The 72,089-nt window shown below is 41.1% G+C and overlaps 1 protein-coding gene across 1 annotated transcript; it reads right to left on the bottom strand.

Moving 5' to 3' along the window:
- Positions 1–20,474: 20,474 nt before the first annotated feature.
- Positions 20,475–52,678, bottom strand: LOC134639753 (peroxisomal membrane protein PEX13-like). The gene is made up of 5 exons (XM_063491128.1): positions 52,571–52,678; positions 52,358–52,492; positions 21,277–21,545; positions 20,765–20,887; positions 20,475–20,596 (listed from the first exon to the last, which is right to left on the bottom strand). Exons 3-5 carry the CDS (start codon positions 21,398–21,400, stop codon positions 20,475–20,477), a joined length of 369 nt encoding a protein of 122 aa, XP_063347198.1. The 5' UTR covers positions 21,401–21,545; positions 52,358–52,492; positions 52,571–52,678.
- Between the last annotated feature and the right edge of the window lie 19,411 nt (positions 52,679–72,089).

Genomic DNA, 72,089 nt, shown 5'->3' with positions numbered 1-72,089 from the left:
ATATATATATATATATATATATATATATATATATATATATATATATATATATAAATAATTCCCCACTCGCCCCTGTGGGCGGTTAATCCTTCAAGCTCGGGTCCTCTACCAGAGGCCTGGGAGCTTGAGGGTCCTGCGCAGTATCTTCGCTGTTCCTAGGACTGCGCTCTTCTGGACAGAGATCTCCGATGTTGTTCCCGGGATCTGCTGGAGCCACTCGCCTACCTTGGGAGTCACCGCACTTAGTGCTCCGATTACCACGGGGACCACCGTCACCTTCACCCTCCACATCTTCTCGAGCTCTTCTCTGAGCCCTTGGTATTTCTCCAGCTTTTCGTGTTCCTTCTTCCTGATGTTGCTTCCTGACCGCTACCATTTTGTCTGTCTGTATCTGGAAGTCCCACAGGATCTTAGCTCGGTCATTCTCCATCACCCTTGGGGGCATCTCCGATTTTGACCTCGGGACTACCAGGTTATACTCGGCACAGATGTTCCTGTACACTATGCCGGCCACTTGGTTATGGCGTTCCATGTATGCCTTGCCTGCTAGCATCTTGCACCCTGCTGTTATGTGCTGGATTGTCTCAGGGGCATCTTTACACAGCCTGGGGTCTTGCCTGGTGTGATAGACCCCAGCCTCTATGGATCTTGTGCTCAGTGCTTGTTCCTGTGCTGCCATGATTAGTGCCTCCGTGCTGTCTTTCAGACCAGCTTTGTCCAGCCACTGGTAGGATTTCTGGATATCAGCCACCTCCGCTATCTGCCGGTGGTACATACCGTGCAGGGGCCTGTCCTTCCATGATGGTTCCTCGCCTTCCTCCTCTTTCTTGGGTTTCTGCTGCCTGAGGTATTCATATTATTATTGTGCAATCTACTGTACAATATAAAGTGCCTTGACGCGACTTTTGTTGTGATTTGGCGCTATATAAATAAAATTGAATTGAATTGAATTGAATTGAACTGAGCACGCTGTCAGTTGGGGCCATCTTCGTGATGTATTCGTGGATATTCCTTGTCTCATCCTGGACTGTGGTGCTGACACTCACCAGTCCCCGGCCTCCTTCCTTCCACTTAGCGTACAGCCTCAGGATGCTGGACTTGGGGTGAAACCCTCCATGCATGGTAAGGGGCTTTCTTGTCTTTATGTCAGTGGCTTCTATCTCCTCCTTTGGCCAGCCTATTACCCCAGCAGGGTACCTGATCACGGGCAGGGCGTATGTATATATGTATATGTGTGTATATAAAAAACACCCAGCACGCCCCTGCGGGCGGTTTATCCTTCAAGCTCGGGTCCTCTACCAGAGGCCTGGGAGCTTGAGGGTCCTGCGCAGTATCTTCGCTGTTCCTAGGACTGCGATCTTCTGGACAGAGATCTCCGATGTTGTTCCCGGGATCTGCTGGAGCCACTCGCCTAGCTTGGGAGTCACCGCACCTAGTGCTCCGATTACCACGGGGACCACCGTTACCTTCACCCTCCACATCCTCTCGAGCTCTTCTCTGAGCCCTTGGTATTTCTCCAGCTTCTCGTGTTCCTTCTTCCTGATATTGCTGTCATTCGGAACCGCTACATCGATCACTACAGCCGTCTTCTTCTGTTTGTCTACCACCACTATGTCCGGTTGGTTAGCCACCACCATGTTGTCCGTCTGTATCTGGAAGTCCCACAGGATCTTAGCTCGGTCATTCTCCATCACCCTTGGGGGCATCTCCCATTTTGACCTCGGGACTTCCAGGTTATACTCGGCACAGATGTTCCTGTACACTATGCCGGCCACTTGGTTATGGCGTTCCATGTATGCCTTGCCTGCTCGCATCTTGCACCCTGCTGTTATGTGCTGGATTGTCTCTGGGGCATCTTTACACAGCCTGCACCTGGGGTCTTGCCTGGTGTGATAGACCCCAGCCTCTATGGATCTTGTACTCAGAGCTTGTTCTTGTGCTGCCATGATTAGTGCCTCTGTGCTGTCTTTCAGTCCAGCTTTGTCCAGCCACTGGTAGGATTTCTGGATATCAGCCACCTCCTCTATCTGCCGGTGGTACATACCGTGCAGGGGCCTGTCCTTCCATGATGGTTCCTCGTCTCCCTCCTCTTTCTTGGGTTTCTGCTGCCTGAGGTATTCACTGAGCACTCGGTCAGTTGGGGCCAGCAGCCTATTACTGGAGGGAAAACAGGTTAGTGTTGTCAGGGTGGCCTGTATGGGGTGGGAGCTGTTATCTGACAGAGATAACTACCTCCACTGGGTCAAGAGGGCATCCAAGAACAGAGCTAGTTTTCTTGATCAACCTGTTCAGTTTCTTCCTATCCCCAGCAGACCACACCATAAAACATGGACAATACCACCACAGAGTCCTAGAAGGTCTTCAGGAGCTCTCCCTGCTCCCTTCCAAAAGACTTCTCTGTTGCAAATACAACCGTCTCTATCCTTTTGTGTAGATGGACTCTCTGTTGTTACTCCAGATCAGTTTATTGGTTAGATCACTTATATGAGTCAGCTATCTTAATGCCCATTCTCTGGATGTTCACTGGTGTAGGTGGAGTCCACTACCTGCTCGCTGGTTTTCGGAGTGTTGATCTGGAAGTGGTTCTGCTGGCACCAGTTGACAAAGTCCTCAGTCAGTTCTCTGTATTCCCTGTCGTCCTGTTGTCAGTAAAGTACACCGTGAGGAGATGCTCTCATTGCCCAGTCATTATTTTAAAATAGAGATAGCCTACATAGTTCATACATATGCAAGACTATTATGAGCCAATTAGGAGAAAGCATTAAATGAGCTGTGGGCCACTGCTGGCACTGTCATCACATTGGAGGGTCACTTTAGTGTTTAAGTAGTATAAAAACAAACGAGAAAAACCCACAAATATTTCAGAAAATGTACGGTTTTGTTTGTTTGCCACTGAATAGTGTTGGAATAAAGTGTGAAAATTATGAAGGATTAAAATATTCCAAGAGCTCAAATTACTTCACCAAAACATGTTTCAATCATATTTTATCAACACAAATTGCACAGGTTTATTGAATATGAATAACTTGTGTTAATTCAACTCAGTTGTTTAAGCTCCTGCCAAAGTAAAACATCTGTGTGCATTTAGTGTAATAAACTATTAAACCAGAATTACATATTAGGATTTAGCCAAGTGTTAGGATGTAATACAGAGTAGTATTTCTAGTAGGCTTGTTTTGATATGCCTGTTTTCATTTTATTTTCTAAATTTTAAAGAAGGCTTTAGAAAGGTCAAAATAAATCTTCTGTGAGGGCGTATCAGCTATTCTAACAGAATTCATTTTACCAATGCAAGGGTGCATTAGTACCTTGTAATACAACATATCTATTTCATAAAGGGCGAACACAAATTTCCAAAGAGACTTCCTGACAGCTGCCATTTTAAGTATAACCTCTGGTACGGGCACATTCAGTTTGCAGCAGCGGTGGCACCAAGATGGCAGCTTGAACGGTCGTGTTTTTTCAGGAGCTCCGAAAGACCGCAAAATTTGCTAAGGAACTTTATTCTCTTTCCACTCGAATTACAACTATGGATGCCCAAAAGGTTATTAAGAATGCAAAGCTGCAATTTGTGCCGTCAAACCCCAATGTTAAGACGTCTTCGCATGCTAAAGTCAGTGACCATGGCTATGCTAGCACTGAAGCTGCCAACGTGAGCCTAAACAAGCGAGAACGGGGAGCAGACTCTGCGCCGCCAACTCCATCAAAACAACCACCGGAGGAGAAAAGAACAAAATCTTCAGAGAAGGAAGATGATATCTCCAATAAAACTATTTTTGAAGCCATTCTGGGACTTGAGAAGAAATTTGAAGTACAACTGGAAGATATCAAGGAACAAAACAGACAAAGTGCAGCTATGGTTGCCAGCTTGGCTAAGGCTGTGGAGTTTAATGCTGCAGAGATAGTTGATTGCAAACTGAAAGTTGTTAAACTGGCAAATGCGAATGAACAGCTGCTTAAAGAAAACGAAGACTTGAAAAGAAGAGTGAGAGAACAAGAGCGCTACCGAATGAGGTGGTGCTTAAAGCTGAAAGGGGTGAAGGAAGACAAAGACGAAAACATTAGAGTGAAGGTTTTGCAAACGCTTCAGAAGATTGCCCCTGACTTGAACTTAGAAGAGGCCGTTGATATTGTTCATCGCTTAGGGAAACGAGTTGATGGCAGAAACAGAAACATCATTATTTTATTCACACAAAGGCGAATCAAAGAAGAATTGTGGAGGCGCACCAAAGATTCTTCAATCTGCAAACAAGAAGGCATCAGCTTTGCAGAGATGTTGCCGCAGGAGGACATACAAGATCGACAGCGCCTATGGCCTCTGGTGGAGGAGGCAAGACGTGCGGGTAAACGAGCCTACTTTCGTGGTCCACATGCCTTCATTGATGGACGCAAAGTTGAAGAAACACAGGAGAACTAAAAAGGACAAAAACTGAAATAGTGGAAACTTGTTCGCGGTCCGAGGAGCTCAGCATTTAGTACTTTTTTTTCTTTTTCGTTTTTTTCACGTGGTGAGTGATATTCTGTCTATAGTTCATGTTGAATGTTAACATTTGTTTTGGTTCTTTAAATGTTAGGGGTTTAAGAGAATCTGTTAAAAGAAAAGCCTTATTTTTGTACTGCAAAGGTAAAAAATCAAACTGTATTTTTCTACAAGAGACTCATTCATCTGATAGTGATGTATCTTTTTGGTCAAACCAATGGGGTAGCAAAATCCTGTTTAGCCATGGCTCAACGAGGTCGGGGGGTGTAGCAATTTTATTCAATAACTTTCCTGGGGATCTTGTAATACAACGGACTGACTTGAATGGTCATTGGTTGATTGCTGTAATGAGAGTTGAAAGTTTGTTTTTCATTTTAGTCAACGTTTATGGATATAATAATGAAAGTCAGAATAAAAATATGTTAGAAGATATAACTTTAAATATTTTTGAACTTAAAGATCGATACCCTACGGAATATATTTTAATGGGTGGTGATTGGAATATGACTCCTGATGAATGGACTGATAGATGGCCCTCAAGGACAGGTAGACCACAAAAAAATAACCTAATTATAGATTTTTTGATAAACAACAATTTGACAGATATTTGGAGAGTAAGAAATCCAGGAATTAAAAGCTTTTCCTGGTTTAAACCAAATGGAGCTTGTAAATCTAGAATAGACTATTGGCTAGGAAGTGACAACATTCTTAACCACACTGTAAAAGTTGTGATGTCAAATGCACCTCTTTCTGATCATTGCTTTATTGAACTATGCTTTGAATCGGAAATTAGACAATCAAATAAAAGAACTTATTGGAAGTTCAATGCCAAACTTTTACAAAATGAAGATTACTGCAACATAGTCAAAAAAATTATAAAAGATATTATGGCTGACCATTTAATTGTAGGATATATCAGTAAATGGGAATTCATTAAATTCAAAATTAGAGAATTTAGTATTCAATTCAGTAAAAACATAAGTCGAAAGCAAAGAGAATATGAATGTAAATTATTCCAAGAAATTACTTATTGCTGTAGTAAAGATGATCTAAATAGTCAAGAAAGGAGTAAACTTATGGAGTTGCAAACTAAATTAGATCAGCTCTACCTAAATAAAGCAGAAGGAGCTTTTGTGCGTTCACGCGCCAAGTGGATTGAGGAGGGGGAAAGAAATTCCTCATATTTTTTTAATTTAGAAAAGAGCAGACAGAAAAGAAATTTTATATCTTCCCTGTTAATTGATGGCATTGAATGTGACGACCCTAAAATTTTGGAGAATGAAACTTATACATTCTATTCCAATTTATACTCCTCACAGTTCTCCCAAGCAGATTGTGATGTCTTTTTTGATCAAATAGATAATCTGATCCCTAAAATTGATGAATCGTTTAAGGAATTTTGTGAATCTGACTTTAGAATTGAAGAGTTAGATGCATCTGTTAAGAAAATGGCGCTTAATAAATCCCCTGGTCCAGATGGGCTTACAGTTAATTTCTTCCAATTTCTTTGGGAAGACTTAAGGGAAATTTTATTCAAAGCTATACTGGCCAGTATTGAAAAGGGAGAATTGATGTCTAGCATGAAACAAGGATTAATTACATTAATTCCTAAACCAAACAAAGATAAACGACAATTGGATAACTTAAGGCCCATAACTTTATTAAATACAGATTATAAAATTTTCTCTAGCTCAATTGCGACAAGGCTCAAACAAGGGGTTTCAAGTATAATTAGTGAGACACAATCAGGGTTTTTGAAAGACAGGAACATTCATAATAATATCAGATTGGCTTTAGACTTACTGGACTACAATGATCTAATTAGTGATGACAGTTTTATTCTTTTCTTGGACTTTTATAAAGCTTTCGATTCAGTAGAACATCCTTTTATTTTAGAAACACTAACTCGATTTGGATTTGGGGATAAATTTAGGAAGATAATAGATATACTGTATAATGATATAAATAGCTCTGTGTCGTTAGGCTATGGCACTGGTAAAAGATTTAGCGTCAAAAGAGGAATTAGGCAAGGGTGTGGAAGCTCTCCGCTGTTATTCATAATGGTTGTGGAGATGCTCGCAATTTTAATTAAAAACAGCAGCGTTGCCGGAATTGAGATTATGGATAATTTTTTAATAATTAGTCAACTTGCGGATGACACTACTCTTTTCTTAAAAAATGAACATCAGATTCCCCTGGTAAAACAAATAATCACTACATTCTCAAAAGCTTCAGGCTTAAAGTTAAATTTAAATAAATGTGAACTATTGGCGTTAAAGGAGTGTCATTCACAATTACTGTACGATATAAAGGTGAAGAAGGAGGTAAAATATTTGGGCATCACAATTTCAAAAGATCACAAAGTCTTAGAAAAAGTAAATATTTCAGATAATGTTGACAAATGTAAGACAATCTTAAATAAGTGGTTACAAAGAGACATCACAATTTTTGGAAGAATATTATTAACCAAAATGGATAGTTTATCTAGATTTATATAGCCAGCTTACTCTTTATCAATATCAAATAAAGTTATTAAAACAATTAATAGCTTGAATTTTAATTTTATTTGGAGGAATAAGTGCCATTATATATCTAAAGATGATTTGGTTAAACCATACATTGAAGGTGGTGGAAACGCAATTGACTTCGATATAATGAATGGTGTTTTGAAACTTAAATGGTTAAAATCCTTCCTAAATAATCCACACTCCATTTGGTTTTTTATACCAAGTAAGGTCTTTAACACATTGGGGGGTATCGATTTTCTCCTAAAGTGTGACTTTGAAATTACTAAGCTACCTGTTAAACTCTCTGAATTCCATAAACAGGTCCTTCTTTATTGGAAAATGTTATTTAAACATAATTTCACTCCACATAATAGCCCAATTTGGAACAATAGATATATACTAATGAACAGAAAATCTATTTTTATTCAAGATTGGTTATCAAAAGGTGTTTGGGCAATTGCCCATTTTGTAGATGAGGAAGGACATGTTCTAGAACATCAAGATTTTTGCCAAAAGTTTAATATCCAATGTTCTAAAAGTAAATTTAATCGGGTTATAAAATCCATTCCATTGTCACTTAAAAACATAGTTGTAAATGATATAATATATTCTGACATATCCCCCAAGTTAAGGCATTTATATATAGATGATATTCGATTTTGTGATGTTAAATGCAATAATAAGTTTCTAAGATCTTCATTAAGGAGTCTTTAGTCTCCAAATTTACTTAGACGTAATTACATATTAAAAGATTTCCAAAGGGAAGAAATTGAAAAAATAAGAACTGATTATATCACCTTCCCTATCCCTCCTAAAGGGAAAGAAGTCCAATTTAAAATTTTGAATAAAATTTACCCGACAAATAGACTCCTTGGTGATAGATTCAAAATAGAAACTGGTAATTGTGTATTTTGTGAAACAGAAGAGGAGGATTTGGACCATCTATTCTTTTTGTGCAATTTTATACAAATATTTTGGTTGGATTTTCATACCTGGCTTTTTTCCAGTGGGATTCAAATTACCCCACTTACCTTAAATATGATCATGTTTGGAGTGTTTTTGAAAGAAAAGAAAGCTAATTATGGTGTTAATGTGTTATTAATCTTGTGCAAGCAATTTATACATAAATGTCGTTTTTTTAAGACCAAACCAACACTAGCTTACTGGAAAAACGCCTTAAACCTGTTGGTTAAATCTTTGACTTTAGTTAAAAAGAAAAAGGCTGCTTTTTTTGTCTCCTTTGTGGAAGATTTTGATTTAGTGAGTTAATAATCTGTTAAATTATGTGACCCCATCTTTATATATATATTTTTTCCTATGTATGAAAGTTGTTAATTTGTAAGGAATGTTTATTCTCTGAATGTATAATATATGGTGCATTTTATTTGTATGTTATCTTTACTAATAATAAAAAAAAACACACTATGACCAAATCAGACAATGCAACACAACACGCAGGTCGCCCCAATGAATTGATTCAGCTTGTAGCAGTGACTTGTTAACTTCTCATTTGTCAAGCATATCTCCCATGAATGATATGAAATCATTTAGAGACATAACATTGACATCACAAAGCAGAAGCTGCAATCAGTTTTTAGGAAAGTGAGTTTAATAGGAGTAGGTAAAATAATGCAGTAATTTCTTAGTTTTATAATCCCTTTATAAATCATGTTGGCTACAGCCTATTTAGCAGTGCAAAAGGAGCATCGGACAAACAAACAAACAAATAAATAAACAGTCAACAACAACAAAAAAGTTAGTACCCAGGGATAAAAATGTTGTGTATGAAAGGGAAACCTAATGGACAGATGTGATGCCTGAACAGTGGTGGCTTTAAGTGATGTATCAACTCAAACATGCATCCATGGTCTGTGTTACATAAGTACAATGATCGGTGGTGACGGTTGGCGCCGCTTTGGAAGCAGAAACTGTTGGTTTGAAAGCCTTCAGTGTCTCCTTGTGGCGGGACTCTTATACTGCACTGTAAGATGTCGAGCAGTGTCAGCCGTATGCTAGAAAGTGATACATTAAAATTCCTGGGGTCACCATGAAGAGCTTACTTCCTTTCTTGCTCAGTGTGTAAAATGTGGTACTTAATGGATTGAAAAGAAAAATGATGGCACCCTTGTAGTTCACACAAGTGGTGATGATTCAGGGTTTTAATTTGTAAGGTTTGAATTTTGAGCCATCATAAATTTTAAAAGAGGAAAGTATACTATTTAACATATGTTAAGTCAAAGCTAATATAGCTGCTCATATATAGCTACTTATAATTTGAAGAGCTGCCTACACCAATGAGTAGACTTCCCAGAATGGAAACAGCACTCTTTGTGTGGTTTGAGAAAACAGTCAAGTTGTTAAGAACTATGACTGAGAAGGATGTGCCTGTGTACAGCAGCAGGCTGCCTTCCTAGAATTTGGATATCCCCCGTGCGCTCGTCTCTGCATTATGTGCATTACCTCTCTCGGAAAATTAAAACCACAGCAGCTTTTTATAGTTTTTTTCATTCACTATCAGCTTACACCAAAAGTCTACTCTGAAGAAGATTATTCAAAACATGCAACACAGAATAAAACAAGTTTAAATTAAAATTAAAGAAATCAAAATCTTGTGGACGTATGCCTTTTACATGTTGGCAAAATATTTAGGATGAGATGGAGATATAACACTCATGCACCCTGAAAATTATGAAGGTCTAAATATGTATCAAAGGGGCTCACTGAACATCAGTGGCTTTCTATGGGGCAAACGTACTTAAACCAGCCACTGTGACCATTGCGGCAGAGCAGAATGAATGATACTGATGGGGACTAAGAGGGTTTGTAGTTAAATTCCTGCTCTTACAGGATCAGTGAGTGTCTGTTTAAAGATTATTAACATACTTTTACATCACTATGGAACACCAGCATTTCTGCAGAGGACAGAACTCCCTGCTTTAATCTACCAAGATGCTCTGTGTTATGTTGTCATGGCAATATGAAGTCAAATAAATACAAATATACAAAAATGCACATTTAAAGGAGGACAAGAAGACAGGCAATTGGAAGAGCTTTTGAAGCAGGAAAACTTTTCTGGATTTCTCTTAATTTAACTGGAAATTTTGCGAATACAAGTCAAGAAGGAAACAAGGAGGCAGCTGGTTGGATTATATCTGAGGACAGGACGCATGAAGGAGAAGCATGAGGAGAGAGAAAACAGCAGAGCGATGGTTGCTCTGACATATAAAATGTGTATTTATTTTCTGGACTCTCTCTGGATTCCTCTGCAGCTGATATGTTGCTCTCAGATTCACTGTTTGATGCTGAGCTTGTGGTGAAATATGACATCAATCTGCATGCATATATATATATATACTCAAGGACAGGAGCAGTGACAAAAGTTATCCTCTCATCACGGTGAATTGTGTGCGCCTTATACAACAGGACAGCAGGAGAGAGCTGGACCATTTTTGGTGCCTAGGTATTTTGTGCAGGCGAAGCAATGAAAAACTCACAACTGCATTTCTTAGTCTGACAGGACAGGATATCACCCTGAGGCGCTTAAGAGAAGAAATCCAGACCCTTTAACGTTCAAGGAAATTGTGACACATTAGTACAAACAAATAATCGTTAATAAATCAATATCAGTGACTTAAAATCACAGGAGATGCAGGATGAGTTATCCAGATTCATTTAATAATTAACCAACAAATTTAGATTGTCCAATTAATGTTGCTACTAATTCCCTGATTGATACATTTCTTTACATTTGCCCATTTTTTTGTTGATTCAGAAATAATTCATTGATCAAATTAAACTCCAATTCCTGCAAGCTTTGGCAAAGCTGAGCATGTTCGGTCTGTTGTGTATACAGTTGTGGCTCTAAATACAAACTGAAGTGGCAAAGTGCACAAAAGCAAACTTTGTACCACTGACAAAACATTAGACCACAACTGTATTCATAACTCAGGCTGACTCAGGCTTTGTTAGAGCTTCTGCTCTGTGACCCTGCTTTGCTTGGCATCAATAAGTCATTTGAGCCAGGGATGATTCTGAAGTTCCTCTAGGGTGAGGCGGTCTTCATGGTTCTGACAGTAACAACCCAACAGAAAACACTTGCAGTCTGTTCAGAAATACAACAGAGGGGTTTGAGTTTATCACGTTGGTGTTTATATAAGTCTGCATGTGCATTAGTGATACAGATAAAGACAGATAACACCGAAAACAGAATTTTCAAGCCTTGTAATGCGACAGGTTAAAGAATTAACATTCAGCTTACCCTCTGAAATGTCAGTGTGCATCTCAGATGTGTTGTTGTCATCAGGGATGATGTGACGTACCAGCCAATCTATCACCGCACCCAGCTGCAAAACTGTGACGCAATCTGCTGTGGTGGCATTAAAGTCCTGCCAGTTTACAGCGGCTGATTTGGTCCCTAAAATCCAGAGAGTAATTATTCATGGTAAGGAATTCATGTGGACACTAAGCGTGTGGGCAGGCAAGGACATTTAAACAGTGAGGCTGACGACCTACCATTTCTTCGTGTGACTGCTTCTGCTCTAAAAGGGACTCCAATGCCAAAATCGATGAATTTGACACATAGAAATGCTGGATGATCAGGCGATGTGTCAAACACAATATTGTCTGGCTTAATGTCTCGATGGAAGACACCCTTGGATTGCATTTCAGCGGCTGCATGTACCAGCTGTCTCATTATGACCTGACAGACAAATGAAAAATACGTTCAAATAATCAGATTTACATTATCCATTAAAGATTGCCACTAGAAGAATTGTAAAGTGCACACATAAGAAGCCATACTGGGAAATTGTCTTCTCTGCGTTTTCCAAAGAAGACAGTCCCAAAGCCTCCTTCACCCAGCTTATCCTGCTCTTCGTATTTTTCTTCAAAGTCCTCTACAGAGAGACAAAACTAACACAGGGGTTGTGATTAGTTGTATGTAGGAAAGCTGACTTTGCCTCAATGTACACATTCATACAGTCTTTGTTAGAAGCTTCCTAGTGATTAGCAGATGGATACCAGCTAAACTCTGAGAGCTTGGGAAAGAGGCTCTATCACTGCAGGTGTGGTGTGAACTTACCTATGTACTTCTTACCTTTAGTGTGACTTTTGTATGTGCTGTGTGTATCTGACTCGTAGACGGAGCAGCTGGCCTCCTCCTGTGAGCTTGATGTCTTGCTCTTTTTACTGCGTGGTTGTTTTGTTCCATCGCTGCTTGACTTTCCTTTGCTGCTCTTCTTTCTGAAAGCAGCTGCAAAAACCAAAACCAATTAGACCTCTGAACTCCACACAGGCCTACAGATGATCAATAACTGTAAAACAAAAAATCTCTGAATGTCTCACTTACACTTCTCCAAGACAAGATGGCTGAGGCCTGGGGTTGGACTTTTGCTGTCCTTGCTTCTTTTGGAAGCTTTTTCCAGTCTTTCTGTGGCACAATCTTTGCGTTTGGAGCTCTTGATTCGCCCATCTGACGTCCTGTCCTCTATCCTGAGGAACCAGGGATCAGTGTGGCGGTCTGCAGTTTGTACAAAGATCACTTGGTTACTACTGAATCAAAACACCTGAAGTAAAAGCCCCAAATTAACCCTTGGATGCACAACCTACCAATACCTACACTCTTCCAGAAGTGGGGTCAAAAATGACCCCAAATAGAAACAATGCATTTTGCTATAAACTCGGTTGTTATTCTTCAAAATCTTTAAAACGAAGAGTTGTAATATTTTCATATTTGAGGTATTCCTCATAAAACATGTTTGTGACATGAGGCCCTTTGCATTTTTATTTATTTTTTTATTAATTTTAAGAAATTGCAGTTTTTGTATCACTTGTATCACTTTTGTATGCTTGCTCTGCATATACTGCAGAAGCTGGGTCTTCCCTCTGAAAGGCACAAATTGTTCATCCACTGTAACACAATCACTGAGGATGAATTTCTGCCTGCAGTTGACCAGGAACAGGCCCCATATGTAGCGGAAAGCTGCCATGTGATTTGTTTTCAGTCAGTAGGCTCTGGTCCTCTTGTCATCAAAGTGCAAGAAACGGCGAATAGCTTTAAATCTTTGAATTGACATAGTGGCCTTGTACAATGGGTTATGCAGAGGACTCCCAAAAAACACACTGACTGGTACATCCCAGTTCTTCTCACTTCCTGCAAGAATGATCAATCAAATGAAGGCTAGGAGCTTATGTTTGATTACTTTTTTCTACTCTTTTCCCCTGTCAATGGCTACTCTTCATGCCTCCTTGTTTGTGCATGTCAGAACCTCTTCTATTATATTATCAGACATGAACATCTTCCATGCATCTATTGGGGAGACTAAACCCAGGTGCAAGCCCTGGCCGACTAATTCAGAATATTGTGGCTAGAGCAGTAAAAGGGAGGATCATTCTGTTAGACTCAATATCCATTTCCTCTTCAGAGGACTCATCAGAGGACTCCTCTGTATCTGACTGGCCTTGTTCAGTGGGGGGGACAATAGTCTGGGTCCTCTATATCTTAGATGTCAGATTCTGAGTCAGTGCCTCCGATGGGCCCTTCATCCCATCCGTCTTGGATCATTTGTAGGGCAAGGTCTACAGGGATCCTAGCTGGCCTCATAGCAGCCATGTTACTTTAGATATTAAAAAAAACATCAGAAAGGACAATGTTTGAAATGCAGAGGAAATTATAAACAGGGCTGCACATAAATGGTGCGCAGGTGCGCATTCGCTGTCAAAATAAAAGACGCGCACCAGATAAGAAGTTGGAACGCGTGTTTGCGTACATAAGATGTTCTGGAGGAGGACAGACATTTGTTCAGAACTCTTAAGATGTCGAAGAAGCAAGCTCCGTAAGAAATTACTTTGGTGTTCCTCCACCACAAAAGAAGCGCGTATTCTCTGAATTTCCGGGAATACTTTTATTTTGACAGTGAATGCACACCTGCAGACCACTTATGTGCAGCCCTGACTATAAATCATGTATGTTATTGTGTAAAAATGTATTCTTGATCCATCAGAAGTGTAAGTGGGTCAGTCAGAGTTGCTAAGAATGAAAGTTTCATAGAAGATTCCATAGGAACTGCTTGGGGTCATTTTTGACCCCACTTGTGGAAGAGTGGGGTAGTGATACAAAAACTGCATTTTGTTTAAATTAATGAAAAAATAAATAAAAATGCAAATGGCCTCATGTTACAAACATATTTTATGAGGAATACCTGGAATATGAATATATTACAACTTTGCATTTTAAAGATTTTGAAGAAAAACAACCCGTGGGGTCATCTTTGACCCCACGTGTGCATGTAAGGGTTAAGATGAATTTAACAGGTAAAGGAGACTTTACTCACCTAGATATTTACGCACACCCACAGCACGTGGTGTGGTAAAGGTCGGCCAAGATTTTGACCACATGTCAGAAACTGGTTCAAAATTGTACTAAACTCACTTGAACTCTGACTTTGTCTGCACTTAGAACTATCACAAGACATTAAAACAAAACATCGGGCATTGATGACATCACAGCAATCTAACATTCTAATCTATGCAAACTGTCTCCAAGGCTACATAATATCAAATGAAATCATAGCAAAGGAGTAAAAAGCAGGATCAGTCTTAGGGTGTATGTTACATGTTTGCCAGTTTGGATGAGTGAGTGCAATACTTCATCGGCCTGTGTTGTAGCAAGCTGTTGAACCTGCTGAGAAACTTTTCTTTGTCCACTCTGCCCCAAACTTCACATGCTCCTTAAAAGTGGAGGCCTAGAGACCTCTGCATAGTTATTGCAATTAGCATTAGGTTATCAGTATCATCTGATATACAGTGGCTTGCAAAAGTATTCGGCCCCCTTGAACTTTTCCACATTTTGTCACATTACAGCCACAAACATGAATCAATTTTATTGGAATTCCACGTGAAAGACCAATACAAAGTGGTGTACACTTGAGAAGTGGAACGAAAATCATACATGATACCAAACATTTTTTACAAATAAATAACTGCAAAGTGGGGACACCTGGCTGGAGATGCTCACTCAAGGACAACACCATACCATCCAAATGGCAACCCATTTCCAGCTGAGCCATTTAATTGGATATTTCTTCAAATGCTAAGGACACTGGAGGAGAAGGCAAAGAGCAGCTGGAAAGAGCATCTGCCTCAGATAGTACATGCATACAACTGCACCAGGCATGAGGCAACAGGCTTTTCACCCCACTACCTCTTGTATGGTCGACACCCCCGTCTCCAAGTAGACTTAATTTTTGGCCTGTTAGCCAGAGATGGGACTGAAAGACTTCAGAGCTATGCCAGATTTGCGTCTCTACTGTGATGTCAAATATCAATACCAGAATGTGTGTCGATGTATGTGCATTCATTTGTGCATGCGTGGAGATCTGAGGTTGGCTGGTAGGGTGGACCTCTGTGCATAATCACAAGTGTGTGCAAACATTTCCATGATTGGATTTCTTGGAATTTGGTTTCTTTGGGGGATTTTTTCAAGTTTTTGTAATGCGACAGGTTAAAGAATTAACATTCAGCTTACCCTCTGAAATGTCAGTGTGCATCTCAGATGTGTTGTTGTCATCAGGGATGATGTGACGTACCAGCCAATCCATCACCGCACCCAGCTGCAAAACTGTGACGCAATCTGCTGTGGTGGCATTAAAGTCCTGCCAGTTAACAGCGGCTGATTTGGTCCCTAAAATCCAGAGAGTAATTATTCATGGTAAGGAATTCATGTGGACACTAAGCGTGTGGGCAGGCAAGGACATTTAAACAGTGAGGCTGACGACCTACCATTTCTTCGTGTGACTGCTTCTGCTCTAAAAGGGACTCCAATGCCAAAATCGATGAATTTGACACATAGAAATGCTGGATGATCAGGCGATGTGTCAAACACAATATTGTCTGGCTTAATGTCTCGATGGAAGACACCCTTGGATTGCATTTCAGCGGCTGCATGTACCAGCTGTCTCATTATGACCTGACAGACAAATGAAAAATACGTTCAAATAATCAGATTTACATTATCCATTAAAGATTGCCACTAGAAGAATTGTAAAGTGCACACATAAGAAGCCATACTGGGAAATTGTCTTCTCTGCGTTTTCCAAAGAAGACAGTCCCAAAGCCTCCTTCACCCAGCTTATCCTGCTCTTCGTATTTTTCTTCAAAGTCCTCTACAGAGAGACAAAACTAACACAGGGGTTGTGATTAGTTGTATGTAGGAAAGCTGACTTTGCCTCAATGTACACATTCATACAGTCTTTGTTAGAAGCTTCCTAGTGATTAGCAGATGGATACCAGCTAAACTCTGAGAGCTTGGGAAAGAGGCTCTATCACTGCAGGTGTGGTGTGAACTTACCTATGTACTTCTTACCTTTAGTGTGACTTTTGTATGTGCTGTGTGTATCTGACTCGTAGACGGAGCAGCTGGCCTCCTCCTGTGAGCTTGATGTCTTGCTCTTTTTACTGCGTGGTTGTTTTGTTCCATCGCTGCTTGACTTTCCTTTGCTGCTCTTCTTTCTGAAAGCAGCTGCAAAAACCAAAACCAATTAGACCTCTGAACTCCACACAGGCCTACAGATGATCAATAACTGTAAAACAAAAAATCTCTGAATGTCTCACTTACACTTCTCCAAGACAAGATGGCTGAGGCCTGGGGTTGGACTTTTGCTGTCCTTGCTTCTTTTGGAAGCTTTTTCCAGTCTTTCTGTGGCACAATCTTTGCGTTTGGAGCTCTTGATTCGCCCATCTGACGTCCTGTCCTCTATCCTGAGGAACCAGGGATCAGTGTGGCGGTCTGCAGTTTGTACAAAGATCACTTGGTTACTACTGAATCAAAACACCTGAAGTAAAAGCCCCAAATTAAGATGAATTTAACAGGTAAAGGAGACTTTACTCACCTAGATATTTACGCACACCCACAGCACGTGGTGTGGTAAAGGTCGGCCAAGATTTTGACCACATGTCAGAAACTGGTTCAAAATTGTACTAAACTCACTTGAACTCTGACTTTGTCTGCACTTAGAACTATCACAAGACATTAAAACAAAACATCGGGCATTGATGACATCACAGCAATCTAACATTCTAATCTATGCAAACTGTCTCCAAGGCTACATAATATCAAATGAAATCATAGCAAAGGAGTAAAAAGCAGGATCAGTCTTAGGGTGTATGTTACATGTTTGCCAGTTTGGATGAGTGAGTGCAATACTTCATCGGCCTGTGTTGTAGCAACCTGTTGAACCTGCTGAGAAACTTTTTTTTGTCCACTCTGCCCCAAACTTCACATGCTCCATAAAAGTCGAGGCCTAGAGACCTCTGCATAGTTATTGCAATTAGCATTAGGTTATCAGTATCATCTGATATATATGACATTTACAGTACAGTACTCACACATGACATAGGAGGGAAGAAATATGAACTTTGTGACATAAATTTGATCACATGAAATTGGATTTTTTTTAAATATCAAACTTTTTCCTTCCGTCATACTTCAGAAATACAATATCTTAAGTTTTGAACATTTGAAAACATTTAAGTTTGCTGGTTGTATTTATAAGATCCTTTTTTTTTTTTTTTTTTTTTTTTTTTTTTTTTTTTTTTTAATTTTTTTTTTTTTTTTTTTTTTTAATTTTTTTTTATTTTTTTTTTTTTAATTTATTTTTTATTTATAAGATCCTACATGGACGTGCTCCACAATCATTGGTCAGTCATGTTAAAATCCATTATCAGTGGAAAACAAACCTGATCCTCTACTAGAGGCGATTGTGCAATACCTTTTAGACATAACACTCAGCAAACAGTTGTTACAGAGGGAAAAGGGGACTGGAGATGAGACATGGACATAACTAAGCACAAACAGAACTTGATGGCTGGGGGGGGGAAACACACGTGACAGAAGGAATGGGTCACATGGGGAAAACATGTAAACGAGAGGAGGAGACGGGGGGAAAAAGACTTACTGAAATACATGAAGGGCTGGGGCTGGGGCAGCCAACCAGTCACAGACAAAGAGCCACATTTTTTACTGTGTCACCGCAAAGAGCCACATCATACACCTGGGCACACATGAACATCACCCATCCATTCCTCTTTCCTGAGTTCAGTTCCGGGTTAGGGTATTGAACTCAGGACCCTAACCCTATCAGGCCGGGGTCTTTGTGTGGAGTTTGCATGTTCTCTCCGGCTTCCTCCCACAGTCTAAAGACATGCAGTTAGTGGGGATCTTCTCACCTTGTTCGCATTAACACAGAGATGCATTGAAGATCACCTTGTGGTTAGTGCCTTCTATTCGATGTACAGACTGAATAATAACACCTTCTAATTAGTATGCAGCCTGTTCTGTCTCCTATTGGTGCTTTTCTACGAGTAATCAGTGCTTGATGTCTTACTAACCTTAACTTTTTTCACAACATTGATAACAAACACGCACAAAACAACAACAACATATCTTATCTAAAAACAACTTGATTGGACCACAGTTTTGATGTTCATCCTACATGTTTATTGAGATTGTCTAATGTCTGCCACGGTATCTTCTCCCACGTCTGCGGACACCGGAGGCCTTGTGGGGTCTCCTGCGTCTGCGAACGGGGCGAGAAGACCTCGCATGTTTGCGTCTATACCTGCGTCGTGGCATTGTCCAAACGGCGGTATCTGCTCCACGTCACGGGTTCTATTTATGGACTCACCTGGCAACTTTAGTGATGTCACTGCTGATGTTGTCACTGTTGGTGTGACCTCATGACTCATTCATGCCATCTGAACTGTGGTGTAATTATGAGTCACGGGGGGACGTGTATTCATTCACAAAGTTGATAGATAGTTTGGGTCATAACTCAAAGACACAACGATGCAGTCAAATCATTTGGAATTAAATATCTGTAAATTACAAGATTTAGAGGGTTCTGACATCACATCCAGTCTCTCTGCTGTGATTTCAAATATCAATGCCCAAACCCCACCACCGACAAATAACACAGAACACGCAGCCAGTGACGCACCAAACACACACCACGTTTAGTGACCAATAAATCAAGCGCCACAGGTGGTGTAAATGACAGATCAGGGATGTGTAATAATGTTGATTTTTTTCTGTTCTTGTTCCTTTTTACCAAGCTGGGTTTGTTTGTCCTTGTTTCCCTCTCCTGCAGAGTTCCTCCTGACGGAGTTCATAAGCCAGTCAAAGATCTGCACGTCACAATGGACTGAGATGTCAACTTCCTCCCACCAAAAAAACAAAAAAAAGTAAAGTCGTCATGCAGCATGAGGACAAAAAGTCATACTACAGCTATTGCACCCTCTAATTTATTAGATTCTTTCAATTATGTTTCATAGGGGCCTCGGAGCACTTCTGCAAACTAAATGAGCTGTGCTGGAACTTACACCATCATGTAACCCAAAAAAGGAAATCTCTTATTCATAAAAAGAAAAAAATGTTTGCTTTGATTATTCCTTGAGAAACTGAATGTCACGGTCCTGGGTCGATGGCCCAGTGTTTTCTGTTTTGTTTTATTAATCTTTGATTTCTTGATGTGTCTTTGTTAGTTCTTAGGTTTTGGTTCTGTGTCCCCGCTGTTCTGTGTTGGTATTGTGCCTCTATATAAATAGCATCATAATTTCATATTTTGTCAGCACTTCCTAGTAGTATGTAACTACACCATAAATGTCAGGGTTTGCGTGTTGAGATATGAATGGAGGACCCAAGATGCAGGCACTGCTGATGTGAGTGAGCTTTATTCATGGAGAGTGACATACAAAAAAAGGCGAGGGAGGTGAGAAACAAAACTAAGAAAACCTAAACTGGGAAAGCTGAGAACCAAATAACAAACCTGGACACGAGGGAATGGAGTTAAAACACGAAGGATGACAAGCAGGAAAAACAGCATGGAGGAGCACAGACGGACCAGTAACACACACAAGAGGACAAATGCTATAAATTAGTGAGGGCCCGCTTGAAGCTGACGCTCCGGCGCGTGTGTCAAAAAACACCAACACACCGCTTCAGAAGCACTCTGTCGATGCTTGATTCGTTTGGCCACAGTCACGTGATCAGTGATGTCCAATTGTGAATTGTGAATTCCACTGTGTAGAGTGGGCAATCATAATGACGCAGTTCAGTTTTTTTGTAGATTCAAGCTGCTCTTCATATTTTTGACCACCAGATGTCACCAGAGAGGACTGTGTTAAAAAGCTTCCAGTAATGAATCGTTTTTCAACACAAGCTTCAATGCTTCAGAAAGCTTTGTTTGGCCATCACTACTATAAATACACACAGAGGGAAACGAGGAAACTGCACACAGGAGGGGGACACAGCTGAGCCTAATGAATCTGACGAGACTGAGCTGAAAGACGAGATGGATCATTCAAGTACTGTACATGTTGTGGGTAGATGCTGTACGTTTATGGGCTGCAGGAGAGGCACAGATTAGGGTATTTGTGCAGACGAGGTTGTTTGGGGTGCCTGCGTGTTTGCCTGCTGGGCCTGAGCGAGCCTCTCATATCTGTGGCCCGGCGGTCTCTTCTCTTGCTGAGAATCTTAACGTAGTTGGCTGGGACGAGCATGTGGTCTCACCGTCCACACTGGCCAGGAGCCAGCCACGCACACGGGGCTGTAGCTCTAAACACGAGGGAGAGGAAAACACTGTGATAGATGTAAACATGGGGCACGCTCACACAAAAGAAGAGCCCTCATCTGTTAGTTGTAAGATAAGGAAAACAAAAATAGAAGGTTTTGGGTCAAAGCACTCAGAATCAAATGTCCCGCAGCCAGTAAAAAGCTCATCACCTTTAGGAGCGAGGTTGAGCATCTCTCCAGCTCGCATAGAAAGCTCCTCCTGAGAAGCAGCTGTCAAGTCATATTCTCCTCTGGCCACCACGTGGTCGTCCTCCTCGCTCGCCCAGTTAGTGTCTAAACCAAGCAAGGAAACTGAATGAAAGACATTCATAATTTTAACTGGTCTTAACCAAAAACAAGTCCTTCTGCTTTTCCTTACACTTGTAAAGTAACTAATGGCATATGGAGCTATGGTACCCAATTTATTTGCCACAGAGTTACACAAAGGCACATATGATGTCATACAAGCAGACTCATCTTTACACGTGTACTGCAGCCCTGAACATTACCAGGTTCAGATTCTATTATCAAACTTTACAACAGCAGCCTTAATTACTTTAACTCAAAACAATTAGCACCTGCAGCCACTGTCCTGTGTTGAGTACACCTCTCAAAACAACAAAATGTACTCATGTGAATATGTAAGTGCTTGCTGTTCCATCTCTTCCACCTGCTGCACAAACCTGCTGGGGGGGACGTCTTCAAGGTGAGGTGTGTGTCTGTATCCTCCCAGGCTGTAGCCACCACCATAGCCGCCACCATAGCTGTAGCTGTAAGGCCTGTAGCCACCACAGATGGAGCTCCCATAGAGGCTGTAAGAGGGGAGAAGGAGCTGTTGGATGGACGGTAGGACTGCTGGACCTGACGAGGGGGCACCAGGAGCGCCAACCTGGGCAGGACAGAAGAGCCAGCAGGGGTGGAGGAGCCTGTAGCTTATCCCAAATCTGTAGATCTGTTTGGTGACAACATAAAGATAGAATATCAGTAAAATCCACCCATAATTCATTGCAACATTAATTGAGCAAAGCATTAGTTCGAAACGTCATGGAGTCAAGCTAAACCACAAACTGAATGAACAGCTCATAGAGTGGCTCTCTTCCACAGCGTGTCCTTTGTCCTTTCTCCCTCCCCTCAACCCCAACCAGTCCTCAGAGGCTGCCCCTCCCTATACCTGGTTCTGCTGGAAGTTTCTTCCAGTTAAAATGGTGTTTTTCCTTCCCACAGTCACCAAGTGCTCGCTCAAAAGGTTTTTTTTTGATCATTTAGTTTTCTCTGTATTACAATAGGGCCTCCACCTTGCAGTATAAAGTGTCTTGAGGTGACTGTTGTTGTGATTAACGCTATATAAATAAACTGAAATTGAATTGAGTCAACACTTCCTCCTGCCTCATCTCCAGCTCTGCTACTCTTCATCTGTACAGACTGTGGAAAATACACAATAAATTCACCATCAACCAGCAGCTAGTGGCAACTTTTAGCATGGGATGTTTTCTGACATGAGCTGACATTATGAACCAGTCAACACACCTTAAATATCATTATCACAGCTCTGATTGTTCAGCTTCTCCAATCTGATGACCATATTCTCTTAACCGTAAAAAGATATGTTGATATGTCCAAAAAAGATAAAGATGTGTCCAGATTTAATTCCATTTCCTCACTTAAAGCGGAAAAAAGTGTCAGGGTGGGGGGACTGATTGAACTGTGATTGTGGAATTTGCCTCACACAGGTGCGTTCACTATTGCTTGTTTGAGAATACTGCTGTATATATACAAATGCTGACTGTACAAACAAACTGTTGTACATATATTTTTAGAATTATCGGAAAATGTTGAGAAAAAGACAAGAAAAAACAATGACTTGCAGCATCAAGCGGAGGAGTTTAATCTTCTCTGGGTCTCGTTTAGGAGTTTGGGGACAGGTGAGCAGAGGACTGACAGATGAAAAAAAATGAGCTTTCTCTAAGGGTGTTGCCTCTCCCTTAAAGACAGGCTGAGGAGTTCAGCTACTCAAAAGGGGCTCAGAGTAGAACTGCTATTCCTTCACGTTGAAGAGAGGCTGATGAGAAAAGGAGAAAGAGGCCCCAGGGCAGACCCAGGACACTCTGGAGAGGCTATATCTCTCAGCTGGCCTGAGGATGTCTTGGTGTTATCCCAGAAGAAGTGGAGGAGGTGGCTGGGGAGAGGGAGATGTGGGCTTCTCTGCTTAGGCTGCTGCCCGGGTAAACCAGTCCTTGATAAGCAGAAGAAAATGGATGGATAACAATAATAAGCAGAAGAAGCTAAAAGACACAGACACAAATTTAAAATAAAACATTATTAGTTATGAATTGAAAGATATAATTATTCAGCTATATAATAACTCAGCTTATAAATATACATGTAGGCATTTTTTTAAAGTAAATTATCGGGCAAAGGAACTGAGTTTGTTGGCAAACAGCAACAGGAAGACAGCAGCTACATTTTCTTCTGAATTGACAGTTAGCAAGTACAGAACAAACAGAAATGCAATTACAATATTTATTTTATTAATTTAACTTATTACCCAGAACTGCAACAAAACAAACAATCAAAAAACGCTCAATTAACAGAAGAGAGAGAAATCTAGCGAGACACTCTGACTAGGACACGGCCTCAGAGGACCAAACTAGCAGTCAGCCACTTGTACGGCTGTGCAGATAAATAATTAGTTGCCGTTTTTGTTTTGGGGGCTTTTTTTATTCCTGGGACTTCTGATCCTCTCCAAATACACAGGGAAGTACCTGATGCAGCTAGTTTTGGGTACTACCATCACCAAGCATTTACAAAATCTATTAGAGGATAATAAAGTGTTTTCACCAACTTGGCCCAGAAGAAAAACATATTTTAGCATATAAAATAGCAGTCTCTTCCAAACAAGTCCTTTAGCATGCTGATGTTAAAAAATATCATGTAGAGTAAGACAGGCATAGAGAACAGCACTGACTGGGAGAGGCTTTGAACAGATGACATACTCAGTTCAATTCAACATATAAGACTTTAAAAATGCTCAAGCATCTATCAAAAACCTATTTAATCTATCATCTGTGATATTATTATATACAATTATAATGTATTGTTCATCTCCCTTAGATAAACAGGCAGCCTTCAGGTATGAAATATTCATTTGTCTACTGTTTCAGTGGCTGATAGTGCCCCACAGGCCTCAATGTGAGTTTGAAGCCATTATAATGTTTAAGTTGTTTAACGATAAACAGATTTTGAATGAAAGCCACGAAACTTCGGTAGCACAAAAAAGTCTATATTCTTTGTGTCCATATGGATCAGTCATATTACCATTATTTCCCCCTAAGGTTGCCAAAAGCACCAAGTTAATACTTGAAAAAACTGCAGCAATACACAAAAATATAATCAATATTCTGTTTACTTGGTGACAACGCCGCTTTTAGCCTTCAATCAGAAAGCCCTGAGTTGGCTAGTTAAGCATCGGGCTAACGTTTAAAGCTTTCACTTTGGAGAAGTAACTCGCATTACTGCTACTGCTGTGTAATCTTGGTTAAATTCACAGCATATTCCATAAATTACCCTGCAATAACTAACTGTTATAATAGCGGCACCGTATTGCATCACACTGAGTGCATTTCAATCATTTATCCCGCGAGTTTGCTAGCTAGCAAAATAATAAAAACGATTTTAAAAATTAGCATGTGTAACGTACACACTCGAGAAAATGATTTACTAGGACTTACGCAAACTCCCCCATTGTGAAAACGTACAAATCCTTCTTGTATTTTTGGTTTTCCAGCAAACACTCATTAAAACGGCCTCCAGGCACGTTAGTGCACTCACCCCCGACTGTTCGGGGAGGGGGTGGGGGGTCACAAATTGAAACAGACTGACGTGCAGAGGTACAAGGCAGCCCAGGCAGAGAAATGTTGCTTTTAGACTTTTTATTTCTCTATCTGATAAGAAAACTATTCAATCAGATAGTTATTTGTGGTGAATGAAATACAGTTTCAAGACGTTTTAAGCACAAAATCCCAAATAGAAGCACTACAATATTAAAATCCAAGATTGTTCAAGGATTTCAAGCACCCGTACGAAACCTGCATATGAAGTTGATGATTGTTAAAATAAAATAGAACATTTTCATCAATTTCTTGTACGAAATGACTATATACAGAAAAGCTCGACATGTTATGCAAAAGAAAAAAAAAACAATTCTCGTAATTGTCAGTTTCGTAATTTCAAAATTCTTCAAAACTAACATTTTCTTTGATTGACTCATATTAAATTTCCTACGGTCAAATTCAGTGTGAACAATATTACACAAACAAACATGTGTGTGTGCGCCTGCGCATACATTAGAATCACTTTGATCCCTTGTGATGCGGTAACTTTGCTTTGATCCTGTATGACTGGTAGCTTTGCTTTGATCCCAAAACCCATAAATACCAGCGCTCACCTATTATACTTTATAGCATAACGGACGTTGACCTGACACCAACCCAAACCCTTTCGAGACGTTTTGAGAACATTTTAGGACAGAAACCAAAACAAGTTCAGTTTTGTTTCTAACCAATTCACAGAGCAAACAGACAGATCGTGGCTATTAAAGTCAACAAGAGCGACCCTGAAATTCTGCAACAGGCAAAACTGACCAAAGAACAATTTCAATACGAGACAGATTATCAGTCCAAGGAAAGTCGATATAAAACCTAAGCGTTTCGATGACCTCGAACATCGACTGAAGGTTAGGCGAGGACCTGAAAATGGCCAACCATTATTTGTTAGTCTAATCAAACAGATGTTGGTCATGTTTCTGAGGTCGGTTTTCTCCTTTTTTATGTTGCTCTTTCAGTTTTTCTCCTGAGATGAGGTATGAAGTGTCTGTGGTGCAGCTGATCTGGTCTGTCTCGAGACAGTCCAGGCTGCACTCACCTGCAGCAGGTGGAGACTCACCAGAACATTCAGACCTCACAAATTTTGTCTTTCTCAACTCTTCTATAAAGGGTTTCTCTCCGGAGGAGGTCCACCTTTATAATGGGTGGCCAGGCGGCCCAGTCTGGGTTTTTTCTGCTTTCTTTCACACGCCTGAGGGGTGGTGCCACACCATCACGAGGGCTGGCTAGGCTTTCGCAGCCTGTGTGAGTGTATGTGTCTGCACGACTGTGTTTATTGTGTTATATATTTCAAAAAGATGCACATCTGCAGTTTCTTTGGTGGATCTGGTCTCGTCTGTCTTGAGACAGTCCAGGTTGCACCCACCTGTAACAGGTGGAGACTCACCAGTACATTCAGAACTCTGAATGTGTGTGCAGTGTGCGCAAAATTTCCATGTTCGGATTTCTTTTGGGGAGTTTATCTCTGGATGTGTGTAAATGTATGTGCATTCATGTGTGCCTGCGTGGAGTCCTGAGGTTTGCTGGTAGGGTGGACGTCTACGCATAATCACAAGTGTGTGCAAACATTTCCATGTTTTAATTTCTGGGAATTTGGTTTCTTTGGGGGAGTTTATCTCTGGATGTGTGTAAATGTATGTGCATTCATGTGTGCATGCGTGGAGATCTGATGTTGGCTGGTAGGATGGACCTCTATGCATAATCACATGTGTGTGCAAGCATTTCCATGTTTGGATTTCTTTGGGGCGGTCCACCAATGTTAAGAGCGGTGAGGCGGCCCACTCCCGGTTTTTCCTGCTTTCTTTCCCGCACCTGGAGGGCGTCGCAACCTCCTCATGAGGGCTGGCTAGTTTTTGGGAGTGTGTGTGTGTGTATGTATAACTGTGCTTATTGTTTTGTTTATTTCAAACAGATGCGTGTCCTCACCTCTGCAGTGCTGCAGTCTCCTGTATCCCGGCATGTTTCTAAGGTACGTTTTCTCCTTTTTTATGCTGTTCTTGTGGTTTTTGCCCTCACATGAGGCTTGAAATTGGGACTATTTAACAGGATCATGACATCACATATATTTAGAATCTTACCACCAATTTGATCCTTTGATCCTTAAATCCATAAATATGGGTAAGAAGCGATGACTTTTAGTCCATTAATCACAGCATTTATGTTCGCAGAATTGAAACGTTCGCCAGAGAAGTATTTTGAAACATCTGGATCCTTTTCGGAGTAACTGTTTACAGATTCCAACATGTCTCAGAGAAAACAACCCTACAGATTTTTAAGGTAAGTTTTCTTTCTTTTTTCTGTTTTTCTGTTGTTCACTAAAAGAAAAGAGACTCACACAGGCTCACCTCTACACGGCTGCCGTCTCCTCTAACCCTGCATGTTTCTAAGGCAAGTTTTCTCATTTTTTATGTTGTTCTTTTGGTTTTTGTCCTGAGATGAGGTTTGAAGTGTCTGTGGTGCACCTGGTCTGGTCTGTCTTGAGACAGTCCAGGCAGCACCCACCTGTAACAGATGGAGACTCACCAGAACATTCAGATTTCACAAGTTTTTGTGTTTCTCAACTCTTCTGTTGAGGATTTCTCTGAGAAGGGGAGGGCAGTGTGGCCTGGCGGAGGTCCGCCAATATAAAGGGTGGCCATGTGTGTGTATCTGTTAATGTCTGGATGTGTGCAGACTTATGTGCATTAAGCCTGCGTGTCTTATTCCATCATGTGTCATGTATCACTCCAAATCTCACTACCTTTAACTGATAATAACTGTTTGCTGAGTGTTATGTCTAAAAGGTATTACACAATCGCCTCTAGTAGAGGATCAGGTTTGTTTTCCACTGATAATGGATTTTAACATGACTGACCAATGATTGTGGAGCACGTCCATGTAGGAGCAAACTTAAATGTTTAAAAATGTTCAAAACTTAAGATATTATAATTCTGAAGTATGACGGAAGGAAAAAGTTACATTATTTCATATTTTAAAAAAATCCAATTTCATATGATCAAATTTATGTCAAAAAGTTCATATTTCTTCCCTCCTATGTCATGTGTGAGTACTGTACTGTAAATGTCATATATATCAGATGACACTGATAACCTAATGCTAATTGCAATAACTATGCAGAGGTCTCTAGGCCTCGACCTTTATGGAGCATGTGAAGTTTGGGGCAGAGTGGACAAAGAAAAGTTTCTCAGCAGGTTCAACAGCTTGCTACAACACAGGCCGATGAAGTATTGCACTCACTCATCCAAACTGGCAAACATGTAACATACACCCTAAGACTGATCCTGCTTTTTACTCCTTTGCTATGATTTCATTTGATATTATGTAGCCTTGGAGACAGTTTGCATAGATTAGAATGTTAGATTGCTGTGATGTCATCAATGCCCGATGTTTTGTTTTAATGTCTTGTGATAGTTCTAAGTGCAGACAAAGTCAGAGTTCAAGTGAGTTTAGTACAATTTTGAACCAGTTTCTGACATGTGGTCAAAATCTTGGCCGACCTTTACCACACCACGTGCTGTGGGTGTGCGTAAATATCTAGGTGAGTAAAGTCTCCCTTACCTGTTAAATTCATCTTAATTTGGGGCTTTTACTTCAGGTGTTTTGATTCAGTAGTAACCAAGTGATCTTTGTACAAACTGCAGACCGCCACACTGATCCCTGGTTCCTCAGGATAGAGGACAGGACGTCAGATGGGCGAATCAAGAGCTCCAAACGCAAAGATTGTGCCACAGAAAGACTGGAAAAAGCTTCCAAAAGAAGCAAGGACAGCAAAAGTCCAACCCCAGGCCTCAGCCATCTTGTCTTGGAGAAGTGTAAGTGAGACATTCAGAGATTTTTTGTTTTACAGTTATTGATCATCTGTAGGCCTGTGTGGAGTTCAGAGGTCTAATTGGTTTTGGTTTTGCAGCTGCTTTCAGAAAGAAGAGCAGCAAAGGAAAGTCAAGCAGCGATGGAACAAAACAACCACGCAGTAAAAAGAGCAAGACATCAAGCTCACAGGAGGAGGCCAGCTGCTCCGTCTACGAGTCGGATACACACAGCACATACAAAAGTCACACTAAAGGTAAGAAGTACATAGGTAAGTTCACACCACACCTGCAGTGATAGAGCCTCTTTCCCAAGCTCTCAGAGTTTAGCTGGTATCCATCTGCTAATCACTAGGAAGCTTCTAACAAAGACTGTATGAATGTGTACATTGAGGCAAAGTCAGCTTTCCTACATACAACTAATCACAACCCCTGTGTTTGTTTTGTCTCTCTGTAGAGGACTTTGAAGAAAAATACGAAGAGCAGGATAAGCTGGGTGAAGGAGGCTTTGGGACTGTCTTCTTTGGAAAAAGCAGAGAAGACAATTTCCCAGTATGGCTTCTTATGTGTGCACTTTACAATTCTTCTAGTGGCAATCTTTAATGGATAATGTAAATCTGATTATTTGAACGTATTTTTCATTTGTCTGTCAGGTCATAATGAGACAGCTGGTACATGCAGCCGCTGAAATGCAATCCAAGGGTGTCTTCCATCGAGACATTAAGCCAGACAATATTGTGTTTGACACATCGCCTGATCATCCAGCATTTCTATGTGTCAAATTCATTGATTTTGGCATTGGAGTCCCTTTTAGAGCAGAAGCAGTCACACGAAGAAATGGTAGGTCGTCAGCCTCACTGTTTAAATGTCCTTGCCTGCCCACACGCTTAGTGTCCACATGAATTCCTTACCATGAATAATTACTCTCTGGATTTTAGGGACCAAATCAGCCGCTGTAAACTGGCAGGACTTTAATGCCACCACAGCAGATTGCGTCACAGTTTTGCAGCTGGGTGCGGTGATGGATTGGCTGGTACGTCACATCATCCCTGATGACAACAACACATCTGAGATGCACACTGACATTTCAGAGGGGAAGCTGAATGTTAATTCTTTAACCTGTCACATTACAAAAACTTGAAAAAATCCCCCAAAGAAACCAAATTCCAAGAAATCCAATCATGGAAATGTTTGCACACACTTGTGATTATGCACAGAGGTCCACCCTACCAGCCAACCTCAGATCTCCACGCATGCACAAATGAATGCACATACATCGACACACATTCTGGTATTGATATTTGACATCACAGTAGAGACGCAAATCTGGCATAGCTCTGAGGTCTTTCAGTCCCATCTCTGGCTAACAGGCCAAAAATTAAGTCTACTAGGAGACGGGGGTGTCGACCATACAAGAGGTAGTGGGGTGAAAAGCCTGTTGCCTCATGCCTGGTGCAGTTGTATGCATGTACTATCTGAGGCAGATGCTCTTTCCAGCTGCTCTTTGCCTTCTCCTCCAGTGTCCTTAGCATTTGAAGAAATATCCAATTAAATGGCTCAGCTGGAAATGGGTTGCCATTTGGATGGTATGGTGTTGTCCTTGAGTGAGCATCTCCAGCCAGGTGTCCCCACTTTGCAGTTATTTATTTGTAAAAAATGTTTGGTATCATGTATGATGTTCGTTCCACTTCTCAAGTGTACACCACTTTGTATTGGTCTTTCACGTGGAATTCCAATAAAATTGATTCATGTTTGTGGCTGTAATGTGACAAAATGTGGAAAAGTTCAAGGGGGCCGAATACTTTTGCAAGCCACTGTATATCAGATGACACTGATAACCTAATGCTAATTGCAATAACTATGCAGAGGTCTCTAGGCCTCCACTTTTATGGAGCATGTGAAGTTTGGGGCAGAGTGGACAAAGAAAAGTTTCTCAGCAGGTTCAACAGCTTGCTACAACTCAGGCCGATGAAGTATTGCACTCACTCATCCAAACTGGCAAACATGTAACATACACCCTAAGACTGATCCTGCTTTTTACTCCTTTGCTATGATTTAATTTGATATTATGTAGCCTTGGAGACAGTTTGCATAGATTAGAATGTTAGATTGCTGTGATGTCATCAATGCCCGATGTTTTGTTTTAATGTCTTGTGATAGTTCTAAGTGCAGACAAAGTCAGAGTTCAAGTGAGTTTAGTACAATTTTGAACCAGTTTCTGACATGTGGTCAAAATCTTGGCCGACCTTTACCACACCACGTGCTGTGGGTGTGCGTAAATATCTAGGTGAGTAAAGTCTCCTTTACCTGTTAAATTCATCTTAATTTGGGGCTTTTACTTCAGGTGTTTTGATTCAGTAGTAAGCAAGTGATCTTTGTACAAACTGCAGACTGCCACACTGATCCCTGGTTCCTCAGGATAGAGGACAGGACGTCAGATGGGCGAATCAAGAGCTCCAAACGCAAAGATTGTGCCACAGAAAGACTGGAAAAAGCTTCCAAAAGAAGCAAGGACAGCAAAAGTCCAACCCCAGGCCTCAGCCATCTTGTCTTGGAGAAGTGTAAGTGAGACATTCAGAGATTTTTTGTTTTACAGTTATTGATCATCTGTAGGCCTGTGTGGAGTTCAGAGGTCTAATTGGTTTTGGTTTTTGCAGCTGCTTTCAGAAAGAAGAGCAGCAAAGGAAAGTCAAGCAGCGATGGAACAAAACAACCACGCAGTAAAAAGAGCAAGACATCAAGCTCACAGGAGGAGGCCAGCTGCTCCGTCTACGAGTCAGATACACACAGCACATACAAAAGTCACACTAAAGGTAAGAAGTACATAGGTAAGTTCACACCACACCTGCAGTGATAGAGCCTCTTTCCCAAGCTCTCAGAGTTTAGCTGCTATCCATCTGCTAATCACTAGGAAGCTTCTAACAAAGACTGTATGAATGTGTACATTGAGGCAAAGTCAGCTTTCCTACATACAACTAATCACAACCCCTGTGTTAGTTTTGTCTCTCTGTAGAGGACTTTGAAGAAAAATACGAAGAGCAGGATAAGCTGGGTGAAGGAGGCTTTGGGACTGTCTTCTTTGGAAAACGCAGAGAAGACAATTTCCCAGTATGGCTTCTTATGTGTGCACTTTACAATTCTTCTAGTGGCAATCTTTAATGGATAATGTAAATCTGATTATTTGAACGTATTTTTCATTTGTCTGTCGGGTCATAATGAGACAGCTGGTACATGCAGACGCTGAAATGCAATCCAAGGGTGTCTTCCATCGAGACATTAAGCCAGACAATATTGTGTTTGACACATCGCCTGATCATCCAGCATTTCTATGTGTCAAATTCATCGATTTTGGCATTGGAGTCCCTTTTAGAGCAGAAGCAGTCACACGAAGAAATGGTAGGTCGTCAGCCTCACTGTTTAAATGTCCTTGCCTGCCCACACGCTTAGCGTCCACATGAATTCCTTACCATGAATAATTACTCTCTGGATTTTAAGGACCAAATCAGCCGCTGTAAACTGGCAGGACTTTAATGCCACCACAGCAGATTGCGTCACAGTTTTGCAGCTGGGTGCGGTGATGGATTGGCTGGTACGTGTTGTCATCCCTGATGACAACAACACATCTGAGATGCACACTGACATTTCAGAGGGTAAGCTGAATGTTAATTCTTTAACCTGTCGCATTACAAGGCTTGAAAATTCTGTTTTCGGTGTTATCTGTCTTTATCTGTATCACTTATGCACACGCAGACTTATATAAACACCAACGTGATAAACTCAAACCCCTCTGTTGTATTTCTGAGCAGACTGCAAGTGTTTTCTGTTGGGTTGTTACTGTCAGAACCATGAAGACCGCCTCACCCTAGAGGAACTTCAGAATCATCCCTGGCTCAAATGACTTATTGATGTCAAGCAAAACAGGGTTACAGAGCAGAAGCTCTAACAGAGCCTGAGTCAGCCTGAGTTATGAATACAGTTGTGGTCTAATGTTTTGTCAGTGGTACAAAGTTTGCTTTTGTGCACTTTGCCACTTCAGTTTGTATTTAGAGCCACAACTGTATACACAACAGACCGAACATGCTCAGCTTTGCCAAAGCTTGCAGGAATTGGAGTTTAATTTGATCAATGAATTATTTCTGAATCAACAAAAAAATGGGCAAATGTAAAGAAATGTATCAATCAGGGAATTAGTAGCAACATTAATTGGACAATCTAAATTTGTTGGTTAATTATTAAATGAATCTGGATAACTCATCCTGCATCTCCTGTGATTTTAAGTCACTGATATTGATTTATTAACGATTATTTGTTTGTACTAATGTGTCACAATTTCCTTGAACGTTAAAGGGTCTGGATTTCTTCTCTTAAGCGCCTCAGGGTGATCATCCTGTCCTGTCAGACTAAGAAATGCAGTTGTGAGTTTTTCATTGCTTCGCCTGCACAAAATACCTAGGCACCAAAAATGGTCCAGCTCTCTCCTGCTGTCCTGTTGTATAAGGCGCACACAATTCACCGTGATGAGAGGATAACTTTTGTCACTGCTCCTGTCCTTGATCCTCTGAGCCACTTAAACACCAAACTACTTGTGCGCTGTAGGGGCTTTTCTAATGGTCGTGCTAAGGAGTCCTTTCCCTCCCATCAGTTGCAGAATGCACTCAGAGTTGTACAACACTGGTGTAAATATCAAGATGATGCAACTTTGAACATATTTAGGTCAACAGACTTTTGACTAAAGTAAGAAGAAAAGTGAATCTAACAAATAATATGAATTGGTGTTAAATAGTTACTAGTTACTAGACAGTAACTAGGCCAGGGGATGCTAATCACCTGCCAAGGGATATTAGTGACTGACTTATTGATGCTAGTTAATAGCTTAGGTATTCTATGTGGTAACCTGGCAAGTAATCACTTGCCTTAAAAGTCTCGCCAGTCCCCTAGGGACACTTGTTGGTGGTATTTATTTGTTCATGTTACAGGCCTTGCTGTAGTGGGCGTGACCACAGATTACAATCCTGTAAAACAGGAGAGATAATGAACAGAGGAAATTTGTTCTTGTTCAGTTTCCCTTTCAGGTGAGGTAACTCTGGGTTGCTCTGACATATAAAATGTGTATTTATTTTCTGGACTCTCTCTGGATTCCTCTGCAGCTGATATGTTGCTCTCAGATTCACTGTTTGATGCTGAGCTTGTGGTGAAATATGACATCATACTGTATGCCTATATGACATCATACTGTATGCCTATATGACATCATACTGTATGCCTATATGACATCATACTGTATGCCTATATGACATCAATCTGAATGCATATACGATATCAAGCTGTCTCGTTCCAGGACTTCAAGCTGAGTGCATACATGAGACAAGGCTGTATGACATAAATGACACCAAGCTGTATGCCATATATGACATCTGTCACGGCCCAGCGGCACGAGGTAAATGGGATAGACACAAGTGCAAGATCCAAACCGGATTGTTGCTCTCATATTCACTGTTTGATGCTGAGCTTGTGGTGATACTCTAAGCCAGTACTGTACTCTGGCTGTTTCAGAGTTTTCACAGTCACTGGTTTCGTAGGGTTACTGATGTGTTTGACTGGTTTCTTTTGCTTAATGCAGGGGTGTTTTCTAGTCACATACGCCTCAATGTCCTTCTTCATAAAAGGCCAGTAGAAACGGTCCCGTGCCAAGTGAATGACCCTCTCTGCCCTGCGTGACCCAAGTCATCATGGAGATGTTTAAGCACTAGGAGATGATATTGTGCTGGCAGCACAAGCTGCCTTCGCTGAGCCGCTGTACGATGTTGCAGCTGATTTTCCATATGAAGCTTTCCCCACTCGTGCATAAGCTCTCTCACAGGGCCACTGGCTCTCCTTCTGCCATCATTAGTTATTACTGATTTTGTTTCTTTCAGTTTGATAAGTTAACTGATAGAGGGATCCTTCCTTTGGGATTTTACCAGGTCACTGTGACAGGCTGCAATGGTGACATGTTCACAGGTGTCTCTGGCTGGGCATGTTAGGCACAGGGCAGCGACATATGCAGCATCTTGTCTCTTTGCAGACTCACAACCCTCCCATGTAGCCTGAATGGCCTCTCTCGTCAGCTCTTCAGTACACTTTGTGAGGTAGGTGTCAATGTCAAGTGGAAACCGAGAGAATGAGTCTGCATCGATGTTCACCTTCCCCGGCCTGTATTTGACATCAAACCTGAAATCTGCCAGCTCACCTACCCAGCGGTGGCCTACTGCATTCAGCTTTGCAGTACTCATCACATATGTGAGGGGATTATTGTCTGTATAGACCAGGGGTGAGCCAGCATTTTTCCAAATACAGCAGCGCTAACCAACATCATTTTTTCAAGTAATATAGAAACTATTTTATATATTACCTTTTTAAACATCCCATTTTTCTTTCTAATGTCATTAAAACAAGTTTGCACATTTGTATAACAACAGTCAGACCTCCAGATCTTTTAAGCGTTCAGTTTTTTTCTCAGTGTCACACATAGATTAGTTTTCGTCTCTTTCAATAAGAAAGTCAAATCTTCAAACCCTAAAGCAATCTTTGTTTCTTTCAATCATTCCAATATTTTTCATCTCCTGTAATATAATTGCAGTTAACCAGGGCTTAGCTACTCTGATCCACAGTGATTTTGGGGGTGTGGATACTTGTTTTTTTTCACAGGTGCAGAGCCTTTTTCTACAAAATTACGAATAAACTGCATTTTTTAAAAGTACCATTAACATTAATGTAGACTGACAAGTAACTCAACATTTAACACAGTGATCAGTAGAGAAGAAGGAAAATAACCCATTTTACAATTTCTAGTTCAGATCAAAATTATTGTTCTGATTAAGGAAACAGTAAATTTGGCCACATTATTGTCCCGATCCTCCAATTTTCCCTTTCCAATGTGACGAAATAAAATTCAACCTTTTTAAATAAAAGCAGATGCACACCCAGATATTTCTTACAGTAAGAATCCTCCAACAACCTTTCAAAAGAAACATTTTTTGTCTTTCCTTAATTTTTAGACCAACTGAATCCACAAACCTGAAGCTGCAGACCCCAAACTAACCAAATTTAATGTTTCCTTAATCAGCACAGTAATTTTTAACTCTTTGTGTGTTATGTTTACTCACAGTTTTGATGCTTGCTTCTTCGACTTGATCCATGATTGGCTCTGCACCATCGCTCTGCTGTTTTCTCTCTCCTCATGCTTCTCCTTTATGCATCCTGTCCTCAGATATAATCCAACGAGCTGCCTCCTTGTTTTCTTCTTGACTTGTATTCGCAAAATTTCCAGTTAAATTAAGAGAAATCCAGAAAAGTTTTCCTGCTTCAAAAGCTCTTCCAATTGCCTGTCTTCTTGTCCTCCTTTAAATGTGCATTTTTGTATATTTGTATTTATTTGACTTCATATTGCCATGACAACATAACACAGAGCATCTTGGTAGATTAAAGCAGGGAGTTCTGTCCTCTGCAGAAATGCTGGTGTTCCATAGTGATGTAAAAGTATGTTAATAATCTTTAAACAGACACTCACTGATCCTGTAAGAGCAGGAATTTAACTACAAACCCTCTTAGTCCCCATCAGTATCATTCATTCTGCTCTGCCGCAATGGTCACAGTGGCTGGTTTAAGTACGTTTGCCCCATAGAAAGCCACTGATGTTCAGTGAGCCCCTTTGATACATATTTAGACCTTCATAATTTTCAGGGTGCATGAGTGTTATATCTCCATCTCATCCTAAATATTTTGCCAACATGTAAAAGGCATACGTCCACAAGATTTTGATTTCTTTAATTTTAATTTAAACTTGTTTTATTCTGTGTTGCATGTTTTGAATAATCTTTTTCAGAGTAGACTTTTGGTGTAAGCTGATAGTGAATGAAAAAAACTATAAAAAGCTGCTGTGGTTTTAATTTTCCAAGAGAGGTAATGCACATAATGCAGAGACGAGCGCACGGGGGATATCCAAATTCTAGGAAGGCAGCCTGCTGCTGTACACAGGCACATCCTTCTCAGTCATAGTTCTTAACAACTTGACTGTTTTCTCAAACCACACAAAGAGTGCTGTTTCCATTCTGGGAAGTCTACTCATTGGTGTAGGCAGCTCTTCAAATTATAAGTAGCTATATATGAGCAGCTATATTAGCTTTGACTTAACATATGTTAAATAGTATACTTTCCTCTTTTAAAATTTATGATGGCTCAAAATTCAAACCTTACAAATTAAAACCCTGAATCATCACCACTTGTGTGAACTACAAGGGTGCCATCATTTTTCTTTTCAATCCATTAAGTACCACATTTTACACACTGAGCAAGAAAGGAAGTAAGCTCTTCATGGTGACCCCAGGAATTTTAATGTATCACTTTCTAGCATACGGCTGACACTGCTCGACATCTTACAGTGCAGTATAAGAGTCCCGCCACAAGGAGACACTGAAGGCTTTCAAACCAACAGTTTCTGCTTCCAAAGCGGCGCCAACCGTCACCACCGATCATCGTACTTATGTAACACAGACCATGGATGCATGTTTGAGTTGATACATCACTTAAAGCCACCACTGTTCAGGCATCACATCTGTCCATTAGGTTTCCCTTTCATACACAACATTTTTATCCCTGGGTACTAACTTTTTTGTTGTTGTTGACTGTTTATTTATTCGTTTGTTTGTTTGTCCGATGCTCCTTTTGCACTGCTAAATAGGCTGTAGCCAACATGATTTATAAAGGGATTATAAAACTAAGAAATTACTGCATTATTTTACCTACTCCTATTAAACTCACTTTCCTAAAAACTGATTGCAGCTTCTGCTTTGTGATGTCAATGTTATGTCTCTAAATGATTTCATATCATTCATGGGAGATATGCTTGACAAATGAGAAGTTAACAAGTCACTGCTACAAGCTGAATCAATTCATTGAGGCGACCTGCGTGTTGTGTTGCATTGTCTGATTTGGTCATAGTGTGTAAACACCTCTAGAGGCCACTGTTGTATAGCTGCTGCAAACTTTTTTTTAAATTTTTTTTTATTTTTTTATTATTAGTAAAGATAACATACAAACAAAATGCACCATATATTATACATTCAGAGAATAAACATTCCTTACATATTAACAACTTTCATACATAGGAAAAAAAAATATATATAAAGATGGGGTCACATAATTTAACAGATTATTAACTCACTAAATCAAAATCTTCCACAAAGGAGACAAAAAAAGCAGCCTTTTTCTTTTTAACTAAAGTCAAAGATTTAACCAACAGGTTTAAGTCGTTTTTCCAGTAAGCTAGTGTTGGTTTGGTCTTAAAAAAACGACATTTATGTATAAATTGCTTGCACAAGATTAATAACACATTAACACCATAATTAGCTTTCTTTTCTTTCAAAAACACTCCAAACATGATCATATTTAAGGTAAGTGGGGTAATTTGAATCCCACTGGAAAAAAGCCAGGTATGAAAATCCAACCAAAATATTTGTATAAAATTGCACAAAAAGAATAGATGGTCCAAATCCTCCTCTTCTGTTTCACAAAATACACAATTACCAGTTTCTATTTTGAATCTATCACCAAGGAGTCTATTTGTCGGGTAAATTTTATTCAAAATTTTAAATTGGACTTCTTTCCCTTTAGGAGGGATAGGGAAGGTGATATAATCAGTTCTTATTTTTTCAATTTCTTCCCTTTGGAAATCTTTTAATATGTAATTACGTCTAAGTAAATTTGGAGAATAAAGACTCCTTAATGAAGATCTTAGAAACTTATTATTGCATTTAACATCACAAAATCGAATATCATCTATATATAAATGCCTTAACTTGGGGGATATGTCAGAATATATTATATCATTTACAACTATGTTTTTAAGTGACAATGGAATGGATTTTATAACCCGATTAAATTTACTTTTAGAACATTGGATATTAAACTTTTGGCAAAAATCTTGATGTTCTAGAACATGTCCTTCCTCATCTACAAAATGGGCAATTGCCCAAACACCTTTTGATAACCAATCTTGAATAAAAATAGATTTTCTGTTCATTAGTATATATCTATTGTTCCAAATTGGGCTATTATGTGGAGTGAAATTATGTTTAAATAACATTTTCCAATAAAGAAGGACCTGTTTATGGAATTCAGAGAGTTTAACAGGTAGCTTAGTAATTTCAAAGTCACACTTTAGGAGAAAATCGATACCCCCCAATGTGTTAAAGACCTTACTTGGTATAAAAAACCAAATGGAGTGTGGATTATTTAGGAAGGATTTTAACCATTTAAGTTTCAAAACACCATTCATTATATCGAAGTCAATTGCGTTTCCACCACCTTCAATGTATGGTTTAACCAAATCATCTTTAGATATATAATGGCACTTATTCCTCCAAATAAAATTAAAATTCAAGCTATTAATTGTTTTAATAACTTTATTTGATATTGATAAAGAGTAAGCTGGCTATATAAATCTAGATAAACTATCCATTTTGGTTAATAATATTCTTCCAAAAATTGTGATGTCTCTTTGTAACCACTTATTTAAGATTGTCTTACATTTGTCAACATTATCTGAAATATTTACTTTTTCTAAGACTTTGTGATCTTTTGAAATTGTGATGCCCAAATATTTTACCTCCTTCTTCACCTTTATATCGTACAGTAATTGTGAATGACACTCCTTTAACGCCAATAGTTCACATTTATTTAAATTTAACTTTAAGCCTGAAGCTTTTGAGAATGTAGTGATTATTTGTTTTACCAGGGGAATCTGATGTTCATTTTTTAAGAAAAGAGTAGTGTCATCCGCAAGTTGACTAATTATTAAAAAATTATCCATAATCTCAATTCCGGCAACGCTGCTGTTTTTAATTAAAATTGCGAGCATCTCCACAACCATTATGAATAACAGCGGAGAGCTTCCACACCCTTGCCTAATTCCTCTTTTGACGCTAAATCTTTTACCAGTGCCATAGCCTAACGACACAGAGCTATTTATATCATTATACAGTATATCTATTATCTTCCTAAATTTATCCCCAAATCCAAATCGAGTTAGTGTTTCTAAAATAAAAGGATGTTCTATTGAATCGAAAGCTTTATAAAAGTCCAAGAAAAGAATAAAACTGTCATCACTAATTAGATCATTGTAGTCCAGTAAGTCTAAAGCCAATCTGATATTATTATGAATGTTCCTGTCTTTCAAAAACCCTGATTGTGTCTCACTAATTATACTTGAAACCCCTTGTTTGAGCCTTGTCGCAATTGAGCTAGAGAAAATTTTATAATCTGTATTTAATAAAGTTATGGGCCTTAAGTTATCCAATTGTCGTTTATCTTTGTTTGGTTTAGGAATTAATGTAATTAATCCTTGTTTCATGCTAGACATCAATTCTCCCTTTTCAATACTGGCCAGTATAGCTTTGAATAAAATTTCCCTTAAGTCTTCCCAAAGAAATTGGAAGAAATTAACTGTAAGCCCATCTGGACCAGGGGATTTATTAAGCGCCATTTTCTTAACAGATGCATCTAACTCTTCAATTCTAAAGTCAGATTCACAAAATTCCTTAAATGATTCATCAATTTTAGGGATCAGATTATCTATTTGATCAAAAAAGACATCACAATCTGCTTGGGAGAACTGTGAGGAGTATAAATTGGAATAGAATGTATAAGTTTCATTCTCCAAAATTTTAGGGTCGTCACATTCAATGCCATCAATTAACAGGGAAGATATAAAATTTCTTTTCTGTCTGCTCTTTTCTAAATTAAAAAAATATGAGGAATTTCTTTCCCCCTCCTCAATCCACTTGGCGCGTGAACGCACAAAAGCTCCTTCTGCTTTATTTAGGTAGAGCTGATCTAATTTAGTTTGCAACTCCATAAGTTTACTCCTTTCTTGACTATTTAGATCATCTTTACTACAGCAATAAGTAATTTCTTGGAATAATTTACATTCATATTCTCTTTGCTTTCGACTTATGTTTTTACTGAATTGAATACTAAATTCTCTAATTTTGAATTTAATGAATTCCCACTTACTGATATATCCTACAATTAAATGGTCAGCCATAATATCTTTTATAATTTTTTTGACTATGTTGCAGTAATCTTCATTTTGTAAAAGTTTGGCATTGAACTTCCAATAAGTTCTTTTATTTGATTGTCTAATTTCCGATTCTAAGCATAGTTCAATAAAGCAATGATCAGAAAGAGGTGCATTTGACATCACAACTTTTACAGTGTGGTTAAGAATGTTGTCACTTCCTAGCCAATAGTCTATTCTAGATTTACAAGCTCCATTTGGTTTAAACCAGGAAAAGCTTTTAATTCCTGGATTTCTTACTCTCCAAATATCTGTCAAATTGTTGTTTATCAAAAAATCTATAATTAGGTTATTTTTTTGTGGTCTACCTGTCCTTGAGGGCCATCTATCAGTCCATTCATCAGGAGTCATATTCCAATCACCACCCATTAAAATATATTCCGTAGGGTATCGATCTTTAAGTTCAAAAATATTTAAAGTTATATCTTCTAACATATTTTTATTCTGACTTTCATTATTATATCCATAAACGTTGACTAAAATGAAAAACAAACTTTCAACTCTCATTACAGCAATCAACCAATGACCATTCAAGTCAGTCCGTTGTATTACAAGATCCCCAGGAAAGTTATTGAATAAAATTGCTACAGCCCCCGACCTCGTTGAGCCATGGCTAAACAGGATTTTGCTACCCCATTGGTTTGACCAAAAAGATACATCACTATCAGATGAATGAGTCTCTTGTAGAAAAATACAGTTTGATTTTTTACCTTTGCAGTACAAAAATAAGGCTTTTCTTTTAACAGATTCTCTTAAACCCCTAACATTTAAAGAACCAAAACAAATGTTAACATTCAACATGAACTATAGACAGAATATCACTCACCACGTGAAAAAAACGAAAAAGAAAAAAAAGTACTAAATGCTGAGCTCCTCAGACCGCGAACAAGTTTCCACTATTTCAGTTTTTGTCATTTTTAGTTCTCCTGTGTTTCTTCAACTTTGCGTCCATCAATGAAGGCATGTGGACCACGAAAGTAGGCTCGTTTACCCGCACGTCTTGCCTCCTCCACCAGAGGCCATAGGCGCTGTCGATCTTGTATGTCCTCCTGCGGCAACATCTCTGCAAAGCTGATGCCTTCTTGTTTGCAGATTGAAGAATCTTTGGTGCGCCTCCACAATTCTTCTTTGATTCGCCTTTGTGTGAATAAAATAATGATGTTTCTGTTTCTGCCATCAACTCGTTTCCCTAAGCGATGAACAATATCAACGGCCTCTTCTAAGTTCAAGTCAGGGGCAATCTTCTGAAGCGTTTGCAAAACCTTCACTCTAATGTTTTCGTCTTTGTCTTCCTTCACCCCTTTCAGCTTTAAGCACCACCTCATTCGGTAGCGCTCTTGTTCTCTCACTCTTCTTTTCAAGTCTTCGTTTTCTTTAAGCAGCTGTTCATTCGCATTTGCCAGTTTAACAACTTTCAGTTTGCAATCAACTATCTCTGCAGCATTAAACTCCACAGCCTTAGCCAAGCTGGCAACCATAGCTGCACTTTGTCTGTTTTGTTCCTTGATATCTTCCAGTTGTACTTCAAATTTCTTCTCAAGTCCCAGAATGGCTTCAAAAATAGTTTTATTGGAGATATCATCTTCCTTCTCTGAAGATTTTGTTCTTTTCTCCTCCGGCGGTTGTTTTGATGGAGTTGGCGGCGCAGAGTCTGCTCCCCGTTCTCGCTTGTTTAGGCTCACGTTGGCAGCTTCAGTGCTAGCATAGCCATGGTCACTGACTTTAGCATGCGAAGACGTCTTAACATTGGGGTTTGACGGCACAAATTGCAGCTTTGCATTCTTAATAACCTTTTGGGCATCCATAGTTGTAATTCGAGTGGAAAGAGAATAAAGTTCCTTAGCAAATTTTGCGGTCTTTCGGAGCTCCTGAAAAAACACGAGCGTTCAAGCTGCCATCTTGGTGCCACCGCTGCTGCAAACTGAATGTGCCCGTACCAGAGGTTATACTTAAAATGGCAGCTGTCAGGAAGTCTCTTTGGAAATTTGTGTTCGCCCTTTATGAAATAGATATGTTGTATTACAAGGTACTAATGCACCCTTGCATTGGTAAAATGAATTCTGTTAGAATAGCTGATACGCCCTCACAGAAGATTTATTTTGACCTTTCTAAAGCCTTCTTTAAAATTTAGAAAATAAAATGAAAACAGGCATATCAAAACAAGCCTACTAGAAATACTACTCTGTATTACATCCTAACACTTGGCTAAATCCTAATATGTAATTCTGGTTTAATAGTTTATTACACTAAATGCACACAGATGTTTTACTTTGGCAGGAGCTTAAACAACTGAGTTGAATTAACACAAGTTATTCATATTCAATAAACCTGTGCAATTTGTGTTGATAAAATATGATTGAAACATGTTTTGGTGAAGTAATTTGAGCTCTTGGAATATTTTAATCCTTCATAATTTTCACACTTTATTCCAACACTATTCAGTGGCAAACAAACAAAACCGTACATTTTCTGAAATATTTGTGGGTTTTTCTCGTTTGTTTTTATACTACTTAAACACTAAAGTGACCCTCCAATGTGATGACAGTGCCAGCAGTGGCCCACAGCTCATTTAATGCTTTCTCCTAATTGGCTCATAATAGTCTTGCATATGTATGAACTATGTAGGCTATCTCTATTTTAAAATAATGACTGGGCAATGAGAGCATCTCCTCACGGTGTACTTTACTGACAACAGGACAACAGGGAATAGAGAGAACTGACTGAGGACTTTGTCAACTGGTGCCAGCAGAACCACTTCCAGATCAACACTCCGAAAACCAGCGAGCAGGTAGTGGACTCCACCTACACCAGTGAACATCCAGAGAATGGGCATTAAGATAGCTGACTCATATAAGTGATCTAACCAATAAACTGATCTGGAGTAACAACAGAGAGTCCATCTACACAAAAGGATAGAGACGGTTGTATTTGCAACAGAGAAGTCTTTTGGAAGGGAGCAGGGAGAGCTCCTGAAGACCTTCTAGGACTCTGTGGTGGTATTGTCCATGTTTTATGGTGTGGTCTGCTGGGGATAGGAAGAAACTGAACAGGTTGATCAAGAAAACTAGCTCTGTTCTTGGATGCCCTCTTGACCCAGTGGAGGTAGTTATCTCTGTCAGATAACAGCTCCCACCCCATACAGGCCACCCTGACAACACTAACCTGTTTTCCCTCCAGTGATAGGCTGCTGGCCCCAACTGACCGAGTGCTCAGTGAATACCTCAGGCAGCAGAAACCCAAGAAAGAGGAGGGAGACGAGGAACCATCATGGAAGGACAGGCCCCTGCACGGTATGTACCACCGGCAGATAGAGGAGGTGGCTGATATCCAGAAATCCTACCAGTGGCTGGACAAAGCTGGACTGAAAGACAGCACAGAGGCACTAATCATGGCAGCACAAGAACAAGCTCTGAGTACAAGATCCATAGAGGCTGGGGTCTATCACACCAGGCAAGACCCCAGGTGCAGGCTGTGTAAAGATGCCCCTGAGACAATCCAGCACATAACAGCAGGGTGCAAGATGCTAGCAGGCAAGGCATACATGGAACGCCATAACCAAGTGGCCGGCATAGTGTACAGGAACATCTGTGCCGAGTATAACCTGGAAGTCCCGAGGTCAAAATGGGAGATGCCCCCAAGGGTGATGGAGAATGACCGAGCTAAGATCCTGTGGGACTTCCAGATACAGACGGACAAAATGGTGGTGGCTAACCAACCGGACATAGTGGTGGTAGACAAACAGAAGAAGACGGCTGTAGTGATCGATGTAGCGGTTCCGAATGACAGCAATATCAGGAAGAAGGAACACGAGAAGCTGGAGAAAGACCAAGGGCTCAGAGAAGAGCTCGAGAGGATGTGGAGGGTGAAGGTAACAGTGGTCCCCGTGGTAATCGGAGCACTAGGTGCGGTGACTCCCAAGCTAGGCGAGTGGCTCCAGCAGATCCCGGGAACAACATCGGAGATCTCTGTCCAGAAGAGCGCAGTCCTGGGAACAGCTAAGATACTGCGCAGGACCCTCAAGCTCCCAGGCCTCTGGTAGAGGACCCGAGCTTGAAGGATAAACCGCCCGCAGGGGCGTGCTGGGTGTTTTTTATATACACACACACGCCCTGCCCGTGATCAGGTACCCTGCTGGGGTAATAGGCTGGCCAAAGGAGGAGATAGAAGCCACTGACATAAAGACAAGAAAGCTCCTTACCATGCATGGAGGGTTTCACCCCAAGTCCAGCATCCTGAGGCTGTACGCTAAGTGGAAGGAAGGAGGCCGGGGACTGGTGAGTGTCAGCACCACAGTCCAGGATGAGACAAGGAACATCCACAAATACATCACGAAGATGGCCCCAACTGACAGCGTGCTCAGTGAATACCTCAGGCAGCAGAAACCCAAGAAAGAGGAGGAAGGCAAGGAACCATCATGGAAGGACAGGCCCCTGCACGGTATGTACCACCGGCAGATAGCGGAGGTGGCTGATATCCAGAAATCCTACCAGTGGCTGGACAAATCTGGTCTGAAAGACAGCACGGAGGCACTAATCATGGCAGCACAGGAACAAGCACTGAGCACAAGATCCATAGAGGCTGGGGTCTATCACACCAGGCAAGACCCCAGGCTGTGTAAAGATGCCCCTGAGACAATCCAGCACATAACAGCAGGGTGCAAGATGCTAGCAGGCAAGGCATACATGGAACGCCATAACCAAGTGGCCGGCATAGTGTACAGGAACATCTGTGCCGAGTATAACCTGGAAGTCCCGAGGTCAAAATGGGAGATGCCCCCAAGGGTGATGGAGAATGACCGAGCTAAGATCCTGTGGGACTTCCAGATACAGACGGACAACATGGTGGTGGCTAACCAACCGGACATAGTGGTGGTAGACAAACAGAAGAAGACGGCTGTAGTGATCGATGTAGCGGTTCCGAATGACAGCAATATCAGGAAGAAGGAACACGAGAAGCTGGAGAAATACCAAGGGCTCAGAGAAGAGCTCGAGAGGATGTGGAGGGTGAAGGTAACGGTGGTCCCCGTGGTAATCGGAGCACTAGGTGCGGTGACTCCCAAGCTAGGCGAGTGGCTCCAGCAGATCCCGGGAACAACATCGGAGATCTCTGTCCAGAAGATCGCAGTCCTAGGAACAGCGAAGATACTGCGCAGGACCCTCAAGCTCCCAGGCCTCTGGTAGAGGACCCGAGCTTGAAGGATAAACCGCCCGCAGGGGCGTGCTGGGTGTTTTTTATATACACACATATACATATATACATACGCCCTGCCCGTGATCAGGTACCCTGCTGGGGTAATAGGCTGGCCAAAGGAGGAGATAGAAGCCACTGACATAAAGACAAGAAAGCCCCTTACCATGCATGGAGGGTTTCACCCCAAGTCCAGCATCCTGAGGCTGTACGCTAAGTGGAAGGAAGGAGGCCGGGGACTGGTGAGTGTCAGCACCACAGTCCAGGATGAGACAAGGAACATCCACAAATACATCACGAAGATGGCCCCAACTGACAGCGTGCTCAGTTCAATTCAATTCAATTCAATTCAATTTTATTTATATAGCGCCAAATCACAACAAAAGTCGCGTCAAGGCGCTTTATATTGTACAGTAGATTGCACAATAATAATATGAATACCTCAGGCAGCAGAAACCCAAGAAAGAGGAGGAAGGCGAGGAACCATCATGGAAGGACAGGCCCCTGCACGGTATGTACCACCGGCAGATAGCGGAGGTGGCTGATATCCAGAAATCCTACCAGTGGCTGGACAAATCTGGTCTGAAAGACAGCACGGAGGCACTAATCATGGCAGCACAGGAACAAGCACTGAGCACAAGATCCATAGAGGCTGGGGTCTATCACACCAGGCAAGACCCCAGGCTGTGTAAAGATGCCCCTGAGACAATCCAGCACATAACAGCAGGGTGCAAGATGCTAGCAGGCAAGGCATACATGGAACGCCATAACCAAGTGGCCGGCATAGTGTACAGGAACATCTGTGCCGAGTATAACCTGGTAGTCCCGAGGTCAAAATGGGAGATGCCCCCAAGGGTGATGGAGAATGACCGAGCTAAGATCCTGTGGGACTTCCAGATACAGACAGACAAAATGGTAGCGGTCAGGAAGCAACATCAGGAAGAAGGAACACGAAAAGCTGGAGAAATACCAAGGGCTCAGAGAAGAGCTCGAGAAGATGTGGAGGGTGAAGGTGACGGTGTTTCGCTCGCTCTGCGGTAGAGTATCACTTCCTGTTCCTGCTCAAACACAGTGGTGTTTCTGAGTAGCTTTTCTGCTTAGCAATTTAATTGAAATCTTTTGATACATCCCTTTTTCATAGTATAATCTTAACGTGCTTCATCTGAATCACCCTTTCTGTGTGCTCACTACCTAATTTATAGCCAAAGTATTCACTCACTGTCTCTTTACTGTTTCGCTAGCTTAGCTTAGCTCGTAGCTGACTCGTTAGCACCATGGCTACTTCACCTGTCCCTGTTGCACTTTCCTGCTCATTGTGTCAAATGTTTAGTTACTCCTCGGCCTCCTTTAGCAGTAATGATACCTGTAACAAATGTAGCATATTTGCAGCTCTGGAGGCCAGGATTACTGAATTGGAGACTCGGCTTCGCACCCTTCATTCACCCGTAGCTAGTCAGGCCCCTGTAGCTGGTGCAGCCGAAGATAGCGTAGGCCCCGCTAGCTGTTCCCCGGCAGACCCCAAGCAGCTGGGGAACGAGGGCGGTTGGGTGACGGTGAGGAGGAAGCATAGTCTTAAACTGAAGCCCCAGGTACACCACCAACCTGTTCATGTGTCTAACCGTTTTTCCCCACTCGGCGACACACCCGCCGGGGGTCAAACTCTGGTAATTGGTGATTCTGTTCTCAGACATGTGAAGCTAGAGACACCGGCAACCATAGTCAATTGCCTTCCAGGGGCCAGAGCAGGCGACATTGAAGGAAATTTAAAACTGCTGGCTAAGGGTAAACGTAAATACAGTAAGATCATAATTCACGTCGGCAGTAATGACACCCGGTTACGCCAATCGGAGGTCACTAAAATCAATATTGAATCGGTGTGCAACTTTGCCAAAACAATGTCGGACTCTGTAGTTTTCTCTGGTCCCCTCCCCAATCAGACCAGGAGTGACATGTTTAGCCGCATGTTCTCCTTAAATTGCTGGCTGTCTGAGTGGTGTCCCAGAAACGATGTGGGCTTCATAGATAATTGGCAAACCTTCTGGAGGAAACCTGGTCTTGTTAGGAGAGACGGCATCCATCCCACTTTGGATGGAGCAGCTCTCATTTCTAGAAATATGGACAAATTTATTAAACCCCCCAAAATCTGACTATCCAGAGTTGGGACCAGGAAGCAGAGTTGCAGTCTTACACGCCTCTCTGCAGCTTCTCTCCTCCCGCTACCCCCCCAAAAAACCATCTCCATTGAGACTGTGTCAGCTCCCAAACAGACAAAAAACAAACCAAAAACCAGCAATAAAAAACTTAAACATAAAAAATCAAAAAGAAAGAACAATACAGAATCCACATCTGAACCAAAGAGTAAAACAGTGAAATGTGGATTATTAAATATTAGGTCTCTCTCCTCCAAGTCTCTGTTAGTACATGACTTAATAATTGACCAACAAATCGATTTACTCTGCCTTACAGAAACCTGGTTGCAGCAGGATGATTATGTTAGTTTAAATGAATCAACACCCCCGAATCATTCTAACTACCAGAAACCTCGAAGCACAGGCCGAGGGGGCGGTGTGGCAGCAATTTTTCACACCAGTCTATTAATTAACGAAAGACCAAGACAGACTTTTAATTCATTTGAAAGCCTGATGCTTAGCCTTATCCACCCCAGCTGTAAAACTCAGAAACCAGTCTTACTTGTTATCATCTATCGTCCACCTGGGCCTTACACAGAGTTTCTCTCTGATTTCTCAGACTTTTTATCTGATTTAGTGCTCAGCTCAGATAAAATAATTATTGTGGGTGATTTTAACATCCATGTAGATGCTAAAAATGACAGCCTCAAAATTGCATTTAATCTGTTATTAGACTCAATTGGCTTCTCTCAAAATGTAAAAGAACCCACCCACCACTTTAATCACACTCTAGATCTTGTTTTAACATATGGCATAGAAACTGAACATTTAACAGTGTTTCCTGAAAACCCTCTGCTGTCTGATCATTTCCTGATAACATTTACATTTACAATAATTGATTACACAGCAGTGGAGAGTAGACTTTATCAAACTAGATGTCTTTCTGATAGTGCTGTAACTAAGTTTAAGAATATAATCCACCCACTGTTATCATCTTCAATGCCCTGTACCAACATAGAGCAGGGCAGCTATCTGAACGCTACTCCAACAGAGGTCGATTATCTTGTTAATAATTTTACCTCCTCACTACGTACGACTCTGGATACTGTAGCTCCAGTGAAAACTAAGGTCTCAAATCAGAAGTACCTGACTCCGTGGTATAATTCTCAAACACGTAGCCTAAAGCAGATAACTCGTAAGCTGGAGAGGAAATGGCGTGTCACAAATTTAGAGGATCATCATTTAGCCTGGAGAAATAGTTTGCTGCTTTATAAGAAAGCCCTCCGCAAAGCCAGAACATCTTACTATTCGTCACTGATTGAAGAAAATAAGAACAACCCCAGGTTTCTCTTCAGCACTGTAGCCAGGCTGACAAAAAGTCAGAGCTCTACTGAGCCAACAATCCCTTTAACGTTAACTAGTAATGACTTCATGAACTTCTTCAGAAATAAAATTTTTATCATTAGAGAAAAAATTACCAATAATCATCCCACAGATGTAATATCGTCTACAGCTACTTTTAGTACCATTGATGTTAAGTTAGACTCTTTTTCTCCAATCGATCTTTCTGAGTTAACTTCAATAATTACTTCCTCCAAACCATCAACGTGTCTTTTAGACCCCATTCCTACAAAACTGCTCAAAGAAGTCCTGCCATTAATTAATTCTTCAATCTTAAATATGATCAATCTATCTCTAATAATTGGCTATGTACCACAGGCCTTCAAGGTGGCTGTAGTTAAACCCTTACTTAAAAAGCAATCTCTAGACCCAGCTGTCTTAGCTAATTATAGGCCAATCTCCAACCTTCCTTTCATATCAAAAATCCTTGAAAGAGTAGTTGTCAAACAGCTAACAGATCATCTGCAGAGGAATGGCTTATTTGAAGAGTTTCAGTCAGGTTTCAGAGCTCATCACAGCACAGAAACAGCTTTAGTGAAGGTTACAAATGATCTTCTTATGGCCTCTGACAGTGGACTCATCTCTGTGCTTGTCCTGCTAGACCTCAGTGCAGCGTTTGATACTGTCGACCATAATATCCTATTAGAGCGATTAGAACATGCTGTAGGTATTACAGGTACTGCACTGCAGTGGTTTGTATCATATCTATCTAATAGACTCCAATTTGTTCAAGTAAATGGAGAGTCTTCTTCACATGCTGAGGTTAATTATGGAGTTCCACAGGGTTCAGTGCTAGGACCAATTCTATTTACATTATACATGCTTCCCCTAGGTAGCATCATTAGAAGACATAGCATAAATTTTCACTGCTATGCAGATGATACGCAGCTCTATCTATCCATGAAGCCAGGTAACACACACCAATTAGTTAAACTGCAGGAATGTCTTAAAGACATAAAGACCTGGATGGCCGCCAACTTCCTGCTTCTTAATTCAGATAAAACTGAGGTTATTGTACTCGGCCCTGAAAATCTTAGAAATATGGTATCTAAGCAGATCCTTACTCTGGATGGCATTACCTTGGCCTCCAGTAATGCTGTGAGGAACCTTGGAGTCATTTTTGACCAGGACATGTCCTTCAAGGCACATATTAAACAAATATGTAAGACTGCTTTCTTCCATTTGCGCAACATCTCTAAAATTAGAAATATCCTGTCTCAGAGTGATGCTGAAAAACTAGTTCATGCCTTCATTACTTCCAGGCTGGACTACTGTAACTCATTATTATCAGGATGTCCTAAAAACTCCCTGAAAAGTCTTCAGTTAATCCAAAATGCTGCAGCAAGAGTACTGACAGGGACTAGAAAGAGAGAGCATATTTCTCCTGTTTTGGCTTCCCTTCATTGGCTTCCTGTTAAATCCAGAATTGAATTCAAAATCCTGCTCCTCACATACAAGGTCTTAAATAATCAGGCCCCATCTTATCTTAATGACCTTGTAGTACCATATCACCCTATTAGAGCACTTCGCTCTCGCTCTGCAGGCTTACTTGTTGTTCCTAGAGTATTTAAAAGTAGAATGGGAGGGAGAGCCTTCAGTTTTCAGGCCCCTCTTCTGTGGAACCAGCTTCCAGTTTGGATTCAGGAGACAGACACTATCTCTACTTTCAAGGTTAGGCTTAAAACTTTCCTTTTTGCTAAAGCATATAGTTAGGGCTGGACCAGGTGACCCTGAATCCTCCCTTAGTTATGCTGCAATAGACGTAGGCTGCCGGGGATTCCCATGATGCATTGAGTTTTTCCTTTCCAGTCACCTTCTCACTCACTATGTGTTAATAGACCTCTCTGCATCGAATCATATCTGTTATTAATCTCTGTCTCTCTTCCACAGCATGTCTTTCATCCTGTTTTCCTTCTTTCACCCCAACCGGTCGCAGCAGATGGCCGCCCCTCCCTGAGCCTGGTTCTGCCGGAGGTTTCTTCCTGTTAAAAGGGAGTTTTTCCTTCCCACTGTCGCCAAAGTGCTTGCTCATAGGGGGTCATATGATATGATTGTTGGGTTTTTCTCTGTATTTATTATTGTGCTATCTACTGTACAATATAAAGCGCCTTGAGGCGACTTTTGTTGTGATTTGGCGCTATATAAATAAAACTGAATTGAATTGAATTGAATTGGTCCCCGTGGTAATCGGAGCACTAAGTGCGGTGACTCCCAAGGTAGGCGAGTGGCTCCAGCAGATCCCGGGAACAACATCGGAGATCTCTGTCCAGAAGAGCGCAGTCCTAGGAACAGCGAAGATACTGCGCAGGACCCTCAAGCTCCCAGGCCTCTGGTAGAGGACCCGAGCTTGAAGGATTAACCGCCCACAGGGGCGAGTGGGGAATTATTTATATATATATATATATATATATATATATATATATATATATATATATATATATATACACTCAGAAAAATAAAGGTGCCAACTGAAACCAAAAGTGGTTCTTTAGACTGATGCCATAGAAGAACCTTTTTTGGTGCCACAAAGAACCTTTCAAACAATGGTTCTTTGAAGAACCATTTCTTTCAGTCGTTCATTGAAGAACCTTTAATGGTTTTTCAAAGAACCTTTTTTAAAATGGTTCTTTAGAGAACCATTTTTAAAAGCTCCTTCAAATGGTTCTTTAAAAAAAACATTTTAAAGAACCATTTTAAATCTTTCAAAATAAAATGTATCATAAATTGAATTTAGGTAGGATAAAATAAATACGAGCACAGCATAGACATATATTAATGGTTTATTGTCATTTCATAATATACCAAAAGACAAAAAGGCATTTTAACCCTCAGCACCACATCACTACTAATACATGTTACATATTAGTCATTTAAACAGTAATAATTAAACATTTTTACTATACTTTAAATAAATATATATATGAATACTATATCTATAGATAACACAACAATTAATACATGTATTATTTAATTAATAAAACATCAGAAAGTGATAAAGACACATTAGAAATAGCAATTGCTTCATAACAGACGAATAAATCAACACATTTTCATCAGCAGATGTTTGCATAATCTGTAAAAATATTTCAACAAGTTTTTGATTAAAATTATCAATGAACTTCAGCCTTACGTTATGTAAGGTAAGTTTCATGTTGGACTCATGGTTCTTTGTTAGTCCAGTTTAGGACAATGTCTCTGACGTATGTATCATATCAAATATATGTCATATCAAAACAAGCCCACACCTGCAGTTGTTTCAGTTTTTCACATGTGTTTCCTGTCAGCTGGTCAACCGCACTCAGGTGGACATCCATATCAGCCAACCAAACGACAAGCTCCTCCCTTTGTGCTTCAAATCCCTCCCACTCTTAGACAAGGAGCTGAGAGAGAGAAAACAAGGGTCAATTATAAAGAAGAGAGAAAAGTGAAACCATCCTCAGAAGGTCTGACTCGCATACCTGCAGTCGACCTATGATGGACTCCAGTTTGGCGTCATCACAGCGGCGGCCGCACTCCCTCACCAATGCCAGCAGCCGAGTCTGCAGGGTGCCCTGGAAGAGCAGAGTTAATGTTCGACTCTTCCTGGTCAGTCTCTCCAGCTGGGTGAGCCGAGGTTTCCCCTCTCACCGCCACCTCTGAACACACGAACACAAATTGCATGTGAAGCAGGAGGTGCAGATTTTTTTGCTATTCTTTTCTAAATCCAGGCTTGATAACGTGAAGGTATTTGGAAAACTTTTTTGGCCAGCGGACGACTGTTGCCTCGCAGAAAGTCAAATCAAATGTATGCGATACACAATCAATTCACAAGAACACATTATAAAAAACAAGTCCAGTTCTTGCCTGATTTCAAGTGAATTCTGCATCAAAACAGGGTAACAGAATTAAAATGAGTGTTTGCAGCAAATGTGAGCACAAAGCCTCACTTTGTACAAGCCTGCTATTAAAGTTCTCCTCTATGCAGACAACGTTCCTGTTTTCAAGGCACAACTTGGATCTGCTGTACAAATCTTATGGATACACGCTAAATGAAACAGAAGTTTGCACAACTCCAGATTCTGATCCCTCCACCTAATATGGTCCCAAAAGGCTAACAAATACCCACATAGCAATAGCAATAAAGCAAATGTTGAGGCTTCAAAATACAAAGTCCATAAACCAATGGCTGACATGGGTTTTATCATAAGGGTGATAAATATACAACATATGTTTTTAAGACTAAAAGTATAATACAGATTTTAGTCTGAGAGATTTGATGTTCATTTACCTGCAGATGCACTATACGTGCCTGCTCCATATCATTATTTGATTGGTCGACATGGTACATTTTTCGACCAATAGGAAAGGGGTTTTTTGGTTTTGGTTTTGCTCACAGGCGGAGAGTGCTTTCGAGTGTTTTCCTTATAAAACGCCGTTTCTACCGTTTCTTCCCGCAGTAAATATAAACAACGCTAGTATTCAGGAAGAAAACCAAACATTGCAGATATTTTTATCATAACTCTGGTTTTCGTGGCCTATCAACACAATTTAAAAACTGGTATAAAGTCCACACTTTTTCCATCAATTGTTCCGTCTGTCCTGCTCACATCTCCAATGGTTGTACACGTTGTCATTAACGTGGCTTCACTTCACATCAGCCACGCCACTTTGCTAGCTAAAACACCGGTGCACATAAGGACGCTGTCATAGCCTGTCGACGACGTTGATTAGCAGCGTATATACGAATGTGAATCGCATTATTGGCTGGACTATGGGATAAGGCGGCATCGTTCTAATCCCATACGGGAGCAGCCAGTCACTTACTGACTAACACTGCAAAACAGAATTGTTAAAGTTTTGATTTTAATTTCAATTCAGGTTAGATTTTGTTTTTGTGCGCAGAGACCGTGCCAGCAGTGCGCGATTCCGAGAGAATGAGTCTGCATCAATGTTCACCTTCCCCGGCCTGTATTTGACATCAAACCTGAAATCTGCCAGCTCACCTACCCAGCGGTGGCCTACTGCATTCAGCTTTGCAGTACTCATCACATATGTGAGGGGATTATTGTCTGTATAGACCAGGGGTCGCATGTGGCTCTTTCATCCTTATACTGCGGCTCCGCGTGGCTTGGGACAATACACTTCCATTTAATACTTATCAATAAATTGATAAGTATTTAATGATAAGTATTAAGTTATATAATAAATATAATAAAATTATATTTTATTATTTTTGTTGCTCAAAATAAGCATCGCATAACTTGGAAGCCGGTGTACCCGCCAATACGCCATGCATTTATCGAGACTTTCAACCTCGGGTAGGCCAAGTATGGAGAAATGTAAGAAAAGAAAAATATCAGAAGAAAATAGAACATTTCATGATGCCTGGGCAGATTCATTTGCATTTACTTCTGACGAGAGTGGCCTACCAGTATGCCTAATTTGTGGAGAGATACTGGCTAACAATAAAAGGTCAAATGTCGAAATAAAAACACAGCCTTTGCTGAAAAATATCCAGAGGGAGAAGAGAGGAAAAAAGCCTTTTTGGAAGTGATTTGGAAGGCTGATCTGTGGAAACATCAATTCAAGAAGTGGATGAAGTCTGCATATGCAAGTTTTGTGGCCGCTCAGGAAATAGTCAGGCGTGGGAAGCCGTTGACGGACAGAGAATATATGAAGGAATCATTCATTAAGATTTCAGAACACCTATTCGCTGACTTTAAAAACCAGAGTGCACAATCTCCGTGCAGAAAATCAGAGCGATGCCTCTCTCTGCGAAGACTATCAAAGACAGAACCATCAAAATGGCAGAAAATATCACAAGACAGCAAATTAAAGACGTCAGTTCAGCTGCAGCGTACTCAATTGCCTGTGATGAGTCCAAAGACATGGACTCATCACTGGAGTTGGCCTGGAGTTGGCCGTCCGACTGGGGTCTGGTGTGTGGGGCCTCCCTGCTGCTGCGGAGTCGGGGCAGTCTGCTTCTCCCCACTGCAGGGAAAAGGGTAACACCACCTGGGTCTGGGTGCAGTTTCCCCCTCCAGGGGCAAGGGTACCTAGACCCGGTTCTTAGAGTACGCTTGGGGAGTGTGATTGTGTGTACAGCGTCTCTTTATGTCTGTCTCCACGTTGGTTGAGTGTGGAGTAATTGCCTATGAGAGCATGAGGGTGGGAATGGATGTTTGTATTTGAGTGTGCCTGTATGTCTGTGTCTATATATGTCAGGTTGGGTATCAGACGCCACCTCTCTGGGGACATCTCAGGCCCTCCAAGGTTTGGAGGCCTATCTCCCCCCACCACTTCCCCTGCCGGTGGCAGACGCCCTCAGACATCGATGCGTTGGTGGTTCTTTGTGTCCGGGGGTGGGCGTCCGGGTACACACCGGCTCACTCCTTGGTGGCTGCTTATCGGGGCCTGGAACCTGGGGCTCGCTCGGGCCACTTCGGGGGTGGGGTGCCCTCGGCCTCTCGGCCTGGGGCTCGGTCACTCAGGCACAGCTGGCTGCCGGCGGAGCTCACGGGCACGTCACTGCAACCCCCCCTGGCTTCTGCTCCGCGGCTGCTGAGTGATCCCTCATCTGGGACTCTCCTCAGCTCTTTCTGGGACAGTGGCGCGGCTGCCCCTCTGTTGGTCTTCCTTGGTCTCTTGTGTTCTGGGGGCCTCTGGATGTCTGGAGTTTTGATCTCCTCCATACCTGCTTCATGCCCTGGAGGATGGGACTGTGGCCCCCCACACCCCCTAGCAGATCATTACATTAAGGAACCTTTTAAATACAAGCGCGCTCATGCTCACAGGTGTACACACAGGTGATCGCACACACAAACTACACCCTTTTTGGCTCCTACCTCAAAGCACACTGTGCGCTGTCGATCTTACGTGCTGCACAATAATGTTTAATATTAAGTATGTAGTGTTATATTCCCATATATCATTGTGATGTTGTTTATTCTATTACTCTCGTTTTCTTCTGCTTGTTTTCTTTTTTCTTTCTCAACAGGTGATCCAGGTGATCGATATATCTATTTTTTGTCTGCTTATTTTGTTGGTTTTTGTTTTTTGCCCTTTATCCCCGTCCCTCTTCTCCGCTGTTTTTTTTTTTTTGTTTTGTTTTTTCCCCCCTCTTTCTTTCTCCCTTTTCTTTTCCCCTGTCCCGTATCTAGCAAGTAAAAAAAAAATAAATAAATAAAATAAACAATAAAAGGTAAATCAAATGGACCATTACGGCAAGGCTGGGATGGTCCATTTGGTAAAGTAAATCCGTTGGGCATCTTTCTTCGCCTTTAGACAATAATTCTGATGGCAAAAGAACCAAACGGGACAGGTTTAAAAAAAAAGAAAAAAAAAAAAAAAAAAAAAAGAAAAGAAAAATATCAGAAGAAAATAGAACATTTAATGATGCCTGGGCAGATTCATTTGCATTTACTTCTGACGAGAGTGGCCTACCAGTATGCCTAATTTGTGGAGAGATACTGGCTAACAATAAAAGGTCAAATGTTGAAATAAAAACACAGCCTTTGCTGAAAAATATCCAGAGGGAGAAGAGAGGAAAAAAGCCTTTTTGGAAGTGATTTGGAAGGCTGATCTGTGGAAACATCAATTCAAGAAGTGGATGAAGTCTGCATATGCAAGTTTTGTGGCCGCTCAGGAAATAGTCAGGCGTGGGAAGCCGTTGACGGACAGAGAATATATGAAGGAATCATTCATTAAGATTTCAGAACACCTATTCGCTGACTTTAAAAACCAGAGTGCACAATCTCCGTGCAGAAAATCAGAGCGATGCCTCGCTCTGCGAAGACTATCAAAGACAGAACCATCAAAATGGCAGAAAATATCACAAGACAGCAAATTAAAGACGTCAGTTCAGCTGCAGCGTACTCAATTGCCTGTGATGAGTCCAAAGACAAAAGTGACAGTGAACAAATAGCGCTGTTTTAGCAATATGTGAACTCTGCTGACCACAGCAAGAAATGATTGAGCTGATAGCACTAAAATGCCAGACACGGGGGAGGACATCTGTGAGGCTGTGATGATTGTTTAAGAGTCAAAGAAATAAAAACAAGCCACCTAGTGTCAGTGGCTACTGATGGGGCACCAAGTATGACTGGAGGGCACAGGGGCTTTGTGGCCTGGCTGCAGAAGTCACTGGATAGAAAGCTGCTGACGTTTCACTGCATCCTGCACCAAGAGGCATTGTGTGCGCAAACCTTTCCTCCAGAATGCACAGAGGTCATAAATGTTGTCATTCAGATCATCAATAAAATAATGGCAAAAGGTTTAAATCCCAGTCAGTTCTGTTCAATACTGGATGAGGTGGAGAGCATTTACCCTGATCTCCTGCTGTATAACAGAGTGTCCAGAGGAGAGGTGCTGAAACGCTTTGCTGCATGTCTGGGAGAGGTGAAAACTTTCATGAGCAGCAAAGGGCTCACCTTTTCTGAGCTGGAACAGCCAGAGTGGCTGAAAAAGCTGCACTTCGTGGACATTACAGCGAACCTGAAGAAGCTGAATACAACTCTGCAGGGGAGAGGAGGCACAGCGTTACACATGCTGGAGGAGGTGTTAGCGTTTGAGTGCAAACTGACAGTTTTAGCCAGAGATTCACAGAGAGGCACACTGTTTCACTTCCCCTCTTTAAGGGAGTTCAAACAAGCTCACAAGGTGATAAATTCAGAGCATTTGCAGTCTGCAAACACCATAATTATTTGGGAAATAATTCCACGAGTTCAGAGAGGAAAAACCCACATTATCCTTCCCCGTCACAGCCCTGACCATCGATGCATCCCTGTTAAATGTGACTGGATTTTCAGGTATAAGTCAACCTGATCTGGAGCTGGAGCTGGCTGACATAGCTGACAAAGATATGAGGGTGTCCAAATTCAAATGCTTGACAGAGTATCTTGAAGATGTTGCCCATCAGAAGGCCACTCTTGTTCAGAATCACAAATGGAGTGATACTGAGAACCTTGTTTGAAACATTGAATGCCATCCCCGACACATAAACATGAAGAAATATGCATTTGGAGTCCTGTCGATCTTCAGATCCACATACGTATGTGAGCAGCTATTCTCCACCATGAACTGTGTTACAAACAAACACAACTCACGCCTCACAGACGACAGCTTACAGTCCTGCGTAGATGAAAGTGACTTCATGACGCCCTGATTTGCAGACGCTGTGCGCAGAGGTTCAGGAGCAGAAGTCCCATATTAAACTTACCACGGCAGACCCGACGATGTTTGCATGAACATGCTCTTCAGCATCTCTTTATTGACCACTTTAGTTCACTGAAACTTCAATGCCAGTTTAGTTTAAGACATTAAACTGGTCGCGCTTTGAATCCAATTGATAATAACAGAGCTATGCTGGACATAAGCAACTGTGTTAGTGTGACGCCCTGCATATTTGAAGGATTACGATAAACTTCAGTTCTTACTGAATCTATAACATTGCCTTGATCTGCCTACATCATTTTAAAATGCATTTTTTAAAAATAGTTTGTGTTGTTAAATGAGTTTTGTGTTACTGTGCACAGTGAAAAACTCACCTGATGTAGTGGTAAGGCCATGTTCACCACTATAGTGGTGACAACCTGCCACAGGTATTTTCTATACGCACTAAATTTCACACTAAAAAGCCTTGGTGGGAATTTTTGTTTGCAAAGAAAGTAAAGGAAAAAATGTCTTGAGGTCTTTTTCCAGTGTTTTCAAAATTGTGTTTTTCAGATACACATCAAAGCTTCACACAGACAAACATACACACAAAACAACAAAATATGTCAAATTACATAAGATAAGATAAGATAACCTTTATTAGTCCCATGCGCGGGAAATTTGTTTTGTTACAGCGGTGGAAACTGCAAAGTTACATGGAGAATTAGAAAAAAGAAAAACATCTCCATCCATCCATTTGCTTCCGCTTTTCCTTTTCAGGGTCGTGGGGGGCTGGAGCCTATCACAGCTGTCATAGGGCGAGAGGCGGGGTCCACCCTGGACAGGTCGCCAGCCCGTGGCAGGGCTAACACACAGACAACCATTCACACCGATCCCCACTAACTGCATGTCTTTAGACTGTGGGAGGAAGCAGGAGAGAACATGCAAACTCCACGCAAAAACCCTGGCCTGATGAGGTTAGGGTCCTGAGTTCGATACCCTAACCCAGAACTGAACTCAGGACAGAGGAAGGGATGGGTGATGTTCATGTGTGCCCAGGTGTATGATGTGGCTCTTTGCGGTGACACAGTAAAAAAATGTGGCTCTTTGTCTCTGACTGGTTGGCAACCCCAGCCCTTGCCCTTCATGTATTTCAGTAATGTCTTTTTCTCCCGTCTCCTCCTCTCGTTTACATGTTTTGTAAAGATGTTTTGTGACCCATTCCTTCTGTCAGGTGTGTCTTCCCCCCCAGCCATCATGTTCTGTTTATGCTTAGTTATGTCCATGTCTCATCTCCAGTCCCCTTTTCCCTCTGTATGTATTTACAGTGTGCGTGTTCCTCGTCGCTTCGTCATGTTAAGTCTGCGTGTCTTATTCCGTCATGTGTCATGTATCACTCCAAATCTCACTACCTTTAACTGATAACAACTGTTTGCTGAGTGTTATGTCTAAAAGGTATTGTACAATCGCCTCTAGTAGAGGATCAGGTTTGTTTTCCACTAATAATGGATTTTAACATGACTGACCAATGATTGTGGAGCACGTCCATGTAGGAGCAAACTTAAATGTTTAAAAATGTTCAAAACTTAAGATATTACATTTCTGAAGTATGACGCAAGGAAAAAGTTACATTATTTCATATTTTTTAAAAAAAATCCAATTTCATATGATCAAATTTATGTCAAAAAGTTCATATTTCTTCCCTCCTATGTCATGTGTGAGTACTGTACTGTAAATGTCATATAGAGATTTACATTAATGGATAATGTAAATCTGATTATTTGAACGTATTTTTCATTTGTCTGTCGGGTCATAATGAGACAGCTGGTACATGCAGCCGCTGAAATGCAATCCAAGGGTGTCTTCCATCGAGACATTAAGCCAGACAATATTGTGTTTGACACATCGCCTGATCATCCAGCATTTCTATGTGTCAAATTCATCGATTTTGGCATTGGAGTCCCTTTTAGAGCAGAAGCAGTCACACGAAGAAATGGTAGGTCGTCAGCCTCACTGTTTAAATGTCCTTGCCTGCCCACACGCTTAGTGTCCACATGAATTCCTTACCATGAATAATTACTCTCTGGATTTTAGGGACCAAATCAGCCGCTGTAAACTGGCAGGACTTTAATGCCACCACAGCAGATTGCGTCACAGTTTTGCAGCTGGGTGCGGTGATGGATTGGCTGGTACGTCACATCATCCCTGATGACAACAACACATCTGAGATGCACACTGACATTTCAGAGGGTAAGCTGAATGTTAATTCTTTAACCTGTCACATTACAAAAACTTGAAAAAATCCTCCAAAGAAACCAAATTCCGAGAAATCCAATCATGGAAATGTTTGCACACACTTGTGATTATGCACAGAGGTCCACCCTACCAGCCAACCTCAGATCTCCACGCATGCACAAATGAATGCACATACATCGACACACATTCTGGTATTGATATTTGACATCACAGTAGAGACGCAAATCTGGCATAGCTCTGAGGTCTTTCAGTCCCATCTCTGGCTAACAGGCCAAAAATTAAGTCTACTAGGAGACGGGGGTGTCGACCATACAAGAGGTAGTGGGGTGAAAAGCCTGTTGCCTCATGCCTGGTGCAGTTGTATGCATGTACTATCTGAGGCAGATGCTCTTTCCAGCTGCTCTTTGCCTTCTCCTCCAGTGTCCTTAGCATTTGAAGAAATATCCAATTAAATGGCTCAGCTGGAAATGGGTTGCCATTTGGATGGTATGGTGTTGTCCTTGAGTGAGCATCTCCAGCCAGGTGTCCCCACTTTGCAGTTATTTATTTGTAAAAAATGTTTGGTATCATGTATGATTTTCGTTCCACTTCTCAAGTGTACACCACTTTGTATTGGTCTTTCACGTGGAATTCCAATAAAACTGATTCATGTTTGTGGCTGTAATGTGACAAAATGTGGAAAAGTTCAAGGGGGCCGAATACTTTTGCAAGCCACTGTATATCAGATGACACTGATAACCTAATGCTAATTGCAATAACTATGCAGAGGTCTCTAGGCCTCGACCTTTATGGAGCATGTGAAGTTTGGGGCAGAGTGGACAAAGAAAAGTTTCTCAGCAGGTTCAACAGCTTGCTACAACACAGGCCGATGAAGTATTGCACTCACTCATCCAAACTGGCAAACATGTAACATACACCCTAAGACTGATCCTGCTTTTTACTCCTTTGCTATGATTTCATTTGATATTATGTAGCCTTGGAGACAGTTTGCATAGATTAGAATGTTAGATTGCTGTGATGTCATCAATGCCCGATGTTTTGTTTTAATGTCTTGTGATAGTTCTAAGTGCAGACAAAGTCAGAGTTCAAGTGAGTTTAGTACAATTTTGAACCAGTTTCTGACATGTGGTCAAAATCTTGGCCGACCTTTACCACACCACGTGCTGTGGGTGTGCGTAAATATGTAGGTGAGTAAAGTCTCCTTTACCTGTTAAATTCATCTTAATTTGGGGCTTTTACTTCAGGTGTTTTGATTCAGTAGTAACCAAGTGATCTTTGTACAAACTGCAGACCGCCACACTGATCCCTGGTTCCTCAGGATAGAGGACAGGACGTCAGATGGGCGAATCAAGAGCTCCAAACGCAAAGATTGTGCCACAGAAAGACTGGAAAAAGCTTCCAAAAGAAGCAAGGACAGCAAAAGTCCAACCCCAGGCCTCAGCCATCTTGTCTTGGAGAAGTGTAAGTGAGACATTCAGAGATTTTTTGTTTTACAGTTTGTCAAGAGATTTATTCTAAAGACACTTCTTCAGCTGAGAGTCTAAGAGGAGAAACACACACACACGCTGCAGCATTTGCTTGTATACAAGGGCGATCACAGAACGCTCACACCAGAGTGGGGGCCCTGCGATGCGCGCTCTGCTCTTGCACTTGTCTTTATTTATACACAAGAAAAATGAATACATTTGACGTGAGCATATGCGTATGTGATTGTGTGTGTGTGAGTGTGTGTGTGTGTGTGTGTGTTGTGTGTGTGTGTGTGTGTGTTCGAGGTCAGAACTGCTTGTTATTCTTCTTACTATCGCTGTGAGAAGACTCAGATACAAATATCAGAACACGTGTTATGAAGAAGAATCAGTCCTGAACAATGAAAAGAACAATCAGTTCTAAGCAAGGAAATGATCATCATGCAGCATTCTATCACAAGCAAACTTATATCATTAAAAGCTTATACTGACTAAAAAATACAATTTTCTATTGACATTCCCTCCTGTTGTCAGTATAACCTTTAAGTGAGATATCAGTATGTAACATCTTGTTGCACATTTTCTGTCACATCATCATTAATCACGCAAAGTCTTCACATTCCAACAGGTCGGAGTCATCATCATCATCATTTGTCACGGCTATGTATGCAGCTACAGTGGAAATGATTATGCGGTTAATCATGAGTTTTAGACATGGCAGGATACATGTTACAAAAACACAAAATAAAAGTAAAAATACTCCAACTCCGATGAGTAGTCTCTTTAGCACCTGTAGCCAGGAGCCAGTGTCCAAAACGGTAGTCCAAAGTTTCAATTCTTAACATGTTCTTTCCGGTGCCCACCCATGGAAACAGTGAGTGGAGAACCTTTTGTCCGGTGGTCCAAAGCTTAAATTCCTCTGGCACATCACTGCCATAGATGGGGTCATGTGGTTGTAGTGTGGAGACGTCTCGTCGTCGTCTTGTAGTCTGAGAGTCATTTACAGCTGACATCCTGAAGGTGTGGTCTGAGATGAAGATTGGGGCACAGGTGCCCGTCCATCCGGGTGGCAGTATGAAGTAGGCATGTTGTCCACACAGCCAGGCCATTCCCTGCACCCAGTAGGTGCCGTTGCTGGGCGCGGACGTGTTTACAGGTGCACCAGAGAGGGATATTATACCCCTTATGTCAAAATTATTCATGAGCTTTTTGAGTGATAGGTTCTAATGAATTATTCATGAGCTCCGGAAGTAATAACGGAAGTAATTAAAAAATATGATATTCATAAAAATATGATATTCATAAAAATATGATTTTCATAAAAAATATGCTATTTCATAGCTCCTTGCTTTTTCTTCCCCCAATAAGAACTAATTGATTATTTAGAAAGATTTTTTTATATCAAATAGCATTCTTTTATTTTTAAGCTATTAAAAAAGTTTTTTACTTTTTTTATTCTTAAAAAACGCCCTCTGGTGGTGGGTCAGCGCATGAGCGCCCCAGGGCGCGCGCCAGGGCGGGAGCACGCCCGCGGGAGCGCGCCTCTCTCTCTCTGCATCGGGCCTGTGTGTTTCTGGGACCGTGCTTTTGTGTGTGTGAAAACATGTTAAACCAGTATAAATGTGCTTAGTTAAACTTGTGCTTTTGTAACGTTCAGTATGGCCAGAAATACAGGGTGCATGCCTTTGGGGAACACTTTATTTCATTTTATATGCATTTGTTTAATCCGAACAAGGAGATTTAGAATCAAACTCAGAATCGCAAAAAACTCTGGTATTCCCCGTTGCTCCCACTCCAAACGCACCGCTGCTCCCAGCATAAAAAACTTTCTTAAAAAACTCTTTTTCTCCAAAAAACGCAGCGCAAAAAAACCCCGTACAATTACTTGCTAAAACTCTCTCCCCGCTCCCAAACCCCGATCCTTAGGAAATAAGCAGGGAGAAACTCCTCAAAAAATCCTCCGTATTTCTATCCAAAAAACCCCAGAATAACTTGTAGGGACCCCCTCATATACCCTAACCCTTATATTCGATAACAGGGGAAATCCTGAAAAAACCCTTAGTCTTTTTCTTCAAAAAAAACCCCAGCCCTCTCACTAAAAATCCGCGCAGAGTCTAAGTCCTCCTGTCGCTCTTACTCTCACGGAACTTCAGCCAGAGCTCAGTTTTTCCCTACTTGTTCGTTCCCTGGCTCAGATAGCAATGCTCCTTTCTCCTAGTTTGTAATTTGCGCCGGAGACCAACTCCGCCTCCCCAGGTAAACCTTACTGCCCCGCTGCCAATCACATAACAAAGGGGCGGCTCTCACTCGCACCTTGGCTAGCCAATAGCGCTCGGCTTGGATTTACCTGTTCAGCGATAGGTTAACTTGCTCGCTCTCATTCGCACCCTGGCTAGCCAATAGCGCTCGGCTTGGATTTTTATGATCTCCCGCAGAGGTTAAGACTTGCTTCGGTCTCTCACAAGCCAACTGACTTCGGTCGCGTGGACAACTACCCCCGTCTCCAGACCACTTCAGCAATTGGCGACACTCGGACCGAATACACAATATTACCCCCGTCTCCGGACCCTTCAACAATTGCCGACACTCTGCAGACCCTTCATCAATTGGCGCCGCTTTTACCTGTGTGCATATCAATCGGTAAGTGGTACTCTTGCTTTCTAAAGACATTTTACACTTTCCTTTTTATAACCATTTTTCTCTCAATAAGCTTTTCAAAGCCATCCAGAAATAGGTACTCTAACACCTGTAATGCACATTAAAAAAAATATATAAGCTCCAGTTTAACACTCATAGCTAAAAAGTGTTTGAGTACACTAACTGCGATCATGTCCTCCTCAGGTACCTCTTTTTTTCTTACTCCTGTTCATATAATGCTTATTTTTTTTACTGTATTTCCTGTTTTTAAAATACTCCTTGTTATTTCTTCTCAGATTCTGAAATTAGCCTGCTTGATTCTTCTCTCTTGGAATATCTAGATCAAATCGGTAGGTCTGCTTCATTCTTCCTCTCCATCTTAACAGTTAATTGTACAAGAAAACAAAACATTAACCCTCTTTTAAACTTATCAAACTTTTTTCAGACATATCGGATTTGGACAACTATGTTTTTTCGAGTTCACCTAATTCTTCGCCCAGTTGTTCACCACCTCCGGTTTTAGAGAGGGCGACAGGCAAGAACATCCGTCTCTCGACCCGCGAGAGGCAGGCCTTACTTTCTGCAACCGGGCGCCCTGCTTCACCCACCCTCGCCTGCGCTCCAGCTCGTCCGGGGAAAAACCTCCATTTGCTCTCTGCCAACCCTGCCCGGGCCCACGTTGGAGGTTCACATCCCCCGCGCTCCGTGGGGAAAAACCTCCATCTTACCGCCCGCCAGAGGCAAGAACTGTTTGCGGCACAAGCTCCTAGTACCCCCGCTGGAGCTTCAGCTCCCCGGCGCCCCTCGGGGAAAAACCTCAATCTCACCGCCTGGGAGAGGCAGCAGCTATACGCGTCACAAGCACCCAGTGACCCTGCCGGAGCTTCAGCCCCTGCAAGGAGACCAAGACATCCACGGCCCCAGTCTCTGAGATCCAATCCAGGTCAGTCACTTTCGCTTTTTTTCTTTTTTCATTTTATAAAAAACAAACAAAAAAAAATAAATAAATCGCCTTTTCTATTAAACATCACTAACGGATATGTATCTTACCCTTAAATTCTTAGGGCATCTCAGAAACCGTGCTAGGAGGACCGTTAGGAGGAGCCGCAGGCCTGCCAGCACAAGAAGGACAACGCAGATACGTGTACGGCGACACAGACTTGCTTCCATTGCTCTCCGAGCTGTATCTCTGTTCGCTGAATTAGTTCAGCTCATCTTATAAATAAGGTTTTATTTATTTTAATTGTTTTTTATTTTTATTTATTTTATTTTTTAATTTTATTTTTATTTTTAAATATATTCTTTGTTAAACAATAAAAATGGACAACCAGGAACAAGGTATTCCAGACCCATTTGTTGCTTTAGAAATAGAGTTAGCCCGGTTAAATGAAAACGCCCATTGTTCGCAGAATACACCTCCGCAGAATCATGAACAACCTGAGGTGATCGATAATAATAATAATAATAACGATCCTCTAGAACTGATTGATTTAGCTCTTGCACAACTAGCCCATAGTGAAAGTGCCCCTCAGAATAACACTGAGAATTTAGGAGTTGACCATGTCGAGGCTCATTCTCAGCAAAACATTGCCTCCTCTGACCCTTTCGCAGCTCTTAATAGTGCTTTAGAAGCCTTAGCACAAATACACCATGAGGTTCAAATACCTCCAGAATTATTGAGTCAAATAAACAGGCTAAATGAAAATAATTTTAACGATAGCCAGCATTCGCTCAGCTCAACCCCAGGCGGTGAGTCTGTTAACCACAGTCCACCCCCACCGTTGTTAAACGGTTTCAATGAGTCTAATCAACAACAATCGTCTGAGATTGTCTCTGTTAACCTCGTAAACAATGCGCCCGATCATCCCTTTCAACAAGGGGGTAATCCAGAGCAGGGGTGTTCCAGCAATTCAGCACAGCCGCATATAATTGTGAGAAATAAATTTAATAACGTTGAAATTAGAGAAATTTTGAATTTCCCTCCTCCAAATGATTTACCTGATTATGCACACTATTATCAAAGCGTAATGGCCAGTGCCCGCCAAATAGCAGACAGGATTTTCTCGCATTCACGTCCAGGGGATCTTATACAATTAGAGTTGATAGGCCAAGAGCTACAAAATAATGTTTCAGTTATTTTAAGGGATAGTCGTGATTTGAGCGAATTTGAAAATTTATTCCTCAGAGCCGTGCAATCAAATTGGTCAGTAATGTGTGACGCTTCGCTGGAGCTCGTTGCTCAGATTGTCACACCCCCATCCGGTAGTGGAAAAAGGATGCTTAAGCACATACTTGACAATGAAATTGTCAGAAAGAAAAGGCGCTTTTTATATATTGTTCATAACCCCGCAAATAAGTTATGTTTTGCTATAAGCCTTGCCCACCTTCTGCACCCTGATTTTAACGATCAACAAGCAGAGGTTTTCGGTAGAGAAATTCAGCAAAAAGCTGGTCTAAATGATCAAACGCCTGTAGGCTTTAATCAGATTATTACATTTGAAAGGTTACTCGGATGTAAAATTATAGTATTTTACCGCAACGAGAACGATCGCAGCCTTTGTAAATTTCAAACTAGTACACCAAATACAGAAAAAACCCTTTGTTTATTTTTATTTGAGAATCATTACTATGCTATCAAAAATCTAAAAGGGTTCATGGGTACAGCCTATCTCTGTAATCATTGTTATATCGGATACAATCATGTGTTATCACACTTCTGTCCTGCTCGCTGTTCAGTCTGTATGAAGCCAGACTGTAGCCAATATTCCATCTCTCCTGTTGTATGTAGCGACTGTAATCGCACCTGTCGCTCTGCCTATTGTTTCGAGAGCCATAAAAAACTCGTGCAGACGCGTGAAAGACGTGCAAGCAACTGCCAGCTCTATAAAAAATGTGCCAAGTGTTCGAGACTTTATTATTTAGCAGCAATAGAAAAACCCCACAAATGTGAAAACAGGAGATGCCCAATCTGTCGCCAGGAAATCTCCACTGATCAGCAAACGCATCAGTGTTACATGCAGGTTTTAGAACGCGAGACAAAACACAACAACAAGTTGATTTTTTATGATTTTGAAACGTTCATAAACGAACGCGGTGAGCACACTCCTTTTCTGGTGTGTACGAAAACATCAGATGGCAAATCCTGGAACTGTGTTGGGGTGGACTGTGCGGAAAAATTTCTTGCTCATTTCAGACGCCCACTCTTTAAGGGGTGTATTTTTATCGCTCATAATGCAAAAGCTTTTGATGGGTACCTCATTTTAAGCAAAATGTCTATGTTAGGGCTGAAACCTAACTTAATTATGCAAGGTTCCAAGGTCATCAGCTTTACGGACCCTGACTTTAATCAACGATACATGGACTCGTGTAGCTTTCTCCCCATGCCGTTATCAGGTATTCCAAAAGCAATGGGGTTTCAAGACAGCGTTAAAGGTTTTTTTCCACACTCTTTCAGTTCCAGAGAAACTCTAAAATATATAGGACCCTATCCTCCACCCTCTGCTTACAGCCTAGAGAGAATGACAACAAAAGGAAGGCATGATTTTTACAGATGGTATGATTCAGTCAGCTCTGGTACGTTTAATTTTATGAAAGAGGCACTGTCGTATTGTGAGAACGATGTTGAAATTCTAGCTCGGGGGTGTACGTTGTTTAGAAACGGTTTTATTGAAGAAACGGGAGTAGATCCTTTCAGCCGCAACACGCTTGCAAGTGCCTGCCTGAAAACTTTTTTAACAAACTTTATGCCAGCCAATTCTTTAGCAATACCATGTCCTCTAAATTACCGTAATCAGGTCAAGGCATTTTCCTCTGCTTCAATTCAATGGCTAGAATATCTCTCGTACACACAAGGTGTTTTTATCAGACATGCGCTAAATCAAGGAGAAAAAAAGCTCGGTGCTTATTATATTGACGGTTATTCCGAAATTAACGGTAAACCATATGTATATGAATTCTTGGGTTGTTACTTTCATGGATGTGTTAAGTGTTTTTCAAATCAGGCCGACATTAATCCCTTGTTAGACCTCACTTTTGCAGAGCTAAACAGCAGCACTGAAGAAAGACTCGCTAGAATGAGAACTCAGTATAATGTATCTATTGTTACAATCTGGGAGCATGAGTGGAGCGAGTCAAAGCGTATTAATCAGAGTGTAATCAATTTTCTCAAACATTACGAGGCACCAGAGCCTTTGAACCCCCGCCACGCCCTCTTCGGAGGGCGTACAAGCCCTGCACAGCTGCGCTGCAGTGCAGGGCCGGGGGAGAGAATCAGTTATGTGGATGTTACCTCACTGTATCCGTTTGTAAATAGCACCTGCAGTTACCCCTTAGGACATCCTCAAATAATCTTTAGAAATTTTCAGCACCCTAAAAACTACTTTGGCTTTATCAAAGCGGTTGTATACCCACCCAGAGCATTGTATTTTCCCGTATTACCCTATAAAACTAAGTCAGGAAAGCTTCTCTTTACCCTCTGCCGCACCTGTGCCGAAATGAACAACCAACAGGGGGCGTGTAGCCATAGCAACGAGGAGAGAGCCCTGAAAGGGGTTTGGACCACTGTAGAATTTAATCTTGCATTAGAAAAGGGCTATCAAATAAGTACAATCACCGAGGTGTGGCACTTTGAGAAACAGAGTAACACAATATTCACAGACTATGTACATCATTTCCTGCGCAAAAAACAAGAAGCTTCAGGCTACCCATCAGATGTTGTAACTGAGGAGGATAAACAGCTTTACATTAGAGACTACCAGGCTAAGCAAGGCATCACTTTAGACCCTGAAAACATAAAACTAAACCCCGCTAAAAGACAAATGGCCAAACTGTGTTTAAACTCTTTTTGGGGAAAATTTGGCCAGAGAAATAATCTCACACAGAGCAAGCTCGTGAGTGACCCTGAGGAGTTCTTTAATCTCATGTTCTCCCAAAAATACAAAGTCACATATTTCTCTTTTGTCAGCGATCATGTAGCGCTTATTCAATGGTGTTATGGCGATCTCTGCACCCCATTGCCAAACTCCACAGATAACATCTTCATTGCGGCCTTCACTACTTCATATGGGCGTATGAAACTCTACAGTTATTTGGATCAGTTGCAGGAGAGAGCTATTTACTACGATACTGACAGTGTTGTTTATCTCACCAAGCAAAATCAATCTGAGCTAGAATTAGGTAGATATTTGGGCGACCTCACTAATGAGCTAGAGCAGGATGATTTCATTACAGAGTTTGTTGCAGCTGGACCTAAAAGCTATGGCTATATGACCAAAAGGGGCAAAGTTGTCTTGAAAGCAAAAGGGATCACACAAACACAAGATGTCTGCGAAAGGGTCAATTTTGAATCTGTAAAAAACCTGGTTGACAATTACATTGATAACAGTGAAGGAGGGTCTATACTTGAGGCACCCCAGCACACTATCCTTCGTAATAAAGCGGGGTTTGCACTGAAAAATTCATCATTCCCCAAAAAATTCCGGGTTGTTTATGACAAGCGGAGATTGCTGCCAGGAGGTCACACTTTACCCTTTGGTTATTGATTATTCTTTCTTTTTTTCTTTTTTTTCTTTTTGATTTTTTTTTTTTTTTTTTTTTTTTTTTGGTTGTTTTTAAAAATGTTTCAACCTGCTTTAATCGAGTTTGATCCCAGACTTCATGTTCCATTTTCCTGTATGGTTGTGGGGCCAAGTGGCTCGGGAAAAACATTCTTTGTGAAGTCTGTATTGGAAAACTGTGTACATGTTTTGAACAAGCTTATTGATAACATTGTGTGGGTTTATACATCCTTTCAACCTCTGTATTCTGAGCTTCAACAGAAAAATAAAAGCATTAAATTCATTGAAGGTCTCCCTGAATCTTTTGAAGATGAGAGCTTGTTTCCCTCACACCAAAGTCATCTCGTTATACTGGATGATGTTATTTTTCAAGCAGCTAATCATCCAGAAGTGGTCCGGATCTTTACTCAATACAGGCACCATAAACAGATGAGCGTAATGTTTTTGACACAAAATGTGTTTTTACAAGGCAAACACAGCAGGACGATCAGTCTGAACAGTACTTATATGGTGTTATTTAAAAACCCCCGTGATAAACTACAGGTTAATACACTAGCTAGACAGATATGTCCAGGACGTGTACATTTCTTTTTGGAAAGTTTTGAAGAAGCCACAAGAGAGCCACACGGATATTTATTGATAGATTTAACCCCCATCTGTCCAGAGCAGCTAAGACTGAGAACAGGGGTACTACCCTCAGAACAGCTGTGTGTTTTCTTACCCAGGAAAAAATAACAGAAACAATGTCTGTAAGATTGAGAAGAAACTTTGCTTTGCTGAAAACACTAACCACAAGCTCCCCTAAAATTCGTAAGGTTATTTTACAAGAATGCTCACCTGATTTTATCCAGGCTATTTGCGAGCTTTGTATGAATCTCTTAAAAGGAAATATTCCAATCACACAATGCCAGCATAACAAATTGAAACGTTACAAAGAGAAGATCAGAGAGATGGCGTGCAGACGGGCTGGTGTCAGGAAGAAGAAAAAGTTACTCACTCAAAAAGGCGGTTTCCTGCTACCACTCCTCACAACAGTTTTACCCATGGTTGCTGATTTAGCTATAGGCGCGATCCGTAAATAACAATGCAGAAAATGTATCTTATCTCGCCTGATCAGATTAAACGTTTACATGAAACACATGCAAACGCCTCACGACCAACCATCAGAGACAAGGCGGAAGATGAGCTGGACAGTGAAATGAGACGTGTATTGGAGACTCAGGGTCTAACCCCCGACGAGAAAATTAAAAAGTATAACATGCTTTTACAAAAGTACCTAGTACTTGAAAGACAAAAATCAGACGAAAGCAAACAGATAACACTAAGACTCCCTGCTGAGCGCGAAGTAGGGGAGACTGTGAGATCACATGAACCCCATCAGGATGAAAACGAGCAGGGGGAGCAGACGGGTAGTGTGAATAAAGTTTTACACGATGTTTTAAACCATGTAAACCCTCGCTCAAAGAGAAACACTGAATATCTAATGCATAGAATATTAGCATCAAAAGGACACGGAGGATGGACTGAGGACGGGGAATTGATGCATAGACAGAAGCCAATACCAGGAAGTCATATGCTTGATTTGATGAAATTTTTATCGAGCTCTCGGGCAAGTGTAAAACCAACAGGCTGGAGTTCGCTTGCACAAACTTTGGCTGATCTAAAAATACCCCTATCCACTATTACAAACTTATCGGCTAGAAGGGAAATAGCAGAATTAAAAGAATCGAGAGAAACAGGAGAATACCACAGATCCTCTGATGAAGATGTTATTGTGAAGAAAAAGAAGAAAAGGAAGAGAATTGCCTTATCACCCACATGGTTAAGTTTCTGATGTAATCCAAACCGTAAATAAAAGATTGTGTTTTTAAAAGTTAATTTCTCTCATGTTGTTATTTAACAATAAGCACATTACACCACTTTTTCACAGAAAC

The sequence above is a fragment of the Pelmatolapia mariae genome, linkage group LG13 (genome assembly GCF_036321145.2).
Source record: "Pelmatolapia mariae isolate MD_Pm_ZW linkage group LG13, Pm_UMD_F_2, whole genome shotgun sequence".
In the NCBI taxonomy this organism is placed as follows: Eukaryota; Metazoa; Chordata; class Actinopteri; order Cichliformes; family Cichlidae; genus Pelmatolapia; species Pelmatolapia mariae.
Note: the sequence above shows the minus strand (reverse complement) of the source record. Positions and strands in the feature narration are given on the sequence as shown.

What these genes read in the sequence shown, in the direction of transcription:
- LOC134639753 (XM_063491128.1), bottom strand. Translation starts at nt 21,400, where the DNA reads ATGGGAGCTCCATCTGTGGTGGCTACAGGCCTTACAGCTACAGCTATG. An exon ending in GAAGACGTCCCCCCCAGCAG is followed by an intron (nt 20,888 to 21,276) that starts GTTTGTGCAGCA and finishes TGCTTGGTTTAG; the next exon opens with ACACTAACTGGGCGAGCGAG. An exon ending in GCTCAACCTCGCTCCTAAAG is followed by an intron (nt 20,597 to 20,764) that starts GTGATGAGCTTT and finishes CCTCGTGTTTAG; the next exon opens with AGCTACAGCCCCGTGTGCGT.